Source organism: Schistocerca nitens, chromosome 3 (assembly GCF_023898315.1).
Source record: "Schistocerca nitens isolate TAMUIC-IGC-003100 chromosome 3, iqSchNite1.1, whole genome shotgun sequence".
NCBI classification, from domain to species: domain Eukaryota; kingdom Metazoa; phylum Arthropoda; class Insecta; order Orthoptera; family Acrididae; genus Schistocerca; species Schistocerca nitens.
Genome location: NC_064616.1, coordinates 480,403,253 through 480,475,341, shown reverse-complemented (window position 1 = coordinate 480,475,341; position 72,089 = coordinate 480,403,253).

Below are 72,089 nucleotides of genomic sequence, written 5' to 3'. Positions count from 1 at the left end.
AAAGCCGCCCCTTGTCTCTGCTTTTAACGACAACCCTTTGGAAAGCCTTTCTACAGGAACATGGCGGCAGATTCCAGGTAAAACGTCAGGAGGTAAAACGTCTGGAGAAACCCAAGTCAAAATATAAGTGACTCATTGTAGCCACCTGCGTTAAAAACTCGCATGAAAGAAGCTGTTTACCTCATTATTACATAGCAAAAGTTAAACTCCGTCCTGCGAAAGAAACGACACCTGTGATTGGCTACAAAAACTATAGTGTGTGTAGATATAACAAAGTGCGAACGCTCTGACTTGCCATAAAAAAACGCGTGACCGCCTGCTTTAATATAGGTGAATTGCGGACAGAGTAACTGGCTCTTCTCTTGCAGAAATCGCCGTGTTTTTGAGCAAGGTGACTCATGCCACGCTGAGACGATTGAAAGAGTCATTGTGTGAACACTTGTTCACAGGCTCGTCTTAACTCGTAAGGTGGTTAACTGCGCAGTCTCCTAGTACAGAGAACTGCACCGAGCACTGACAGTTAACGCTTGCGAGTGATTTGAGGACAATGGCGTACGCACTATTCCAGCCAAATAGCGTGTACCATGTCAGTTAACTTAGCTAGGGAATAACTAGGGGTCTCAGCTTCACTGAAGGCGTAGGAATGGTATCCGACTGGTGTTTAACAGTCAAGAGAGATTTAGAATAGATTCTCAGGTTCACAGCTCGCACCGACAGCCGCCACTGCCGCCGCCGATGCGACACACATGCGCCTGCACCACGCACACTCAGAATTGCGGCCTATCCTATTTTTTTGTACATTCAACTATGACCTATAGTTAAATGTATTTACGACTGTCGGGCGTAACTGAAGAAGAAACGCGAGATGTCCGATCTGACGAAAAGGATTGATCAGCCACTGTAGAGTTACGAATTGTTCTATTGTGTACTTCATTTTGATTGCTCTTTACCGACCCCCATTCAATTTCAGGTGTTTTCACTGTGCGTTTTAGCGTAATTAATATCTCTGGGCTCAACTGTAATTTGTTTGTATTTTTATCGACACCCAGACATGGTCTTACCATTAAAGAACTTTATAATAGTTAGGAATTTTTCTTCACAGTTGTGAACACCCAGTGTCAATATTTTACCACCCTGTACGTAATTTTGCTAACATTTCTATGCCATGAAGTCATACTTAGAGTACAAGTAAACCTTAAAAACGAAAATCTAAGATTTTCATTTTTTGCTAAATTACAGCTACGCCTGAATCCGCACACTAATTTCTGTTAGCGATAACTTTTCCTTTACAGGGAGTATGGTGGAATCAACATTGAGATCATTGTCTGATTATATCACTGTCCGTACTGCTGCACTCTTCTGAAATCTGCATGTGTGAGATGGTGTCTTCCTACCTTGCAGGCCGTAGGTTCAACACCAAGTCCCTAAAACACTTACAGAGCATCCTTGCGCAACTGTGGTAGGAAGACAGATCAAAACCAGTCACACACGTGCTACAATTTCTCTACCGTTCCACTCTCGAACATTACACGGGAAAAACGACCACTTTAATTTTTCTGTGCGAGCTCTGATTTGCCTTATTTTATTATGATTATTATTACCCCTTATGTAGGTGAGTGCCAACAAAATATTTTCCCACTCCGAGGAGAAATTCGGTGATTTAAATTTCATGAGAAGGTGCTGCCATGGCGAGAAACGCCTTTATTTTAATGACTGCCCCACAAATCCGTGTATTGTATCCGTGGCACTGTCTCCCTTATTTCGCGATGGTACAAAACGAGCTGCCCTTCTTTGAACTTTTTTGATGTCCTCCATCAATCCTATCCGATGCGGATCCCACACTGCACAGCGATACTCCAGAAGAGGGTGGACAAGTGTAGTGCAAGCATTCTCTTTAGTAGACCTGTTGCATTTTCTAAGTGTTCTGCCAATAAATGGCTTGTTTCGTTTGCTTTCCTAAGAACATTATCCACGTGATAGTTCCAATTTAAGTTAATCGTAACTGTAATTGTTAAGCATTTAGTTGATTTTACAGCCTTTAGATTTGTGTGATTTACAGTGTAACTGAAGTTGAGCAGATTCTTTCTAGTGCTCGTGTGGGTGGCTTCACACTTTTCTTGATTTAGACTCAATTACCTTTTTTTTTTTGCACCATACAGATATCTTGTCCAAATCATTTTGGAATTTGTTTTGATCATCTGATGACTTTACATGTCGGTAAATGACAGTATTATCTGCAAAAAATCTAAGAGGGCCGCTCAGACTGCCTCATTAGTGGTTTATATAGATCATGAACAACAGAGGTTCTATAACCTTTCCTTAAGGAACGCCAGATATTACTTCTGCTTTGCCCGATGACTTTCCGTCAATTACCACGAACTGCGACCTTTCTAACAGGAAATCACGACTCCAGTTACACAACTGAGACGTTACTCCATAGACACGCAATTTAATTAGTAGTCTCTTGTAAGGAACGGTGCCAAAAGCCTTCTGCAAAACTAGAAACATATAATATCTATTTGATGTCACAAGTTGATAACACTCGTTACTTGGTTCAAATGGCTCTGAGCACTATGGGACTCAACTGCTGAGGTTATCAGTCCCCTAGAACTTAGAACTACTTAAACCTAACTAACCTAAGGACATCACACACATCCATGCCCGAGGCAGGATTCGAACCTGCGACCGTAGCAGTCGCACGGTTCCGGTCTGCGCGCCTAGAACCGCGAGACCACCGCGGCCGGCACTCGTTACTTCCCGAGAATAAACCAGTACTGCTGAATTATCGACGCCAATATGGGAGGCCACCACCGGCAATAACAACCATAATGAGGTTTTTCGATAACGTTGAAAAGACAGGCAGAGTCAAAGACCTTCGGATTGAACGTTCCCCTGTGTGTTACGCACCCGTTGACAATCTGCAGCTCCCAGAAGTCAGTCACGCTCATTGCAGGAGGCAATATCAAGTGTCCATAAATGTTACACAAGCAGTTACGCCGTTTTGCGTATAAAGTGCAAATGTTCCAGGCATTTCAGCCAAACGATCGTCTTCTTCGGTATGCATTCGTGGGTTCCGTGCTGACATCTATAGATGCTGAAATGAACACCTGAAAAGGCGTTTGTTTTCAGATGAAGCAACTTTCCACATTTCTGGACACGTGAGTCAGCACAAAATTAGAATCTGGCGCTCTCAAAACCACTACAACACACGTCATTATATCCATGATTAAAGTTTGGTGTGGTACAATACACGATATGGACATAGGCCCATATTTCTTCACTGAGAAAACCATTAAGGGGAATGTTTACAGCCGGTCGCGGTGGTCTCGCGGTTCTAGGCGCGCAGTCAGGAACTGTGCGACTGCTACGGTCGCAGGTTCGAATCCTGCCTCGGGCATGGATGTGTGTGATGTCCTTAGGTTAGTTAGGTTTAAGTAGTTCTAAGTTCTAGGGGACTGATGACCACAGCAGTTGAGTCCCATAGTGCTCAGAGCCATTTGAACCATTTTTGAATGTTTACCTGGACATGCTCAAACAGTTCCACGGTTCGAAGACCTAAGCCGTTCATTACCATTCAGCACGATGGTGCACCTCTACATTGGAGCTTGAACTTGCGGGATGCGCAGAATGACACATTTCCTGATAGCTGGACGGATAGTGGTGGTTCCATCGCATAGACCCGTGCTCTCCCGATGTCATGCCACAACATTTCTCTTTGTGGGCTACCTCAAGGATCGCGGGTACGCAACATCAGTCATTAACATCGCTGCCCTTCGCGTACGCATTAATAATGCAATCAGAATGGTTGATGCTGCAGTGCTGGGCCATACATGGGCAGAACTTTGCTGTCACCTTGATGTTCCACGAGTGACGAGTGGGGCACACACTGAAATTCCTGGCATAACAGAAAAACTTATAGAGCTGCGAAACGTTTTGCAGCAAACCACTTTGCTTTATGTCTAATAGTTTCCAGGTTACGATTTTTGAAATTTTAGCGAGACTTTAGGTACACCCTGTACAGGAGAAGTCTATTAATTTGATATCATTTGGTCAATGTGTGCGTAGTGTAACACTTTCGTTCTATAGACAACGTTCTGTATATTAAATTGTCCGCCCCGGTAGCTGAGTGGCCATAGCAAAAGACTGTCACTCCTAAGGGCACGTCTTCGATTCCCGGCTGGGTCGGAGATATTTTCCGCTCAGGGACTGGGTGTTGTGTTGTCCTAACCATCATTTCAAGCCCATCGACGCGCAAGTCGTCGAAGTGGCGTCAAATCGAAAGACTTACACCAGGCGAGCGGTCTAACCGACGGGAGGCCCTCGTCACACGACATTCTTTTATACTAAATTGTACACTAATTTTGTAAAATAATGTACTGTGTACGAGAGCAGTTGAGTTGTGTTGTTGTTGTGGTGGTCTTCAGTTCTGAGACTGGTTTGATGCAGCTCTCCATGCTACTCTATCCTGTGCAAGCTTCTTCATCTCCTAGTACCTACTGCAACCTACATCCTTCTGAATTTGCTTAGTGTATTCATCTCTTGGTCTCCCTCTACGATTTTTACCCTCCACACTGCCCTCCAATACTAAATTGGTGATCCCTTGATGCCTCAACACATGTCCTACCAACCGATCCCTTCTTCTAGTCAAGTTGTGCCACAAACTTCTCTTCTCCCCAATCCTATTCAATACTTCCTCATTAGTTATGTGATCTACCCATCTAATCTTCAGCATTCTTCTGTAGCACCACATTTCAGAAGCTTCTATTCTCTTCTTGTCCAAACTATTTATTGTCCATGTTTCACTTCCATACATGGCTACACTCCATACAAATACTTTCAGAAATGACTTCCTGACACTTAAATCTATACTCGATGTTAATAAATTTCTCTTCTTCAGACGCAGGTTCGAATCCTGCCTCGGGCATGGATGTGTGTGATGTCCTTAGGTTAGTTAGGTTTAATTAGTTCTAAGTTCTAGGCGACTGATGACCTCAGAAGATAAGTCGCATAGTGCTCAGAGCCATTTGAACCATTTTTTTTCTTCTTCAGAAACGCTTTCCTTGCCATTGCCAGTCTACATTTTATATCCTCTATACTTCAACCATCATCAGTTATTTTGCTCCCCAAATAGCAAAATTCCTTTACTACTTTAAGTGTCTCATTTCCTAATCTAATTCACTCAGCATCACCCGACTTAATTTGACTACATTCCATTATCCTCGTTTTGCTTTTGTTGATGTTCATCTTATACCCTCCTTTCAAGACACTATCCATTCCATTCAACTGCTCTTCCAAGTCCTTTGCTGTCTCTGAAAAAATTACAATGTCATCGGCAAACCTCAAAGTTTTTATTTCTTCTCCATGGATTTTAATACCTACTCCGAATTTTTCTTTTGTTTCCTTCACTGCTTGCTCAATATACAGATTGAATAACATCGGGGAGAGACTACAACCCTGTCTCACTCCCTTCCCAACCACTGCTTCCCTTTCATGCCCCTCGACTCTTATAACTGTCTCTGGTTTCTGTACAAATTGTAAATAGCCTTTCGCTCCCTGTATTTTACCCCTGCCACCTTCAGAATTTGAAAGAGCGTGTTCCAGTCAACATTGTCAAAAGCTTTCTCCAAGTCTACAAATGCTAGAAACGTAGGTATTCCTTTTCTTAATCTAGCTTCTACGATAAGTCGTAGGGTCAGTATTGCCTCACGTGTTCCAACATTTCTACGGAATCCAAACTGATCTTCCCCGAGGTCGGCTTCTACTAGTTTTTCCATTCGTCTGTAAAGAATCCGCGTTATTATTTTGCAGCCGTGACTTATTAAACTGATTGTTCGGTTATTTTCACATTTGTCAACACCTGCTTTCTTTGGGATTTGGAATTATTATATTCTTCTTGATGTCTGAGGGTATTTCGCCTGTTTCATACATCTTGCTCACCAGATGGTAGAGTTTCGTCAGGACAGGCTCTCCCAAGGTTGTCAGTAGTTCTAATGGAATGTTGTCTACTCCCGGGGCCTTGTTTCGACTCAGGTCTTTCAGTGCTCTGTCAAACTCTTCACGCACTATTATATCTCCCATTTCATCTTCATCTACATCCTCTTCCATTTCCTTAATATTGTCCTCAAGTACATCGCCCTTGTATAGACCCTCTATATACTCCTTCCACCTTTCTGCTTTCACTTCTTTGCTTAGAACTGGGTTTCCATCTGAGCTTTTGATATTCATACAAGTGGCTCTCTTTTCTCCAAGGGCCTCTTTAATTTTCCTGTAGGCTGTATCTATCTTACCCCTAGTGAGATAAGCCTCTACATCCTTAAATTTGTCCTCTAACCATGCCTGCTTAGCCATTTTGCACTTCCTGTCGATCTCACACCCACGGTGTGCTGGATGGCGGACAGTACCTTGCCACTCTGTTAATCACTTCCTTGATGTTCCACTCGAAAACAGAGCGAATGAAAGACGACTATCTACGTGCCTCCATAATTTCTCTTATCTTCGTCGTTCTTGCGCGAAATTACGTTGGCGGAAGTGGAAACTTCCTACATTCAGGTTCAAATCCCGAGCCTTTAAATTTTCTCAGTAGAGTTTCGCGAAAAGAATGTCGTTTTCCCTCCAGGGATTCCCATTTGAGTTCATGAAGCATCTCCGTAATACTCGTGTATGATATAACCTAGTGGTAACAAATCTTGCAGCCCGCCTCTGAAATGAATTCGATGTCTTCCTTTAATCCGACCGGGTAGGGGTCCATAATATTAGAGCACTATTCAAGAATGGAAGAGGATGTAGATGAAGATGAAATGGGAGATAAGATACTGCGTGAAGGATTTGACAGAGCACTGAAAGACCTGAGTCGAAACAAGGCCCCGGGATAGACAACATTCCATTAGAACTACTGATAGCCTTGGGAGAGCCAGTCATGACAAAACTCTACCATCTGGTGAGCAAGATGTATGAGACAGGCGAAATACCCTCAGACATCAAGAAGAATATAATAATTCCAATCCCAAAGAAAGCAGGTATTGACAGATGTGAAAATTACCGAACTATCCGTTTAATAAGTCACAGCTGCAAAATACTAACACGAATTCTTTACAGACGAATGGAAAAACTGGTAAAAGCGGACCTCGGGGAAGATCAGTTTGGATTCCGTAGAAATGTTGGAACACGTGAGGCAATACTAACCTTACGACTTATCTTAGAAGAAAGATTAAGAAAAGGCAAACCTACATTTCTAGCATTTGTAGACTTAGAGAAAGCTTTTGACAATGTTAACTGGAATACTCTCTTTCAAATTCTGAAGGTGGCAGGGGTAAAATACAGGGAGCGAAAGGCTATTTACAATTTGTACAGACACCAGATGGCAGTTATAAGAGTCGAGGGGCATGAAAGGGAAGCAGTGGTTGGGAAAGGAGTGAGACAGGGTTGTAGCCTCTCCCCGATGTTATTCAATCTGTATATTGAGCAAGCAGTAAAGGAAACAAAAGAAAAATTCGGAGTAGGTATTAAAATTCATGGAGAAGAAGTAAAAACTTTGAGGTTCGCCGATGACATTGTAATTCTGTCAGAGACAGCAAAGGACTTGGAAGAGCAGTTGAACGGAATGGACAGTGTCTTGAAAGGAGGATATAAGATGAACATCAACAAAAGCAAAACGAGGATAATGGAATGTAGTCAAATTAAATCGGGTGATGCTGAAGGGATTAGATTAGGAAATGAGACACTTAAAGTAGTAAAGGAGTTTTGCTATTTAGGGAGCAAAATAACTGATGATGGTCGAAGTAGAGATGATATAAAATGTAGACTGGCAATGGCAAGGAAATCGTTTCTGAAGAAGAGAAATTTGTTAACATCGAGTATAGATTTAAGTGTCAGGAAGTCGTTTCTGAAAGTATTTGTATGGAGTGTAGCCATGTATGGAAGTGAAACGTGGACAATAAATACTTTAGACAAGAAGAGAATAGAAGCTTTCGAAAGGTGGTGCTACAGAAGAATGCTGAAGATAAGGTGGGTAGATCACGTAACTAATGAGGAGGTATTGAATAGGATTGGGGAGAAGATAAGTTTGTGGCACATCTTGACTAGAAGAAGGGATCGGTTGGTAGGACATGTTTTGAGGCATCAAGGGATCACAAATTTAGCATTGGAGGGCAGCGTGGAGGGTAAAAATCGTAGAGGGAGACCAAGAGGTCAATACACTAAGCAGATTCAGAAGGATGTAGGTTGCAGTAGGTACTGGGAGATGAAGAAGCTTGCACAGGATAGAGTAGCATGGAGAGCTGCATCAAACCAGTCTCAGGACTGAAGACCACAACAACAACAACATTCAAGAATGGGTCTCTCTGGTGTTCGATACACTATCTCCTACATAGATGAGCTATACTTTCCTGAAATCCTCTCAGTAAGCTGACGCTGACAATTTGCCTTTCCCACTACAATCCTTATCCAACGGCCTTGCCACAGTGCTAACACCGGTTCCAGTCAAATCACCGAAAATAAGTGCTGTCGGGCTTGGTTAGCACTCGGTTGGGTAACCGTCCGGGTCTGCAGAGTGCTGTTGGCAAACTGGATGCACTCAGTCTTTCTGAGGCCAATTGAGGAGTTACTTGATTGAGTAGTAGCGGCAGGGGTCACGAAAACTGACAACTGATGTGAGAGCGGTGTGCTGACCACATGTCCTCATTATCCGCATCCAGTGACGCCTAAGAGCCGAGGATGACACGGCGGACGGTTTGTACCGTTGGACCTTCAAGACCTGTTCGGACGGCGTTTGTAGTACCATCTTTACATGCTCGTTCCATTTCATATCGCTTTCCGACATTATACCTAGATATTTAATCAACGTGACTGTGTCAAGCAGCATGCCATTAATGCTGTATTCGAACGTTACGGGACTGTTTTTCCTGCTCATCAGCATTAGCTTCCATTTTTCTACATTTAAAGCAAGCTGCCACTCATCACGACAACTATTAATTTTGCTCCTATAGTCACTCAATGACGAAACTTTGCCATAGAGCGCAAGGTTATCAGCAAACACCCACGGATTCCTGCCTAAGCTGTCTGCCAGATCATTTATGTGGACAGAGAATAAGAGCGGTCCTGTCGCACTTCCCTGGGGCATTCTGATGGACACTCGCCGTCTGTTATCATAAAGAAAGAGAAAGAACTTCGATGCTGAATGAGAGAATTGCTTTTATGGGTGTGGAAGCGTAGAACAGTGTCCCAAATCTGTCCCCAAGGACGTTGAAGTCGTGCGAAATAAGAAAAGTTGTACCCAGACAGCTGAGAGGCCCGGATCCCGCAAGTGCGGATGAAAAATGAATGTAATCTTTGGACGCGGCCGCCGTGCGTCTTTGCTAGCCCTGCGGCGTGCTGGGCGATAAATCAGCACACGCAACGGCTGCAGACGCATCTGCCCCGCGAGCCGTGTTTTGGCGACACCTACAGCACGCACCCGTCCAGCTCGGGGTGTTATAAATCACTAGACTTTCATATTTTGCTCCTGACTCGAGAGAGCGCGACAAGGAGTCCTCGCAACAACTGTATAATACTGGGCTCATATATCTGCAACAGAGTTAGCTTCCGGGTTCCGTATCCTGTATTGCACGAGTCCGTAAAATCGTCACGTAAGTCTTCTGTAAGAATAGCTGGTGAGTTCGATAGAACTGTCACAATATAAGACGTAAAAACCTTTCCTGCGAGGACGTAAATACCTCTTCCAAACCAGTTAGTGGTAAAAGCCATGATTCCGCCTGGACTACAAACTTTTTGTCAAAAATCAAAATATATTTCTGGGCTCAATCAATTCTAATTGGCGTTTAGTTCAAAACCATCCTATTACGACCGCCCTGCTGCGAGATTTCTTAGGAGATTCATGAAGATAGGTGACTGTTCAACACCTGACAGAGCAATTAATGGCAAAATATGATGACTACTGCCCACCGCGACGTTGGATGGCGCCTGGTAGCGTTGTGGGCACGTTACGCAGTAACAAAAGTAAAAATGGTTCAAATGGCTCTCAGCACTATGGGACTTAACATCTGAGGTCATCAGTCCCCTAGAAGTTAGAACTACTGAAACCTAACTAACCTAAGGACATCACACACATCCATGCCCGAGGCAGGGTTCGAACCTGCGACCGTAACAGCAGCGCGGTTCCGGATTGAAGGGCCTAGAACCGCTCGGCCATAGCGGCCGGCGGCAATGCTCAAAAAACTCAATATTAAACACAGAAAATCAATGTTAAATACCTAAAAATTTTGAAAACAGTGCCACTGAAATGTAAATGTATATGTCGTTGCCGAAGATTGTCCCAGTGCTACATAGAAAAAAAAAATGTAGCTGTATTTTTGCCATGAGATACACAATCACTTATTTGATAGTGTAGAATATATTAGTTTATTACAGCGTGTTGTAAACACATGCGAGTCCAAAATTACTTTAAAAAAATATAAATTTCCTTTTATTTCTCGAAGATATGCTGATACTGGATAAACAGCTTTCTTTAAACGGATTCTGCCAGTTCCTGGAAAAATACAGAAATGAAAACAAGTGATGCGATTAAAGTATATGCCACTATCAGGCACAGAGAGTTTAGTTTCTCTCCTGAGAAAGAAAAAATATAATTTGGATTTGACATATATGCTTCATAAGGACTTAGGACGATAAGTGTACGTTTTACCAGATAAGGCAGGGAGGAGAGTTGACGTTCTGTGACTTATGGCATTTCCAGAAGGGGCTTTTGGGGTGATGATGGTCTTGGTGATACCAGGTTAGGATATACGGATTTACTGATTCCACTTTGTGAATTAAAAAGTTGTCGTTATAGCGTTCCTTCATTCGATGGGTTTTATTTATATTTTTTGCTGGAGTCAACGAATTTATTATGTTTGCTTTGTGATTTGGGTACCTACTCATTACATTCTTATTTTGTTTTGCTTACGAATAAAAGTGCTTAGAAAAAGGTCGAGTCTTTCTGAATATACCAGAACGCCTAAAAGTCTGAGGACTATGCCGTCTCAAGAATCCCATGAAAATCGTGAGGCGAGATTTACTGCGGCTCGATAATACCAGGCCTTAACTCACTCTTTGGAAACTCCTTCTGAAGGTGAAGTGCGACGTAACTCTGATCGAGAGTGTCATGCGTTATATCGCTTCTCAGAACCCTTCAGTGAGCGGCTTTAAAGTTACTTTTCTCCCACGTAAAATTATAGAAGCAGAAATTTTGACAGGAAGTCGCACAAGCGAGCGAGTTTTTATACCCCGAATCCCACTTATTGCAAATAATTTCCCAGTTCACTTCGGACGTGTACAGTTCCCAGTGAGCTTATTTTATGCCATGACCATAAACAAAGCACAAGGCCAGAAGCAGAGTTTTGCGGGCGTGGACCGTAGTGTCAGTTGCTTTTCGCATGGCCAACTCTACGTAGCTATTTACAAGTTAGTGAAGTAAACAAGCTCTTCGCTCATGTCCCCAATCATACTACTTCACGTGTTGAAGAGAAAGAAGCTTTGTAAGTCAAAAATAAATTCCACACTACGAAGTCTCGGCCACAACAATAGATAATCACCCGTGCAGCGCCAGATTTCTCGGCTAGTAATGAACAGAAACTGTTTCAGTGATGGGTTTTCAGTTAAGTTAAGATTCCGCATTTTAAAGCTTATTATTAGTATAAGATAATTGCACTTGAGTGCAGCATGTGGAATTAATTTAGGAAATAAACTAATTAGGGACACCAGCTGCAGGAATATACTTCTGTTGTATCACAGTAGCTTTATCTGCACTACATGTTCCTTTTGGACCACAGTCAGGTACTTTCAGTTATCGTTTATAAAAAACAATTACAATATAATTAATATTATTCAATCACTGCTATTAAAATAAGAGAACAGTGACAGGTTGGCCGACCTGCGTCGTCGAGTGGTTCTAGGCGCTTCAGTCCGGAACCGCGCGACTACTACGGTCGCAGGTTCGAATCCTGCCTCGGGCATGGATGTGTATGATGTCCTTAGGTTAGTTAGATTTAAGTAGTTCTAAGTTCTAGGGGACTGATGACCTCAGATGTTAAGTCCCATAGTGCTCAGAGCCAACCAAGTGACAGGTTGTTAGTTATTTTTACTCTGAGACAATTGTAACATCGGCAGATGGACTACGACGGAATGCTTAACCTCCTCAGTTCTGAGCTTAGGTTTTGTGAATGAAAAGTTCATGACGGTGGCCAATGAATTGTTATGGGACACAATAAGATTTCAACAGTACCTTTTTTATGTGTGGTTTACCACAGTTTTAGGACAAATGATTCAAATGACTCTAAGCAATACGGGACTTAACATATGAGGTCATCAGTCCCCTAGACATAGAACTATTTAAACCTGACTAACCTGAGGACATCACACACATCCATGCCCGAGGCAGGATTCGAACCTGCGACCGTAACAGCAACGCGGTTCAGGATTGAAGGGCCTAGAACCGCTCGGCCACAGCGGCCGGCGGCAATGCTCAAAAAACTCAATATTAAACACAGAAAATCAATGTTAAATACCTAAAAATTTTGAAAACAGTGCCACTGAAATGTGAATGTATAGGTCGTTGCCGAAGGTTGTCCCAGTGCTACATAGAAAAAAAAATGTAGCTGTATTTTTGCCATGAGATACACAATCACTTATTCGATAGTGTAGAATATATTAGTTTATTACAGCGTGTTGTAAACACACGCTAGTCCAAAATTACTTTAAAAAAATATAAATTTCCTTTTATTTCTCGAAGATATGCTGATACTGGATAAACAGCTTCCTTTAAACGGATTCTGCCAGTTCCTGGAAAAATACAGAAATGAAAACAAGTGATGCGATTAAAGTGTATGCTACTATCAGGCACAGAGAGTTTAGTTTCTCTCCTGAGAAAGAAAAAATATAATTTGGATTTGACATATATGCTTCGTAAGGACTTAGGACGATAAGTGTACGTTTTACCAGATAAGGCAGGGTGGAGAGTTGACGTTCTGTGACTTATGGCATTTCCAGAAGGGGCTTTTAGGGTGGTGATGGTCTTGGTGATACCAGACCTCTAGAGCTGGCGGCAGTGGCTCTGGCTGGCAGTCACTTACGCACGCTAGCTAATATTTCCACCACCTCTCAGCAGACGTTGAAATGCCTCCTATGAGATGTGACAGAAAAGTGTCTCCTCTGAAGGCTAGTACCGAAGTGTCAGTTAGTAGGAGGATCTCTCTCGTAGAGTATCGCAAAGTTTTGCACGCGTGTGCCCATACATCTGATTGAAAAATTCAGATACTTCTTCTCGCTAAAGCATTCCTTCATTATTATGAGTTAAATTTTCTCTGATACCTGCAAGCCCTATGAGTGACCATCATGAGTAGTCATTTTGCCTTGTGGCATGTCCACCTCTCCCTCTCTTGCGCCTTTTTATTCAATTCACCACAGTTATCGCTCTTTTGCCTCCCACAGTCCGTCAGCTGCTATGTTTTTCTTTCTTACCCTCTCCTTCAATTGCTCTTTACCATCCCTTGAATCCCCTGCTGGAGTAAGCACTGCCTTCTCAAAATGTAACCTAGCCAATTTTGTCATCCTTTACCTTATGGTATATAAGAGATTTACGTTTTTCCAAACATTTCTCAACACCTCCTCATTCCATGCCCTGCCTTCCTCACTCACACACTCTATTCTTCCTCATAACCATATTTCCAGTGCCTCCAGCCTTCTTTTTCCAGCTCTCTTCCTCATGCGAACCTATGCTTCATTTGTAGCATTTTGCCAATATTTTCCTCTTTTTATTGAGCTCTCTTTCAACTGTCACAATGCTTTCTAATATGTCTGTGTCGCTCCTGAGATTCTCCTAATATTTACCAAGTACTCCAATCTTGTCACCTGTTCTAGCTGCTGTCCATCTATCACGAATTTGGCCTTGTCTTCTTTTCCTATCAGCATCAACTTTCGGTCTATTCTTATTTATTTTCATTCTGAATTCTCATTTCATTAAGAAGTTTTTTGGATTCCATGAACACCACAACGTCGCCAGCAAAACGTACACGCTCTGCCCTTTCGTCTCCTAGATACACTTCTCTCATTCCTTCCATGCGCTCTGCCATGATCTCTTTTAAACAGATGCTAAACAGAACAGATAAGAAGCAACATCCCTACCTTTGCTACTCCTATTCCTATGACCTTCGTTAGTTCTCCACTAACTCGGCCTCTGAATTTTTGCGTAAGACGTAACTCAGTGATCAGTTTTATTTCTCTTCAATCGATGCTGGAGTCTCTCAGAAAAAGCGTGAATCTAACCACCATTAGCCTACCAAGAGAATTTTCCAGTCAATAAAAAGAACACGAATCTTTCTATTCTTTTTAATGTGCCTCATTCCTAGGACTCGTATTAAGCATCGTGCATGTCTAGTGTGTACCCCATTTCTGAAAACGTGCTGCTCTTCTCCCATGATGCTGTTGAGCTTGCTATATGCTCTGCATCCATCACTCTCAGTAAAACCTTGGCCAATTCTGACATCAAACTTAAAATCATACGTTCTTCACGTTTTCTAGTGTTGTTTCTCTTTTCGAGGGGTACTATCCGGAGGATGTGTCCATTTGTTAGCTCTGTCTTCGAAAAGCGCCTTTATTCTGAATATTATCCCTATCCTTGTAGCCGGACGTTGTGGCCGAGCGGTTCTATGCGCTTCAGTCGGGAACCACGCTGCTGCTAAGGTCGCAGGCTCGAATCCTGCCTCGGGCATGGATGTGTGTGCTGTCCTTAGGTTTAAGTAGTTCTAAGTCTAGGGGACTGATGACCTCAGATGTTAAGTCCCATAGTGCTCAGAGCCATTTTTCTATCCTTGTAGCGGGCTAAAACATAGGCTGGGTGTGCAATCTTCCCCTCAGGTCAAACAATGGTGTTTTGAGGTCCTACTGAGGCTTTTACTATCCGGCTACATGCTTCAAATGAATGGGTCCTGGTGGTTAGCTCCACAACCTTTACACTATCTCTCGCTCTCTCTCTCTCTCTCTCTCCCTGTCTCTGCCTCGGCCGGACCGATACAGAAATTGGAAAAAATACTGAAACAGGGTTCGAAACGCATGCTTGATCATAAATGCAGATGCTAACCAAGCCTGCAAGATGTGCTCTTGTATTTCACCATGAACGGGACCTGTGCAATGACCTCAATATGTCAGTCGTGGTCAGAACAGTGTTCTGTGTAGTTGTGAGTGCGATATGTCGGAGCTAACGGAATTCGAACGTCGAAAAATTGTTCGTGCTGGTATGGTGGGTGCTTCCGTAACAAAGGGAGCCGAAGTGTTTAGTGTTTCAAGAGATACCATATCGAAGATGTATGCCACATATAGGGAAAGCGGAAAGTGTGTGTCGAGTAATGGTAACAGAGGGTCATTAAAGAGGATTGTGGCGAAAAATAAGAGGACAACAGATGCAAACGTCACCGCAGAACTGAATGTCACAATCGTGAACCTTGTCAAAAACAAAATAACATGAATGGACGTCCAGAAGTAAAGAACTGCAGCTCGAGGTGGAATTCCAAATCCTGGACTATGGAGAAATGGAAGAAAGTAATTTGGTCGGATGAATCTTGTTGCACATTGTTTCCGAGTTTACGTCCCAAGACTGAAACATGGCGGGGGTTCATTGATCATTTGGGCAGCCATATCGTGAGATTCCATGAGCCTCGAGATTACTTTGCAAGGTCGCATTACTGCCAAGGATTCTGTGACCATTTTGGCTGATCGGCTTTATCCCATGGTACAATGTTTGTTGCCCAATGGTGCTGTTGTGTTCCAAGTTGGATGAGACTTTGTCCTCACAGTTCGCACCGTTCAGGACTGGTTTTGTAAGTACGAGGGTGAATTGCGACAATTCTTCGCCACCACAGTCACCAGCTCGCAATATTTTGATCCTTTGTGTCTTACTTTGGAGAGAAGGATGCGTGATCGCTGTCTACCTCCATTATCGTTACCTGCACATGCCACTGTTTTGCAGGAAGAAAGGTACAATATCCTCTTGAAACCCATACAGGAGATGTATTTATGCATTCCGAAAAAACTGGAAGCTGCTTTGGACGCCAACGATTTTCTTTAGGCCAACTAATGTGGTGTGTTTTCGGTGTTTCCATATTTTTGTCGACCCGCTGTATATTAAAAGGTCAGTAATGGAAAGCGAGCTTCTGAAATTCCCACATCCGCTATAGTATCTCTCCTTTTTGTGGGGGTTGCGTTGCATCGATGTACAGACCACCACTGGCAACCATTCCCTACCTTCAGCTAGACATTTTTTATCTCCACCGCAGAATGCCTGGTTTCTTTACAGAGTGAAAATTATTGAACTACATGAGAAAAACGTAAATCAGTTACAAACTACGGCGTACACACTTTATTCAACATGTAAATGTCACTGGAGATATTCGGATTTAGGTTATGACATGCCTGCCATCATTAGCGACGATATAACGCAGACGAATAGCGAAATTCTGGATGACCTGCTGAAGTGTCAGAACATCGGTGTTCTCGATGATCTTCTGAATGGCTGTTTTCAGCTCAGCAATGGTTTTGGGGTTATTGCTGTACACCCTGTCTTTAATATAGCCCCACAAAAAGGAGTCGCATGTGTTCAGTTCCGGAGAATACGGCGTCCAATCGAGGCCCATGCCAGTGGCCTCTGGGTACCCCAGATAATGATGATGATATTTGTTTGTTGGGCGCTCAACTGCGCTGTCATTAGCGCCTGTACAAAGACCCAGTTTTTATACACTCCAATTATTTCACAATTCAATGTAGCCACTGTCACGACTGATGATGATAATGGTGAAATCATGAGGACAACACAAACACCCAGTCCCCAGGCAGAGAAAATCCCAACCCAGCCGGGAATCGAAACCGGGACACTGCGATCCAGAGGCAGCAGAGTTCCCCAGAGCCAGAATACGGCCCCCAGAGGACTACTTCGGCCACTCCTGCTTCGATGGGGTCGATTTCCGTCTTGCATGAACCACATCTTGTCGAAATCATGGTCACTTTGGATAATGGGGATAAAATCACCTTCCAAAACCTTCACGTACCGTTCGGTAGTCAGTGTGCTATCAAGGAATATCGCACCGATTATTCCGTGACTGTACGTTGGACACCACACAGTTACCCGTTGAAAGTTAAGAGACCTCTCTATCGCGAAATGCGAATTCTCAATCCCCCAAATGTGCCGATTTTGCTTATTTACAAACCCACCCAAATGAAAGTGGGCTTCATTGTTACCTCAATCCATACAGCGCATACTAATTCCCATCACGCCCCGCAGTCAACTGTGCAGTTTGAACGTCCTAACTCAAATCATTCAGAAGTTACGACGAGTTTATTTCACATAGTTCAATAACTGTCACCCTGTATGACGCTTATGCTGCCATCGAGAACTTTAGGTGCATGTTAGATCACACTTCTAAGATAAAACAACCCCTCCAGTTAGCATTGTGTCGAAAATCTAGCATCATGTTGGTGGGCTATTTGAAATACCTAGACGTTTTGGCACGATTTACGACGGATATTAAGCACTACAGCTGACAGAAAATCCTAAATCAGAGGCTTAATCATGTGTAGAGGGATTTTGATACACATATACATGTAAAGGACACGGACGTCGCATTCACATCTGTTCTCACCTCTCCAAACTACAGCTGCGTCTATTCACTATACCAGATACAAAGATAAAAAATTACTGCGACAGTTCCACATTTCGGGCAAGGCCATACGAAACATCAGAATTTATTCGACCTGCCATTGCCTCATCTCAAAATCTTTCTCACACTGAAAGACACTGATATGCCAAAACGTTATGATCATTTGCTTGATGGATGTCGGTACACTTCTGGAATGCGGAACAACAGTTATTCTATGTTGCATACCTTCAACAAGCCCATGGTAGGTTTCCAGTGTCATGTGGCACCAGGTGTCTTCGCAGAGGTCACGGTGTTCCCATATATTAAAGCCGATGGTGTAAGGGCGCCCGGCTGTGTGCTTGATATCATTTCAGATGTAGTCAAGCGGATTTCTATCACGGGAATTTGGTGGTGATGATACCAATATGAGTTCAAAATCACGCTCATCAACCAATGCAGCACGATTCTGGCCTTTTGGCACAAATAGTTATCCTGTTGGAAGATATTATTGCCATCAGGGATGACACCAAGCATCAAGGGATGCAGACAATCAGCAATAATGCTTGTGTAGTATACAGCTGTCACAGTATTGATTACAACCATTGAGCACATGGAAGGCCAGTTGAATGTCTCTCATAGCACAACAATGCACTCAACTGCCTGTGTTTGTGGCACGGCGCATGTTTCGAGTAGCCATTCGCCTAAACGATGGCATATGCAGACTAAAGCATTGACCTGGTGGAACAAAAAACTTTATTCATTCGAGCCGGCGACGCCTTTCCACTGATCCATGGCCCACCCTTGTTAACCCCTTGCCTACTGCAGTCGTAATCGACGACGTCGTTTGGTCAACATGGGATCACTCTAGTAAGGGGCAACCTTCATGTTAGTGCATACATTCAGGGGCAAACCTATTGTGCTCTTATGATTGAAAGGTCTTTAACCTATTGTTCTGCTAAGTGGATTATGACCCCCTATGAATGATCTGTCCTGACAAACCTCCCCTCACTCCTCACCCTCCCCGCAGCCACTCAGGAAACCGCCATCCCTCAGTATGGGGCAGCAAGGACACGAGCGCATTTTGTTAGTGTGGGTTGCCTACATCAGGGGCAGGCACGCACTCAGGGGCAAACCTATTGTTCTCCTTTGATTCCCAGGTACTTAACCTATTGTTCTCCTTTGATTGACAGGTACTTAACCTATTGTTCTGTTAAGTGGTTTTCCATGTCACACCCATTTCCTTCTGATTGACAGGCATTTATCCTATTGTCCCCCAGCCCCCTCCCCCCTTCCAACCATTCCCCCATTCGCTGCTACATGTACACATTCTGGTCTGAGTTATTGGTATAGCTCCTCTCACTCTTATCACTTCGGTTGACTACTTAATTAAATTGATCATTTAACTATCTGTCACCCACTGGTAAGCCCCCCGCCCCATTCGCCCCACCACCCACCAGGAAACAGTGGTAAGTTCCAGTTCCATCAGGACAACGAAAAACACCAAGGCTACCTCCACTAACCTAAGAAAATGGCGGGAAGAAAAGGGCACTTCGGCTACCTCCACTAACCTAAGTCATCTGACCGCCACCTATTCCTAGGGATCGGTGGGAAAAGGACTCTGTCTGTGCTGGACATAAGTCTTCATTTTCAGTCTTTATTTAAACAATTAGAGGCAGTACCACCATCAAATGTGTCCATCCCAAGCTCCAGAGACCAACTGACCTAGTACGCAGTACTGCCACAAGAGGGTGCTATCGTCCCTTCCACGGCGTAATCCAAGATGGCGGTCTGGAGATGGTGATGGAGAGGAAGGATCTCATAACAGGAAATTCAAGGGTATATTGTTTATTTATAAAAAATTCAGTTTGTGGGGTTGGATTTCTCTTGCTCACCATTCTGTGCTGTTTGTAAACATGTAGGTTTTGTAAGAAGCAATTGCATGGGGCAAACATGTTGCATCTCTTAATGTTCAGCACTGTACTCTGGGTGTCTTAACCTAATGTTTGGGCCTTTATCAGCGCTTAACCTTTCATTCTGTTAAGTGGTTTTCCATGTCACCCCCCATTTCCTTAAACTATTGTACCGCCTTTGATACCAAATTAAGTAATTAGTTATGTCCTACCGCCATTTTCTGATACACTTTTGAAATTTCACATGCTTTTGAATGCCATTTCTGGCGAATTCTTCTTTATCACCCATCCCTTAAGCTATTGCACTGTATTTTACATAAAAATTATGCAAGTAACCAATTGTTCTGCACTTAACCTGCTGTTCTGCTCCATGTCACCCACTCACACACCCTACCCTTAACTGTCGTACCACTAGTACCATCTTCATATAAAAACTTAATGCAAATTAATTAAATCGGTATTCTTCACATGTATGGGGTAGTTTTTCTTAATTTACAGCAGCCTATTGGTCGGCAAAATCTTTAAACAAAAGATCGCTAGTAAAAAAACACGTCCGGCCACCCAACGCCCGATGCTGACGATGGGGGGTCTGGGTGCATCAGCGGGCTCCACGAAGTGGTGACGGGGCTGTCAGCTACCCAGCGACACACAGACGTCCATTCGGAACCTGCAAGCATGAGGCGGCAGCATCCCTTTCGTACTTGTCATCCAAGTAATTCCTGTCGAAATACATGTTTACCTAGGCACCGTTGCTGGTGAGATGATGCACAGCTGAGGTGCGGGATGAGCGCTGAGAGATGTTGCAGTGCTTCCCAGAATAGCACAGGATGCTGGAAGAGCCTGTCCGTCACTGAATTTACCCCTCAATCTGCTGCTGCTGCCAGTCTAAGAAACCCTTTTTTTTCTGCAGACAAGACTTTCAGTGGCAAAAAACTATTTTCTACACATCGCCATATTGCACTGGCAGTTAAAACCCTCAAAAGTTGTCTACAGATCATCAAATACATGCAAGACTCACAAGAATATTTGGAGCCAGGAACATATTTACCAGTTAATAACAATTAAGTATTACGATTGCTGCTACAGTCTGACACCAATCGACACCCAGGTTACATCTCATCTTGACAGCTGTGGTTGTGGAACGAATCTCAGTATCTAATTTTCCACGTAAAAATCTCTCTCATACCCTCGCAGTTATCAATGTGCTGAATCTATACATGCCTCACGATAGGGCGCACACACATTTTCTCTGATCATGCCACAACATAAGCCACAGTAACTTTGACTTGGAACATATACGCATTTCAGGCAAACAGTGCAGTTATCTTTTATATCTGTACAGCGCCTGAAAAAATTATGGTATGCCTACACTCACACTGGCTATATGTCTCGATTCTCCTCGGTCCTAGGAAATTATCTGACAAAGTCTTCGAATCAGCGCTTCTGGAAGGTGCTGCATTCTGCCAAGATTCTCTCAAACAAGTGTTATGAAGGACAGGCATCTGGCACTATGTGTGATAATGAATACTGCACCTGCAGACGTAATGTTGGAAAGACATCAGCGATGCAGGTTGGTGTAATGTATCAACATCACTATCGATAGAACAACAAGGAAAATGTAGGGTGCACTTAGGGGTGCCGTTCATGTTCTCACTGCTGTGTAGAGACTCCTATATCCCTGCACAAAGGATGTCTTGTGAATAAATGATTATGGTTGGCTCTTATCGAATTTACCCATCTAATTACTGATGCCAACGGTGTGGAAGCACCGCCCACCATTTCTTTTTTTCTGCAGACGAGACTTTCAGGGGTAAAAAATTATTTTACACAGATCGCCATGTTGCACCGACAATTAAACCTTGCAAAGTGCCCTACATATCGTCAAACACAGAAAGCCTCTTACTTAATTACACTGCTCTCCCACTGAGGACAGGAGCTTGAATATTAGAGCGTGAAACCGATCTCCAACCCAGCAATATGTCATTGTGTACTGTGTCGATGTAGTAAACATATAATTCGTAACCTGCCCCATCCAAAATCACCCCTTTTACATCATTTGTACATATACTGCGAAGACAGACAGCATAAGCACATGCACCATCGGTATACTTGAGGCACTAGATATTTCCTGCGAGGTTGAATGGTCATCCATCATAACGCATGACCAGCGTGCACTAAGTGGATCAAAGCCACTCTCAGAACTGTTGTGCAAAGACGAGCTCGTTTCCTCCCTCAGCACAAACGCATTACTGTTTCTGATCCCGACCTGCTTGCTTTCTTGCTTTTCTACACACATATCCAGACTGTGGGATTACAAGAGCATATGTAATTTTGCATGCTTTGCTAGAATATCATACCATTTTCGCGGTACTTCTCGATATCAAGAACATACCAATATCGCTTTAATAGCAGCAATGCTTGCACAACATAATTCTGAAGATATAGACTGGACATTATTTCTCTATAAACCCTGAACTTTAGCTAGGTGGAGCGTGCTGTAAACCATAGATTAACTAAAAAACGTATCCTGTCTGCGAAGACCTTTACATGAGATCTCGAAAAAAATAGAGGAAACTACTCGCAAATACCGATGTCAGTGATGTAACAGTTCCGAATCATTCCTATAGTTTACAAAGTCATCTAAGGTGTTTCTCATGTCTAGAGAACCAGCAAACGTGTCTTCCACCTGTCTTTCACCTGCTAGATGCACACACCACAATTGATGTCCTCTCAACCAAATAAAGATGCAGGATGTTAAGAAGCAGTCAACCGAACAATTTACATGGGAGGGAATAATGGTCCAGCGCAAACACATGTCCATGTCGAATTTTCTCAGATTTCCAAGCCATCTCGAAAGCTACCCAACACATACGAAGTATTAGTTCGCCATTTGGCACTCTAGAGGACTGTATGGTTAAGTGAGCCACATTCCTACACTCAAAACAGACCGTTCCATTCGGATAGCTCCTACTGTTAATGGAAAAACATGAACCATCCCTGCACAGGTCACCAACGCTGCATGCCAAGAACCCCTAAACGGAATTATCCTAGTTATAGGCGATGATTGATTGAGAAGAATCACAAACAGTAGTAGATGGTGTGATGATTGATGTCGTAAGAAATGTACACTAGCTTTCAAGATCTCCACTGCTACACTTTCGGTAATAATAATGTCTTTGATTTTGAATCAAGTCTTTCCATTCAAACACATACCTGCATTAGAACCTATGGAGAAGTCCATTAATGATTACAGCCACTAGTGAATCATATTCCTGGCACACTCATATCTCGAAACAAGCCCCCTCTCTCGAACCTATCTGCTACAGTAAAATTCCAACATGATTTTAGGCAGCCCCTATGCAACTTGCAACTACCCCTCAGACTCTGCACTACCATCCCTGTAGCTTTGCGCATGTGATTGTTCCAATTTAAGTCGGAACTGAGTAGAAGTCGGAGAAAGCTATATTTACCACCTTCTGCAACCTGTGCAGAAACAGGCGAAGCTGAGTTACTGGGACAGAACTGTGTTTTGACCATTCGACGGAAACGAAGCCTACTCCTGCAACACGAGATAGTATAAAAGACAGTATGGGAACTGGGGGAAGGACGTCGATTTTGCTACTATGTTGTAGTGCTTCTCCAAACTACAAGAAGATACTACACAACCATATCCCTCAGTGTCCATTCACTTCTATCACCCCAACATTCTATCATCGTTATTCTGCTCCATCCGCCAGAGAAAAGGTACGAACTATAAAAGCTCCATTAACATCATCTGATAGAGAACTTGATAAGATTTTTACCGCGTCTCTCTCCTCCCATATACAGAAAACAAATACACCATGCATGCCAGCTTCGAACACGTGATGATCCTATTAAATATTCAGGTATTGATCCACTCCACAGACCAGTTTAAAGTTTCATCACCTATACTGTAGGAAGATGACCGTAAACCACAGACTATACTGTAAGTCACAAGAGACACTCCCTGTGACCCTATGTCGTTGTTTGAAACATTGTTTTTTTCTGCTGTAACACGCTTTGTACACTCCCATACATTTTGTTTTTCTGCCACAGCTTCGAGGTCTGTGTCAGATTCTAAACTGACATTAACACGTTCTGATCTATTCCCTCTCGCAGAATACTAGACATCACGCTGTGTAAATCATGTTGTTACTGCGCCTACCATAACATGCTGTACACACTGGATGATTTTAAACAAAAGACAGTTACAACATATGGAAACTGGAAGAGTTTGGTGGCGTTGTGGAGAGTTTACAAACCGCTGTCCAAAAGTGATTGATGACCTCTACTTTTTAAACTCATCTGTCACAGTGACAGAATAGCTGATGGCTCCATGTTCCATTTCTACTGATTCCTCATATTGCAGTCATGTACGTGATCACTGTTTTGGTGCTATCAATCCCCAGAAGATGTTGTCCCTCTACCAAAACTCTTTGTCCAACTGAAACAAGAGATGTCAGTCAGTCATTATGTGGTAACCAGCAGCGCACCAGTGGACGGATGGGATGGAAAAGACACCCCCTATGTACTTAAATAATAAGCATTACAGTTGATTGTGTTAACAGTTTTACCAATTTTACAGTAGTTTCAACACTGACCAATGATGTGACAGCATGTTCCCCAATTTCAGTATCATAGCTAAACCACACCCTCCCACTTTGCAAGTATCATTGCGAATGTTGATAGATGACTGTGCAGTACATCCACGCATTGTTAATTATCGAACACATCCACCATCAAAGTATACCAGACAGCACTCTACATATTTCTCACACTTCGAGCATAGTGCTTAATTCACTATCTATCTCTATGCTGATGGGAGTCACAGAGCATTCTCACAGTCTTAGGGTAAAATTAGATACTGAAAGACCCCCCCCCCCCCCTCGCACTGTCATTGACGAACCCGCCCTGCGGCACCGTTACCGATTTAATCTGTAATCGACCAGAAATAGAGAGCGGTTCTAGGCGCTTCAGTCTGGAACTGCGCGACCTCTATAGTCGCAGGTTCGAATCCTGCCTTGGGCATGGATGTGTGTGATGTCCTTAGGTTAGTTAGGTTTAAGTAGTTCTAAGTTCTGATGACCTCAGATGTTAAGTCCCATTGTGCTCAGAGCCATTTCAACCATTTGAACCAGAAATAGACCGCTACTTTCCACGTCTCGTGAATGAATGGAGCTAGCCAAGTCCTCACCCATCAAAGTACAAAAGATTTCTCCAGATGCACTCATGTCGAGGAGATTAGCACCCTTATCGGTGTATAGTAACAGATTTTAAAGTGTTGTGATGTAATAGCAGAGGGTTAAGAAGAACAAGAAACGGGTGATTTTTATGCATGATGGCGCTCCAGGCGTATGGAGATAGAACAATTTTTTACGTACATCAACCAAGCTATCAATTTTAAAGTATTATTCCAGAGTCTAGGATCAGTACCTGGAAGGTACTGATAAGAGAGAACATAAACACACACACTCCTAAGGCTACAACGTTCCGCACTTAAAACGGGCTATAATGTTATATCGCTTGATTTTCCGACCTATCAGTCGTATGGAATGTAGCGCTGTTAATATTCTAATGTAAGAAATATATTTCAAGCGGATGACAACCATCGTTCTTCCCAGTTTCTCTACGATATACTATGTCATAGAACCGAAAAACGAAAAAACTACTTCCTTAAAACGTTGGCTCTGTGTGATACAGGCACAATATAGCTTTCCAGAGATGTATAGCCTCCACTGTTCACACACGATCACGCTTCAGAAATTATACTATTCCTGCATCAGCCCTATATAAAATTATGGTTAGTAACAGGGAATAACTATTACAAGGAAACAGATAAACGAATAGCAGCAGCGTCCGACATGTGAAAATTACGAGTCATTCCGCCACTAACTTTGTAAATCGCACATCTGTCATGCAAATGTATACACAGGGATTGCAGTTCCTCACAAGCACCTATCGCTAACTTAATTATGATGCCAAAGTCTTGATTTTACACCCAAGATGCGACAGGGGGATGAAGTGCATCGCAAAAATCATAGTTCGTTTAGAGGAATGTATAATTTCATCACACATAAGACGGAAGTCCTCTGATGACCGACAGGTTTACCGTTAACGATCGCAAGTAGACAGTGATTTAAACCACATACAGAACATGTGGCTGTATATGAGTAGAACAGAGGCTATGCCACACGACTGATGCATCCTGACAGAACAGTGGAAAAATGGACCTACAGCAACTTCTCCATCTCTAGAGCTCATCATCAGTCTAACATTAAATCGTACCTCGTTACAGCTCCATATCAATTGATCACCCCGTCCACTCTCTGTCATCCTTTGACGCAGATGCATGTATTTTTAGAGGCAGATAATTGTCTGTCTTCCTGAAAAGTTTCAAATACAGTAGTCAGCTCATGTGTATCACTGGAACCTCAATAGACATACAGTATAATGCTGCCCTGACGGATCCCTCTTGGTACCGCAAACTTGTTCCCATGTACAAATTTCTCTGCACCAGCCAGAAGATACACAAGTACTTCTTCAATTTCCCTCCATTTTGGTGTATATTCAGTCAATTTATGCCTATCCTCCCCATCATTTCCACTGTTCTATCGATTTTATTTCAGTTCCATCCATGCGATCATGACATAACCTTCCTTTCTGTGTTCTAGAATTGCTTGTAAATGTAGAACGTCTGCCAACACCTAGTCCAAATGCACTCATCAGAAGGTGTACTATAGCACTGTACTCGATTGTATTCAGTCACCTCAACATTTGGACAGCATTTGCACAGTTTTCTGTATCGATAACCGCGAGGTTATGAGAGACAATTTTACGTAGGAAATTATGTGCGCTATGGATACTGAGATTCGTTCCAGAACCACAACTGTCAAGATGACACATTACCTGGACATCGATCGATGTCAGACTGTAGCAACAATCGTAATATTTAATTGTAGTTAACTGGTAAATATGTTCCTGGCTCCCAATATTCTTGTGTGTCATGTACGTATTTAATCATCTGTAGACAACTTTAGCGCAGTTTAACTGCCAGTGAAATATGGCAATGTGTAGAAAATAGTTTTTTGCCGCTGGAAGTCTTGTCTGCAGAAAGAAAGGGCAAACAGTGCTCCAACACCAGCAGCAGCAGTTTTATGGGTAAATTCAGTGATGGACGGGTAGTCCCATTGGTATTGCTGGGAACAATGAACCCTTTGGTATTCTGGGAAGCATTGCAACATCTATCGGTGCTCAACCTGCACCTCAGCTATGCGCCATCTCGCCAGCAATGGTGCCTAGGTGCCGGCCGGAGTGGCCGAGCAGTTCTAGGCTCTACAGACTGGAACCGCGCTACAACTACGGTCGCAGGTTCGAATCCTGCCTCAGGCATGGATGTGTGTGACGTCTTTAGATTAATTAGGTTTAAGCACTGTAAGTTCTATGGGACTGATGACCTCAGAAGTTAAGTCCCATAATGCTCAGAGCCATTTGAACCATTTTTTTGGTGCCTAGGTAAACACGTATTTTGACAGAAATTTCTTGGGTGGCAAGTATGAAAGGGATGCCACTGCCTCATGCTTGCGGGTCCCGAACAGACACCTGTGTGTCTCTGGGCACCCGATGGCGGTGTCACCATTTTGCGGGGCCCGCCGATGCACCCGGACTCTGTCATCGGGCATTGGGTGGCTGGATGTGTTTTTTATTAGCGATCTTTTGTTTAAACTATATGCCATCGATTTTGCCAACCAATAGGATGCTGTAAATTAAGAAAAACTACCCCATACATATGAAGAACGCCGATTTAATTAACTTGCAAAATTTTTTTATATCAATGTGGTGTTAAAGGAACAATAGTTAAGGGGAGTGTGTGTGTGAGTTGGTGACATGGAGCAGAACAGCAGGTTAAGTGCAGAACAACTGGTTACTTGCATAATTTTTATGTAAAATACAGTGCAATAGCTTAAGGGATGGGTGATAAAGAAGAATTCGCCAGAAATGGCATTCAAAAGCATGTGAAATTTCAAAAGTGTATCAGAAAATGGCGGTAGGACATAACTAATTACTTAATTTGGTATCAAAGGCGGTACAATAGTTTAAGGAAATGGGGGTGACATGGAAAACCACTTAACAGAATAATAGGTTAAGCGCCGACAAAGGCCCAAACATTAGGTTAAGACACCCAGAGTACAGTGCTGAACATTAAGAATGCAACATGTTTGCCCCATGCAATTGCTTCTTACAAAACCTACATGTTTCCAAACAGCAGAGAATGGTGACCAAGAGAAATCCAACCCCACAAACTGAATTTTTTATAAATAACCATTATACCCTTGAATTTCCTGTTATGAGATCCTTCCTCTCCACCACCACCTCCAGACCGCCATATTAGATTATGTCACGGAAGGGACAATCGTGCCCTCTGGTGGCAGTACTGCGTACTAAGTCAGTTGGTCTCTGGAGCTTGGGATGGACACACTTGATGGTGGTACTGCCTCTAATTGTTTAAATAAAGACTGAAAATGAAGACTTATGTCCAGCACAGACAGAGTCCTTTTCCCACCGATCCCTAGGAAGAGGTGGCGGCTGGATGACGTAGGCTAGTGGAGGTAGCCAATGTGCCCTTTTTTCCCGCCATTTTCTTAGGTTAGTGGAGGTAGCCATGGAGTGTTGCATTGTCCTGATGGAATTTTAACTTACCACCATTTTCTGAGGGGTGCAGTTGGGGGGAGGATTTACCAGTGGGTGAGAGGTTAATTAATTGGTCAATTTAATTAAGTTGTCAATCAAATTGATAACAGTGAGAGGAGATATTCCAATAACTGACCTGAAAGTGTACCTTTAGCAGCGAGGGGGGGAGTGGGGTTGGGTGGGAAGGGGTGGGGAGACAATAGGATAAGTGCCTGTCAATCAAAAGGAAATGGGGGTGACATGGAAAACCACTTAACAGCACAATAGGTTAAGTACCTTCCAATCAAAGGAGAATGATAGGTTAAGTGCCTGTTAATCAAAGGAGAACAGTGGGTCTGCTCCTTAGTGCATACCTGTCCCTGATGTAGGCAACCTGCACTAACAAAATACGCTCGTGTCCTTGTTGCCCCCCTACTACCCTCAGTTCACCCACACTCCTGTTTTCTTCTTCGTTATTACAACCACTTCTGCATTTTTCTTATTTTGTTCTATATTGATTACACTGTACTCAGCCAAACTGAAATTATGTTCTTTCTGTCATCCCGCTCCTCTAATTCTCATTGTATTTAATTTCAATTCTTAAAATTTTGTACTTTTGGGGATCCACAGTCTCCAGATGCTTTGCTCTATATACAACAACATGGTAACTTGTTGCACAGAGAGCAAAGATCAGAATACGTACTTGAAAGTTGTCACGGTAATGTGGATCCTTTCATAGAATGACGGAATATGGCTACTTTTTACTTGTAATTAAGAGTTATTTGAAAATGACATGAAATACAGATGTTACGAGTGTGCCTGACAATGACGCTTAGTCGAAATTAGCTAATTGCACGACTAAATAAACATCACATTACAGCCTACTAAGGACCATGTTTACGTTTATTAATTTCAATCCGCATATTTATCCTTTTTATCCTTTTAAGTTCTTTACAGTATCTATATGATTAAGATGCCTAGGATTCCACGCTATGAACAATAGGACACCAGATCTGTTTTTCTGATGGCTCTGACGACATCATCATCCTGAGCAGTCCCAACTCGGAAATCTGGATTGGAAGACTAATTCACTTCGGGTATATTTTACGTTGGAGGATATAGTCGTAACTGTTTTCCGTTGTTTCAGCCGTGACGCCGAACCAACATAGTAAGTACATACTGGTTATTGTTACAGTTCAGATCAGTCAATCATGCAGATTTTTGTCCCTGCGGCTACCGAAAAGGCTGCTACCAGTCATCAGAAATCCTTATGAAGTGTGACCTCTACACAGATACCCTTCTACGTCTCCATTTTCATGACTGCTCTGCAATTCACTGTTAAATGCCTGGCAGAGAGTTCGTCGAACCACCTTCTGACTATTTCTCTATCGTTCCACTCTCCAACAGAGTGTGGGAAAATTGAACGCTTAAATCCTTGCGTGCGAGCTCTGATTTCTCTTGCTTTGTTGTAGATGATCATTTCTTCCTATGTAGGTTAGCATCAATAAAATATTTTCACATTCAGATGAAAAAGTGGGTGATTGAAATTTCCTGAAGAGATCTTGGGCAACGAGAAACGTCTGTTCTTTAATTATTACCACCCCAGCTCGCTTATCTTACACGTGACACTCGCTCCCCTGTTTCGCGATTGTACAAAACGAACTGCCCTTCTTTGCATTTTTTCGATATTCTCCGTCAATCCTATCTTTTAAGAATCCGATAGCGCTCAACAGAACTGTAGCAGAGGCCGGACAAGCGTAATGTAGGCAGTCTCTTTCGTAGATCTTTTGCATCTTCTAAGAGTTCTGCAAATAAAACGCAGTTTTTGGTTCGCTTTCCTCGCAGCATAATGTATGTGATCGCTCCAACTAAAGTTGTTCGAAATTATAATTCCTAGATATTTAGTTGAATTGACAGCCTTCGGATTACTGTGAGTTATCGTCTAACCGAAATGTGACGGGTTCCTTTTAGTACTCATGTGGATGACTTAACACATTCCTCTTTTTAGAGTCAATTTCCACTAGTTGCACCATATAGACATCGTGTCTCAGTCGTTATGCAATTGCTTTCGATCGCCTGGTGACTTTACAAGTCGATAAATGGCTGCATCATCTGCAAACAACCAGAAAGGCTGCACAATTGTCTCTTAAATCGTTTATATAGGTTAGGAACAGCAGAGGGCCTATAATACTTCACTGGGGAATCTCAGATAGCACTTCTGTTTTACTCCATGACTTTCCATCAGGTGCTACAAACAGTGACCTATCCGACAGGAAATCAGTTGTATAACTGAGACGATACTCCGGTGGCACGCAATTTGGTTAGAAGTCTCCTGTGAGGAACGGTGTAAAAAGTCTTTTGGAAGCCTAGAAGTGTGGAATCAGTTTGATATTCCCTGTCGATAGCATTCATTCTACAGCAAATCAATGTCAGTACCATAGGTCCGTAATTCATCGAATTACTCCTGTTTCCTTTCTTGAGTACTGGTGTGACCTGTGCAACGTTCCAGTCTTTGGGTACGGATCTTGCGTTGAGTGAGCGATTCTATATTATTGTTAAGTATGGAGCTAATATGTCAGTACACTCTAAGAAAAACTTAACTGGTATATAATCTTGACCAGAAGACTTGCGGTTATTAAATGGTTTAAGCTGCTTCGTTTCACCGAGAATATCTACCTCGAAGTTACTCATCTTGGCTGCAGTTCTTTACTTGAATGCTGGACTTTTTTACTTCTCCTCCTTTGGTGAAAGTACACTCCTGGAAATTGAAATAAGAACACCGTGAATTCATTGTCCCAGGAAGGGGAAACTTTATTGACACATTCCTGGGGTCAGATACATCACATGATCACACTGACAGAACCACAGGCACATAGACACAGGCAACAGAGCATGCACAATGTCGGCACTAGTACAGTGTATATCCACCTTTCGCAGCAATGCAGGCTGCTATTCTCCCATGGAGACGATCGTAGAGATGCTGGATGTAGTCCTGTGGAACGGCTTGCCATGCCATTTCCACCTGGCGCCTCAGTTGGACCAGCGTTCGTGCTGGACGTGCAGACCGTGTGAGACGACGCTTCATCTAGTCCCAAACATGCTCAATGGGGGACAGATCCGGAGATCTTGCTGGCCAGGGTAGTTGACTTACACCTTCTAGAGCACGTTGGGTGGCACGGGATACATGCGGAAGTGCATTGTCCTGTTGGAAAAGCAAGTTCCCTTGCCGGTCTAGGAATGGTAGAACGATGGGTTCGATGACGGTTTGGATGTACCGTGCACTATTCAGTGTCCCCTCGACGATCACCAGTGGTGTACGGCCAGTGTAGGAGATCGCTCCCCACACCATGATGCCGGGTGTTGGCCCTGTGTGCCTCGGTCGTATGCAGTCCTGATTGTGGCGCTCACCTGCACGGCGCCAAACACGCATACGACCATCATTGGCACCAAGGCAGAAGCGACTCTCATCGCTGAAGACGACACGTCTCCATTCGTCCCTCCATTCACGCCTGTCGCGACACCACTGGAGGCGGGCTGCACGATGTTGGGGCGTGAGCGGAAGACGGCCTAACGGTGTGCGGGACCGTAGCCCAGCTTCATGGAGACGGTTGCGAATGGTCCTCGCCGATACCCCAGGAGCAACAGTGTCCCTAATTTGCTGGGAAGTGGCGGTGCGGTCCCCTACGGCACTGTGTAGGATCCTACGGTCTTGGCGTGCATCCGTGCGTCGCTGCGGTCCGGTCCCAGGTCGACGGGCACGTGCACCTTCCGCCGACCACTGGCGACAACATCGATGTACTGTGGAGACCTCACGCCCCACGTGTTGAGCAATTCGGCGGTACGTCCACCCGGCCTCCCGCATGCCCACTATACGCCCTCGCTCAAAGTCCGTCAACTGCACATACGGTTCACGTCCACGCTGTCGCGGCATGCTACCAGTGTTAAAGACTGCGATGGAGCTCCGTATGCCACGGCAAACTGGCTGACACTGACGGCGGCGGTGCACAAATGCTGCGCAGCTAGCGCCATTCGACGGCCAACACCGCGGTTCCTGGTGTGTCCGCTGTGCCGTGCGTGTGATCATTGCTTGTACAGCCCTCTCGCAGTGTCCGGAGCAAGTATGGTGGGTCTGACACACCGGTGTCAATGTGTTCTTTTTTCCATTTCCAGGAGTGTATTTCGGAAAACAATGTTTAATAACGCCACTTCAGTGACACTGTCATGGATAATATTATCATTGGTAACGTGTATGAAGGTATTAATTGTATCTTGACGCCGGTGTATCTTACATATATCCAGAATCTCTTTGGATTTTCTCCCAGATTTCGAGACAGAGTTTTCTTGTGGAAGTTATTAAAAGCACCTCGCACTGAAGTCCGTGCTAAGTTTCGACCTTCAGTAAAACAACGCCAATTTTAGACATTAGCATTCTTTTGAATTTGGCATACTTTTTTCATTGTTTCTGAAACAGTGTCCTGAGCGGTTTTGTGTACGATGAGTGATCAGCAATACATTTTATTAATTTTCTTAGTATAAATCCCTCAATTGCCGCCAGTACTATTTCTTCGAATTTAAGCCACATCTGGTCTGGGCTTACATAGTTCGTTTGGAAGACGTGGAGACCGTCTCTTAAGAAGGCGTCAAACGAATTTTTATCTGCCTTCTTACATAGATATATTTTGCGTTTATTTTTAGTGGATTTGGGATGTTACAGTGTTCACTCTCACTACAACGATCTTGTCACCACTGATCCATGTATCCGTCATGATGGTCCCCATTTGCTCAGGGCTATTTTTTGCAACCGTTCACAATTATAGTGGGCTCTTGAACTAATTGTTCGAAATAATTTGCGGAGAAAGGATTTAGTAGATTTAGGACAATTTTTTATGTCTACCACTGACTTTAAACATGTATTTTCGCCAACATAGCGTAGATTGAAGTAACCCGAACTATAATTGTGTGAATGGGGTACTTATTTGAAGTGAGACTCAAGTTACCATTTTACTGTTCAGCAACTGAATCACGTGACTCGGGGCGCCTGTAAAAGGAACCAGTTATTAATTTGCCTTCAAGTATAAGCTCTACACGTACTAACTCCTAACTCACAGGCTCTATCTACTTCAATTTCATTAGCGGGTAAACTACTTCCAACAATAACAAACACTCTAACACCAACGGCATTTGACCTATCCGTTTTGAACACCGTTAACTCATGTGCAAAAATTTAGGCTGGGCTAATCTGCGGCATTAGCCAACTTTCAACACCAATTACGATTTGACCTTCAGTGCTTTCTATTAGCGCTTGGTGCTCTAGTTCTTTCCCAACACAGCTATGACAATTTACATCTCTAATACAAATTGTTGCTAAGTCTCCGCTCGTCTTGTTTTCGTCCTACACCCTTCGACACTATATCTCGTTCTGTACATTATCGAGAGCCTCTAACCTAAAAAACCGCCACGTACTGTGGTTGAACCTAGAGTTTGGTTATCAGTACTGTTGCGACACACAGTTCACCCTACCGTGTCAAAATCCATTGTACATTGCGTGGACTATTCCTTATAGATATATTGCACTCAAAAATGATCTCAGCCACATGAACCATCATTGTGTGTATATACCTTGCTAATGAACTGGTTGGCCCAACACCATTTGTATTACTAAGCGACTATCTCCTAATCCGGGACCTGGACCTAGCTGCAGTTTCCCTATCTAACGGCTTCAGGGAGCAACAAGAATTTGATTTTCAATATTTCGCGTAATTATTGACCGAATTTGATAATTTACAGTGTGGCCACAAAGTACTAATTAAGACGTATAGCCGTATGTTAAAAGTTTAACACAGTAAGACAAGTTTTACATTTAGAAATTGTCTGTTTGTTTTGTGGTAGCGTATCTGACAGAGTGAAAATACCCGGACTTTATTCATCCAGCGTTTGGGAACAAGAGTCCTTATCGACTTCCAGCAATTTTTTACCAATCTTTTTTTTTTTTTTTGCTACCACCCCAATAAAATTAAGAAAAGAAAAAAATTTTCCGCTTATTGCATTTTCGCTGTTCATGCAGTAAAACTTCAGCAGCAGACATGACGATTTAATTTATTATTTCTTTGCTACTAACGCTATTCTCAATACATTTTGCAGACACTATCCTGTAAAATTATATCACCGTACGTCACATTGTTCAGGAAATACGACGTCATAAACACTGGAATACGTGAAAAACTTGTTTTTGCTTAAAATGGAGCGCAAATTGCACATATTATATCCATCCAGTGTTTCATGACTAGAACGACTTCCAGCAAACTGTAGCATAATTTCAGACTCATTCTAAACTATTTCTCGCTTGCATGCTTAACTAAAATATGTAACACATTAACTGATTTGTAAAGTAATAAGACAGTTGAAGCCGTTTTACAGATGGGACTCTGTAAAGAATCGGGGTTTACTGGCTCATTTAGATGTCGGCTATGATAGGCTCCCGATCTTGATGTCTAAGTTGGCAAATGGAAACTTCGGCCTCAGACCGTCAGCACGTGCCCCCTTTTTTCCGAGAGCCCTGCCGTATCTCTGCATCCGCTGCCCGTCCGCCCGCAGGGCACTTCAAATTAGCTGTCCTCACAAAGGCCGTTTTACAGCCGTCCTCGCCACCGCTGCCTGCCCGAAAGCTAAAATCTCTTGCGACATGCCAGTTAAAAACTCAAGCCCCAACAAAAATGAATCTCACGCAGACTGTCATACGTATACTGTCATTCCACTCTCAAATAAAACTAGACTTCTTTCTAAAATGGAGAGTGGAAATCCACGAACTGAATTTTACGACGGGCCGATGATTACGAATTACTGTTTTCCCTATGATTAACTACATCTGAGAAATCTTCTGCCACCTTATCAACAAAATTTGTATAAACAGCTCAGGATCCATTCAATATGCGTCAACAGTAAAGAATATATGTTTGAGCCGTGTGTCGGCTCTCAACATATATCGCGCTGTTAAGATTGTTCTGAGTCCTTCCATTCCATCGTTAATTGATTCTTTCATATTTATAGTTATGCTGCGTACGATTCTGTTGAGATTCCCCTATGTCGGCATGTCTGGTCTTATCGATCTTTGAGTCGTTGCTTCCTGTTAGCATTGTGTAAGGGAATTAGATCTTTGGGGGGGATGGCCGGTTGGTTGCCTAGCGGTGACGAGTCGGTCGGTCGGTTTTTAAAATCGGGAATTAGAGAATGTCGTACGATGAGACCGCAGCGTGGCGTGGCAGTCGAGAGTTGGCTGTTCTTCCGAGAAGCCGCGTGGTCTATCCTGGCGGTGCGAGACGTGTGGGACGAGTTGACGTGACAAGGCTGTAAGCCCTTGCTGTGAACACCCGGGGGCCACGGCTGTGGTTCCGAGTCACTACTTGGTGGGAGCGGCAACGGATGTATTTAAATTTTCCGTCTGGAGGCGGGAATGATAGACTAGTAACTCGCCTAACCTGAGGAGTTGTATTTCGCCGCCGTGGGTGCAGAGAAGATGAGGGCTCTGGTGACAGAGCGCGTGGCTGCGTGACAGTGCCCAGTTGGGTACGCTGGCGACGTGGACACGGTCGGGTGTGAGGAACCTTTACATCGGAGTTCACCTGCTGCTTCTCTGATAAACTGCCAGTTAAGTTGGTTAAAGGTTTAGATGTTAATTGAAGAATTATGGCTTGTGCAACCATTGTCCTTTCAGCCTTGGGGCCTCCTGCGTTAGGGTTTCCTGACCCTGTCACCGATGTCTTTATAGACAGTGATCTTTTCCGCTTCTTATTAGTACTACCCGGTAGGAAGTGTAGTTTTGGGCAGTGATTATTGGTTTAGATTACATTTTTTCTTCCTTGTGGCCTCCTGCGTTCGGATTTCCTGTCCCTGTCGCCGGTGTAATTGTAGACAATGATCTTTTGACATCTCATTAGTACTGCCTGGTAGGAAGTGTATTTTTGGGCAGGGTTTATGGTTCCTCATTTGATTCCTCCTCCTCCCCTGGCCTCACGTGATGTCGATGTGATTGATGAATGTGAGGCGTTGTGGGTCTGTTAGTCTGCTTCTAGCCTGAGCATCCTCCAGGAGACAATTGTGGCTGCCCTTACACCCGGTCGGTTAATTATTTCTATCCCAGGACATTTTGGTGGCAGGACATGGTATTAAAGTTGGTTAGTTATTGTAAAATGTTAAATCGTTGTATTTTACTCTGTTTTTGGCCACTGTTTAAAAAGGTTAACTTTGCCTTTCATTGGTGTTTTTTTTTAAATTACGTGGCTTTAAAATTGTTAGTTATTGTAAAAGGTGAATGACTGTATCTTTACTTTGATTGTTTTAATCTACTTGGCATTCTTTGAAAATGCTACTTCAGCCTCCCTGTTAGTGAGCCCTTGTAATTTAATATCTTGTTGTGGCAAAATTTAAAAGAGTGTGTTTGGTAGCGAAATTGTATGCAATTGGTGTTTTTGTTTCATTACTTGGAAAGTTTTAATTTTGTTATTACATGCTTTGGCTATTAACGGTAAAGAAAAGTTTTTAATTTCATTACTTGGAGAATTTTGATTTGTTATCAAATGTTTTATCAAAGCCAGTTTTAAGTTTAATGGCTTGGCCATTAACTGTAAAGTAAATTGTTTTGAGAAGGCTCTCATGCCTGCTAGCTTTTTGGATCTGTTCCTGGTCAAGTGGTAAAGAAATGATTTTAATGGTTGAAGTAATCAATAAAGAAATTGTAAATTGCAACTAATTTTGGCCCCATTTCCCAACTTGGAGTTTTCCTTGATTAATCGTAATACCCGTCTCAATGTTTAAATGCTGCACAATATCAAAAAGAAAAACTGAAAAAAAATTCCGCGATCAGGTGCAGAGGTGCACACTATGCGAATCGGCCACTGTGTCATTCTCAGTTGACTGATGACCTCAGAAGTTAAGTCCCATAGTGCTCAGAACCATTTGAAATGGGTTACTTTTCACGAAGCAGGAAGCTGCAAGCCCATGATGTCTCTGCAGGGAGATAGTTGGTAGTTAGCGACTGCCAAGTAATGAAAACCTAACAAATCTTCAGAAGTCCACCAAAAACTACAGCTAAAAATGTCCTACAATTCCTTACAAAGGTTCATTTATGGTGGCAACAGAAAATACCAGCAATTATAGTATGGTTTTTTCTTGTTGGGATCGAATATTTGAATAGGAACTAGCAGGATCACTTATTCTTACTTTGTCCATTTCTTTGACGTATTCACCGCATAATGTCTGCATCGTGTACTTCTTGTACATCACAGCTGACCTCATGTTAGCAGGGTCGTACCAAGGCCATTGAGAGATAGACAAAAATCAAGTGTACAGGGACACAAAGGAGGCCCAAAAACTGCCAGAAAAAAAACCAGAAAGACGATTTAAGAATCAACTGGAAGATGTACGTGATTCCTTTTCTCCACGCGTTCCTATGTTCTGCCTGAGACAAGAGGAGTTTCCTTCGGCCTGAAATAGTATACCTACACTATCGTCAAAGTGTCTTTCCATCCAAGTACCATCATAAAGAAATGACAACTAGCGAGCAGTGCTGGTAACTCATTGTTGGCTATGTCCCCTATACAACATGTAAAAAGTCTCCAGGGACACAAAAAGTTCTAGACTGACGAAAACAACAAATAAAAACTAATCACGTCTTGGGAAGTAACATTTTCCCATTATTAATAATTTTGTACACTGAACGGTCACTGTTTTTAGACAGAATATTATTTGGGAAGCTACCTACTGTAAATGATTTGGGCAATTTTAGAATCGACGAAATTGTCTTTTATCAGCTCACCTGTATGATCTGTTGTTGACTAGGATAGTGAGTGCTTAGCGATTGCTGTCACAAATCTTATTTCACCAGCTTTGGTGTCCTCTTCAAGCTTAAGACTTGCAGTGCTTGTAGTAGGTTGACGCACCCACGATAAAAACAGTAACGGTTTAATAAATTGTGACATTCGACTGTCGTACGAATCACTATTTGCGTGCTTCAAAAGTTCGCATCTTCCAGCGTACAAACTAAAATCACACACCCCACAACGAACACAATAACTGTTCCTGGGATCTGCAGTTAACCACCATTTAAACTATTCTTCCTCTTGCCACACTTCCCCAAAAGATCTGTTTTCAGCTTTGACTGCCATTATTTTGTAACTCTTTTATTTTTCGGTACTGAAGCCATAATAAAAAGAAGTACACCCCACAAAAAGAAACTTCACAAGCTTATGTTAACGCTATAGGAACTGAACTGATCTGCGACAGCTTTTTATCTTTTATTTTCAACATGTAAACACACAAGAAAGACAGAAACACAATTGCCCCCAGGGAAGTTAAGAGTGTAACTGTGGGCTCCCGTGGGAGTTAAGAATGTAGCTGAGGAAGTAATAATGGTATGGAGATTTCAACGTACACGATAGAAATTTGCGTGATGGGCCCCTATTTTCGATCGTCGGATGTCGCCCCATTCGGAGCACTTCGAGTTAATTGTCTTCTATTCATCATTATTGATAGTGTCAGGGTTTCCTCAACAGTAGAGCGAGGTGGCGCAGTGGTAAAACACTGGACTCGCATTCGGGAGGACGACGATTCAATCCCGCGTCCGGCCATCCTGATTCAGGTTTTCCGTGATTTCCCTAAATCGCTCCAGGCAAAAGCCGGGATGGTTCCTTTGAAAGGGCACAGCCGACTTCCTTCCCTATCCTTCCCTAATCCGATGAGACCGATGACCTCGCTGTCTGGTCTCCTTCCCCGAAAAACCAACCAACCAACCAATCCTCAACAGTAGCAATTTTCCATCTAATCATTGCATTGTATTGTAACAACTTTAGTTTAATTTACATCCTTTGCTACAAATAAGTAACGCATTTCAAATTATTGTCTCATAATGTGCATTCCCGAATCCATGTTACTTTTGTGAGAAATTTGTGCCTCAGCAGACAGCTTCTCATCGGCATGAGGAGTGATAAGTAAGAAACACGTCAGTATTTCACCTATCACGTACCCTCTCCACACAGTGGTTAAAATAATTTCCTTCTGTACCTCGTTTTGTCCCTTAGGCAGACCCTTCTTGGCCAAATTCCTGTATGCAGTGTTGACAGACATTACAATGTTTAAGATTTATACAATCCAGAAACTTTTATTTTTTAGTTTCTTGTTTTATGATTTTTCTTTCTTTGACTAAAATGCCCTTTGTTTAACAGATGGATCGGAAAATATCATCCCTACATCCCCACATTTTGGAAAAAAGAGCCAAAAATCCCTATATGTAGTGTAGCGACATGGTGTTATAGTGGTCGGTAAATATATGAATAATCTTTGTCATTTACAAGAACCTGATAACTGTATTTGCGATCAGCCAGAAAGCGATGGAGAACATACTGACCACAATTTCCAGTCTGCAAGCCCACATTACTCTTCGTATACAGTAGTATATTTATGTCCATTGTGGTGCAAACAGAATACTTATTTTTTAATTTCCAGATTTAAAACCAAGATCTTAGTTTTACTGTATTCCACAGCCAAAATTTAATTATGACAAACAAAACTTTCATTTAGTTAAATAAATAATAATAAAATAATAATTTTTTCTTTATAAGTAAGTTATTTGACATCATGGTTATCTATAACAGCAGATGATATAACCATTGTATTTAAAAATATAGAATATGATTAATTTTTTCTTTATAAATAGGTTCTCAGAGACTGTGTTTATCTACAACCACAAACCAAATTTATATTTATTTAAAGAAAATTTAATTACGTTTTCTATTTATAAATAATCTCTGTCACACCTTGTCTATCTATACCGTGGATAGAAATTTTCATTAAAAAACTAAGAGTACATTTCACTTGTAAACATTTTGATTTTTCCAAAAGTTAAAGTTTTTCTATATAAATAAAACAAAACAAAATATACTCAAAAATCTGTGCTATTTCAAAACTTGCAAAGAAAAATGTGGATTACTTTATACTGATTTGGAAATTATTGAAAAACAAAAGGTTATTTAAAAGTAATTGGACAATATCTAAAGGAATTTATTGATTATTTTAATATGACAGAAATGAAAAAGAGAGAACTAAAGTAAAATAATATAAATGAATTTCAACCAACGTTTAATATGAAAAAATTAAAAAATTATTCTGAACTTAATAAAGAAAAATTAATCACTCTTATTCAAAATTCTGTTGACAATATTAATAATAACGATAACGAATTGAATAAAAAATGTCTAAGGGAACTTCATGAAACCTGCAAAACAAAGAATTCAAAAAAGTATTCAAAACTTAATAAACAACAATTGTTCTTCTTATCAAAAGATCTGACTACAATATTAATGATAAGGATTACGATTTGAACAAAAAATCCTTAAATAATATTCACAAAATCTATAAAACAAGAAATTTTAAAACTATTGTAAAGTTGATAAACAACAAATAATCAATCTTGTCAATTAATCTGAAGGTAATATTAATAACACTGATAATGAGAATTATTTTCAAAAGCTTCTAGTAGATAATATCCAGAAATTAAACAAAGAAATATCTGAAAAGTTATTCAGGTTACAATTTTCTAGATGATGGTTTTTTAAATCGTCTAAATGAATGAATGGAAAAGCTTCTGCTTTTAAATCTAGAATAAAAACACACAAAATTAATAATGGTGAAAATATTGTTGAATGACAAGAAATTTTGTAATCAAATTAAAGAAGAAGTAATCACTAAATAAAAGAACGTTTTAATACAAGGAAGAGCGATTCAAGCTGAAGTGAAATTTTTTTGCAATTTTATAATACAAGAAAAAGTTAATGAATTTAATTTTAAAACAAATAATTATTCATCGTTCAGAACAACTAAATTCTAACATTATAATGAAAAATCAAGAAATAAACTACTAATTGAAATGGAAGAACTGCAAACAAAAAAATCTAATTGTTTTAATATTCATTAATACTTTAGAATTAAGTGCTAGTAGACACAATCCAAACTTTGGTTCTCCTTTTATTAATTTACCAAAATAAATTAAAGATATAAAAGCGATAATTTATTTACAAAATACAAATGAAAAATGCTTTCTTCAGTCAGTAAAATCAGCTTTATATCTAAAAGATTGTCATAAACAAAGAGTTGGTAAACATTAATATTTTGGATTATAATTAGATTTTCGAAAACTCAAAAATCAATTTTCCTCTTCAGTTAACAGAGATCCCCAAAGCTGAAAACAAATCAAATATGTCTATTAACGTTTATGCTTATGATGAAAAATTTAATATGTATCCTCTTTACCATACAGAAAGTAAACAAGAAAAACAGGTTAATCTTGTTCTTTGTCAAGAAGAAATTAATTCTCATTATTGTTGAATACAAAATCTATCTAGATTTATTAGCCCCATTATCAAACAAAATGGACATCAAATTTATGCTTGTGATAGTTGTTTAAGATATTTTAATGTCAAGAAAAACTAAAAAATCATGAAAATGATAGTATGGAACATAGAGAAGTAAAACTAGATATCCCTGTGGACTGTGAGAAAATTAAATTTCAATATTATATTATATCATTATGAGTACTTTTCAATTCATGCATATTTCGAGTGATTTTCAAAGGATGTTAACACTTGACAACCAAATCCTGCAAAACCTTATCTTAATAAATATCACAAATATTTACCAATATCAATTTGTTATTATTCTAACAATGACTATAAAAGTCCTGTTAGATTTACTGATAAATATGCAGCAAACAACTCTTTGAAATTTTGCAGCAAGAATGTAGAGAAAATAAAGGAATATACAACAAAAATGTTCTAATGATAATCACAACTAAATATAAAAGAAAACTTCAACCTTTTATTTTATCTGTGAAAAAGGATTTTCTGTAGGTGAACAAAAAGTAAGAGACCACTTTCATTTAACAGGAAAATATTGAGGAAGTTCTTGGAAAGATTATAATCTTCATTATCAAAATCCTAATTTTATTCCAGTTTGTACACATAATTTAACAAATATAATGTTCATTTGTTCATTAAAGAATTAGCAATAGACCAAGAAAATATTAACACCATTCCATATATTGACCAAAAATATGATTGACTCAGTACAATGGTAGAAGATGGAGCACCATTAAAATTGTCGGATACATTTAAATTTATCGCATCAAGTACTGAAAAATTAGCTTCTGCTCTTACAAAAGAGCAATTTAGAGTAACAGTATGGTGTTTTAAAGGTGAACGATTTTATTTAATAATTGAAAAAGGAGTTTATCCCAATTAATATATAAATTTTGAAGTAAAACTACAAGTGACAAAATTATCTAAAGAGGAATGTTTTTGTTTTAGACTTAATGAAGGAAACATTTACGATAAAGATTATATTCATGAAAAATAAGTTTGTAAAAAACTTCATATTAAAAATTTAGATGAATATACAAATTTTTTTATAAATCTGACATTTTAATTTTAGCATATAATTTTGAAAATTTTAGAGATACATGTATTAAATCTTATTAATTCGATCCATTTTGGTATTTTACAGCTCCTGGTTTATCCTGGGATTCTATATGAAATCTGACAAAAGTAGAAATACATTTATTAGGTGAGTGTGATATGGTTCTATTTCTTGAAAAATTAACCCAAGGTGGATTTTCTCAAAGTATTAAAAGATATGCTAAATCAAATAATAACTATATGAAAAATTTTGAACCATAAAAACAATCAAATTATGCTGCACATTTATACACAAAAAATTTATATACTTGGAGAATGTCTGAACATATGCAGACTTCAGTTGGTTATAACTAAAATGTTTCAATTCTGAAAAAATTCTTAAAATACCAGGTGATATTATATATAGTTATATTTTAGAAGCTGATTTAGAATACATGATTTACATAAGGATTAACCATTAGCACCAGAAGAAGGAAATAAATTAAATTAAATATTAAAGAAAATATGTTTTATATTATAGAAATCTTAAACAACAAATAAAACTTGGATTATAATTGATGAAATTTCATAGTATCTTATCATTTGTAAAAACACGTTGCTTGAAAAATACATTGATCACAATACAGAAATGAGAAAAATGCAGCTATCAAATTCGAATATGATGTCTATACATTGAATTGTATTGTGTGGAACTGGGGACCTAGAAACTACAGAGAATCTTCCCCCCCCCCATAGTGGTTCACAACTCCACAACGGGCTACAGCGGTCCACTCACCCCACCAGCAAACCACACCAAACCCAGGGTCACTTTGCTGTTTCACCCACAGTGGACACCCCTCCCCTGGGAACATCTCACACGAGACTAGTGTAACCCCAATGTTAGCATGGTAGGGTAATTATGGTGTATGAATACATGAAGAAAGTGTTTGCACAACAATCGTCGGCGCAGTATTACTACGGAAAACCGGATGAAGAACCATCCACAGACTGTCTGGCACACCGGACCTCAACACTAATCCGACAAGCAGATTCATGCTGGGGACTGGCACGCCCTCCTGCCTGGAAAGCAGTGTGTTAGACTGCATGGCTAACTGGGTGGACTTCTATAAGTTAATGAACAGTTCAGTGTTTGGAAAAACGATGGAAAATATTACAAATAGAATATTAAAATAATAACAGATCCAGGAAAATATATGAAATACGTTTCCAAACAACGTTAAGAGCACATTACTCTATTTTCAGAAAATCCAGTTTGCAGTTAATACAAAAACAATAGTAAAAACCAATAAACCAATTTATATTCTAATGAGAACTCTACACATTTCGAAAATAAAAATGTGTGATTTCCCCTATAATGTTCTGAAACCAAAATACAGTGAAAATACTGATTTATGTTAAATGGACACACATTCGTTTATTTGTGATATAAGGAACGAAAATATTAATAAAGCTATGAAATCGATGATAAACGAATTTGACATAAGTGATTATTCGAAAGATAATATTTATGGAATTCCACGAGTAAACAAGAAAGATTTAGAACAAATGACAAATGAAACTTATGGAAAAATAATGGAAGATATCAAATCAAAATGAGTTAAAAATCTCTTGCACAAAGTGAAATTAGGTTTGATGATCGTAAAACTGTTTGGATAAAAAAATAAAATAATATAAAAATGAATTCACTTAGATAATTTAAACATGAATCCTATGCACTTCATTGTAATAAAAGTGTTTTAAGTTCTGATGATGATAAACATATTATATCACAAGATGGAATTCATACATCACCACACGGTCATTATAAATTAGACTCAATTAAAATGAATGAATATATCAATATTTTCTTATGTGAATTAATCAGTTGCACACAAAATTAACTGAAAACAAATAATAAAATAAAAAATTTCTCAGTTTTTAGTATTTTGTGATGATACAGTAATTTATGATGTCTTTTCAGATATACTTTACAAACAAATTTCCCACAATACATCCTTTCTTCCAGGAGTGTTACTTCTGCAATGTTTGCAAAAGAGCTTCTGTGAAATTGGAAGATAGGAGACGAAGTACTGGCAGAACTGAAGCTTTGATGATGTGTCGTGAGTCATCCTTGGGTAGCTCCATTGGTAGTGCACTTGCCTGGAAAAGGCAAACATCCCGAGTTTCATCTCAGTCTCGCACACAGTTTTAATCTGCAAGAAAGTGTCATATCAGCATACATTCCTCTGTAGAGTGAACATTACATTTTGGAAACAACACCAGGCTGTGGTTAACCCATGTCTCTGCAATATCCTTTCTTCCAGAGGTGTTACATCTGATGTGATTGGGTAGCTTAGTTGGTAGAGCGCTCACCAGCAAAAAGCCAGAGGTTCGAGTTTGAGTCTTTGTCTGGTTTACAATTTTAATCTACCAGGAAAATCATTCAACTTTTTGATAATACCTTTCTTCATATTTTTCATTATAGTTACAGCTATGAATATATTTACAACATTTTTAATTACTTATTCAAAATTTTGACAAGTAGGTCTTTTTTCTTCCAGTTTTATATGTTCGTTATTTATTCTCTCTGCATTCTTTTTGTTGCTTTTTATACAAACAATACAAACAGTTTCTGAAGAGTATTCTGCTTTGTAATTTTTATTTCTTTATTAATTACTTTTTCTTGTATGCATAGTGGACTAATCATTTTATTTTCACCTTCCATTTATAAAGTAATGAATAACCAGAATTTAAAAAAAAATTTAATAAATTGTATTAGATATAAATTGAGTTGTTTTTAGATCTAAAATGTAACAAGCTTATGTATAACAACAAACAACCTTTAATAATTACTGATGAAAAAAATAATCCTTGCTTTATGGTAATCAAGTTGCTAATATCTTAGGATATAAACATCCTCAAGTTATTGGAAAACAACATTTCAAAGAAAAATATTGTAAAATATTTGAAAATTACAATAGCAGCATTTTACTGCTATCTAAAATATTCATTCTGATAAAAATTTAATAATGAACCTGGTTTATGTACTTTAGTTATGAATTCACAAACACCATTTGCAGATAATTTTCACGATTGTTTTTTTGAAGAACGCTCACCATATATTCGTGACCATGGTGAATATAAAGTAAGAAAGGAAATAATAGATTCCTATAAAAATCAAATAAATCACTTAAATGATATACATTTAATTAGTGATAGTTATATAAAATGTCTGATGAAATATATGACAGAACCATAGAAATTTAGATAAAAGAAATGCACAAATAACTGGTTTATAGAAACTTGTGCTTCTCAATTACCTCATGAAAATTTATGAACTACTTTTGTTGTTTTTAGGTTACATGATAGTAATTTTAATTATGATTATAATATTATACAAACACAATTTAAAAATGCTGAAAATACAAATAAATATTATCAGGAATAGATGTTGAAACTGTGAAGAACATTTAAGAAGTAATTATGTATCAAATTAAGTAAATTTATAACAGATGAAATAAACTTTAAGAATTATCTATTGGCAAAATTATTTCAATATCTGGAATAATTTTTCCTGAGAACAACACTTCAAGACTTATTTATAATTAAACTTTAAATAACGTTCAAACGATTATTATATACAACCAATAACCAAAATTTATTAAAACCAGTTGAGTCTATTAATTCAAATTAAAATTTTGTAATAATTCCAACATACAATCACTTTTGTTAACCTTTAATTGCATATCAAAATAATCTTCTTCAATAAAAGGGTAAGCATAAAGAACATTATATTCAGTACCAAATACATTTGTATTTTGAATAACTAATTCCACTTAAACATAGAATTTTTTATTAACATTTTAAAAAATTACATCACTTTTATTTACCTAACTATTCTGCGACTTACCAGAACCTTACCATTTAACACATACTTTATTACCTCTCTTATTTGAAACTTTTTCTACAAGATAAACATCTGGAAAATTCGTTTTAAATAGTTCTTGTTCATAATAATTTTTTACATTTTGACTGTTTAAATCTTTCGATTTATAAGTGACTGGATTAGTATGAACAACATCTTCATTTTCAAAAATTTCTGTTCAGCAGTTTTCTGTATATCCTTTTTCGAACATTCCTTTTAATTTATTTATTCCTAATGATCACCAATATTTAAAAAATTTCTTACATAAACATCTTTTAATATTATTTTCACTTTCCTTGTTTACATCATTTGGTTTCATTTAAATTGTTGGATGTTTTGTGTTATTATATTCAACAAAAAATTTCGCAACTAGTTCAACCGATTTAAAATTTCCTTGTAAGTCAAATTTTTCACATTATTTCTTTTAATGTCATATTAAATCGTTCATGAACAGATGCCTTATTTCATTAAAAGTTGAATAAAGTTTAATTTAAAATTTTTCGTTTGTTCTTGAAATTCTTTACAATAAAATTCTTCACCATTACCTGCTCGTAAATTTCTTGGTTTTCTCGTTATGGCTTTGAGCACTGTGGGACTTAACAGCAGAGGTCATCAGTCCCCTAGAACTTAGTACCACTTAAACCTGACTAACCTAAGAACATCACACACATCCATGCCCAAGGCAATATTCGAACCTGCAACCATAGTGGTCATGCAGTTACAGACTGAAGTGCCTAGTACCACTTGACCACTCCTGCCAGCTTGGTTTTCTCAACTTGAATATTTTTTTAAAAGGATCAACTCAACTGGTTATTATGAAAAGGCCATAAGTCCATTAAACATAATTTTGAGATATTCAAAGAAAAGTGTTTTACGCTTAGATACTAGAAGATATGAAGTACTTGGATTTTTATACTCTGGTATACCTGGAAACCATTAAATCTACATTTTTAAATTATCAATTTTTATCTTCATATTCCTCAAATTAATTTTTTTTCTGTTGGACTCATGACCTTTTCGAAACAAATTAATAAAAATAATAGTAGAAATGTAGAATTTTGAGCAAATTTATTAAGAAGCACAAATTACAAATAGTATTTTAACACAATCAACATTACAGATAAGCACTGTTACAGCTTTATCTGTAACTTTCATACATTTCCATCTTGCTTCAGTTGTTGTAGGCCAAGTGAATAAATCAATATAAAAGTCTATGTGCTCCTCTGGAAAGTACTGTTCCAGTTTTTTTATATCATTTACCTTAGCTTTGTTTATAGAACATGTGCTGAGGTTGTGGGAAGTCTGGTATTTGTTAGGGGTTTTAAAAGTCTGAAAGAGTTTAGAGTCAGTCCATCAATGAATAATTAGGCTTTTAGCACCCCTTGGTTGTGGTCGTCATACTCAAATATATTGTACTGTGAAACACTAAAGTTGATTTTCATTGAACTATCTTTTCCCATTGTTTCTAAATTCAGGGTGGTTGCATTTAAAAAGATCTGGCCACCTGTCCATATAGTTCTTAACAATGTTGATATCCTCAAGGTAGTTGACAATGAATGAGTTCCTTTTATTGGCAGAATGAAGAATGAGTTCAATATATTCTTTCATAGTTTAAACTCTATTAGTTTTTCATAACAAATACCCTATCATTAGGTAGGAAAGAGTGCCCCCAGACAGGAAAGTATCGAAATATTTTTCAAACATATCAAGCCTAACTAATGTCATTAGGAATCGGGCTACTCTATTACAGTTTTGTCCTGGGCAACCATCAGAGAAAATGTGCATCTCCTTAATATTTTTACCAAAGTAATGTTCGTCGAAGAAAGCAAGCATTAAACTGCAAATCACATTAGCTCCCTTTTTGGCTATTCCTTCATGGAATACAAAGAAATTAGGTTTGTCAGGCTTAAGGTCGTAAATACAGAAAGTAAAGACCCAGAGCTCACATTGGTAAAACACTTCCTGCACTGTAATGCAGGGAAGTGGTACGTTCTCCATAAAATCCATACAGATACCTTTTACATCTTCGTCTTGCTTGCACTTTTCCTATATAGCTTTTATCTTTTTATAAAACTTTTTGGTCCTTCGAATATGAACCATTTCCTCAGCAACAATCACTCATTTAGCTGAATCACAAGGGTAAGTGTTATTTAGTTTAGTTTTAAGTTCCTCACAATAACCCCAAACATCTTTTTGAGGTCTACTAAAGCTGCAATAACAATTTTCGTGGAGAAACTTTAAATACCCATATTTTACATTCAAATCAGGGAACCTCTCTAGAAATAGCGAATACATGAACTTTACATTCAAACTGGCCTTCAGATACTTATGATCTCTGCTTGCACAGTGAGTAACTTTAACCTCAAATTTTATCAATAACATCATGTTTTATAGCTCTGACTCTCCTCCCCATGCTCTTACCTCCGTTATCTACAGGAGATTTTCCTAAAACTAGCGGGTCTCCTAGTCTTCGAATCCTCCTGTCACTCTTGAGGCCATGAATACTAATAAATGCAGTTTTATGTACCAGTATTGTCTTTCCCTGAACCTGAACATGACATTTGAAGTTCTTATCCCTACTTTTTGGATTAACCTTCCTTAGGCGTCAGTGGATAATTCCTGTCACTTCCATAAGACCTTGTAGATATCCATCTTGTGCATCCTTGCTCTCAGATTAATTGAACATTTCAGGATCTGGGCTCTGTTGATCTCATCAATGGCATCAAAACAGCAAAGCTTACAATTGCAATAGAAGAAACCAATGTTCAGAATAAACAAGGGAAACATAGGCTTTGTGTTTTACTATAGATATACGAAACATGTATCCAACATTTAGTTATTAAATTCATACTTACTTGCAATTTTTCCCCATTGTAGTTGTAGGAATGTTATGTCCTTTGTAGTTAATGTACACTTCTCCTCATAATCTAGCCTTCTTTATTATGATATGTTTGTATTTATCATAATGCCATATGCCTTTTCTCTTGCTATGGCTGTTACCTTCTGAATTTGAGTCCATGCCCTCTTTTTCTGATTAAATTGGATCTACTAATGAAAGATTAGACAACAACAACATAAGATTTCTCTTAGAATGTGGTGCCAACAATAGATCATGAAATAGGTACTGGTAAAATCTGACTATTGTTAATGTATGGATATAAACCATATGCTATTTCCAGTGACTTAAAAAATTTTACATCAAACTAATGAGAAGACGTAGTATAAAACGTCTTAGTCCTGGACTCATGATATTTTCGTACCAACCAAATACTTTGGCCACGATTTTCTTGGCTTTAACGGCATAGACCCATGATGTTCACAACACAGATAAATGCATCTACAGATTGAGAATGCAAAAACACTTAAATCTGAATTTGTGAAAAATTGGACTCATTACCTTTTCATAATAACTGATTCAATTATATTTTTATCTGTCTTATCTTTAACTAGTACAGCCTAAGCAAATATTGAAGAAACATCAATAGCAGTTAATAAATATTTAAATCCTATATTTACTTTGGAAATTCCTTTTAAGTTTCCAGAATCCACTTTAACTGATTCAGCTTGCCACAAATCATCTATTCCAAAAGAAATTACTATTTTTCTTTCTAAATTTTTTCTCATGGCTTAATGTAATTCATTAATAATTTCATCACGAGTATTTCATTCACTACCTTTAAATTATTTTAAGAAATTTGTTTTTTTTACTTTTACTAATTGAATGAATACCTTAAAAATCTCTGTTTTTCATTTTTAGTAATTAAAATATGAGGATTATGTGTTTCAGTAAACTTTTTACAGTCCAAACAATAGATATGATTATAATACTCCATTTATATAGAATAAAAAAATTAAATTAGATCAGCAAATATTATTAACTTTATATCAACTAGAACAATTTTAGCTGAAACTTTTAATATCACAGTTATAAAATTTGACTTGTGTACTACTCTTATTGATTGGATATCAGAAGTAATTTTTTTATATTTGTCAATAAGAGTCATCAAAAGATGAAAATGATCAATTGTTAAATCTCTATTTATATTTTTACCATCAACAACAACTTATTTACGAAATAAGCATGTTCATTGATAATTGTGCACTTTTGTATGAATCCAGTCATAAAAAGAGATTCAATTATTTGCTTACCTTATATATTTATCCTGAAGATTACTTAACTCTTAAAAATATGAAGTTAAATCTGTTTTGGAGAAATAATATGAAACAGTTTTTTCTATTTCATTTTTTGGAAAGCAATTAGGTTTGTTTTATTAAGCTGATTAAAATACGTTTTACTGGTATAATTAATCAACTGCCTAAGAATACTTGTCTATTCAGGTTTAGAAGTAAGATTCCATAACTCATTAACTTAATATTGTTTCTTCACTGCATCTCTTACGTCAGTGCATCATTTATATTCACAATTCTTGTACTTTTCAAAGTAATACAAACTCTTGAATCTTCAAAAATTATATTTAATTCTTTCTGAAATTGATTAATTGCCGCATCTATTTTTGAATCTGCTGATGATTGAATACCTGTAAATTTTGTTTCCGACGACTATAATGTTGGTTATATTTTTTTTATTCTGATACTAATTTTTCCTGAATTTTTTAATGTATTGTTAATGAATATTTTTGATTTTTAACTGAAACTTCCTGATTTTTTTATTGAAAATCTTCAATTTTGGAATTAATTAAATATTAACTATAGGTTATAATGATTGAAAATCTGTTATATTTTCAAAATCGTTGTTGAGTTTAGCATACTTCTTATTTCTTAAATGACCATTTATAAACTTTAAAAAATCATTTAACTTTTAATTCATATGTAATAGTTTTAAATTGAATAAAAACAAATGACCACAAACAAATTCGTTCAAATTTTTTATCCTTTCAATGTTATAAATCATTTTTTCCTAAATAATTTATAATTGTTTTGGTATATTTCCTCCAAATGAACCAAAAACAAATTTATATTTTTATTCTGATAATAACAAATCCAACAAGTACCCATATGATCAGATGTATTTAAATTTACTATTCCACATTCTACATTTTTAGCTTATCAGGTAATTTATGAATCATTATAACACTAAAAATATATCTGATTTTTAACTGTTTAACTATTTGTTATGAACCACAATTAGTTAAAGGATTATTAATTTTTTTTATTATTTCTGCAAACAATTTTCTACAACAACTTCCTTCCTACGCTTTGCTAAATTATATCTTTTTTTCTTGTAATTCTTTATCAGTTTTTTCTTGTTTAAGACTGCATTTGCAATTGGTCCATATCCACGAGTGAGTGAACCAATACTTGCTAGAAATGGGAAATCAGTGAATAATAATGGTAAAAATTAAACTTCGAGTTTTGTATTTTTTCATTCATCAAATGTTCAACAATTTTTTCATAAGATGAATAACAAATGTAATAAAGAAGTTTCGAGCAGTTTTATTTTTTTTCTTTTTGTGTATCACATAGAAATGGTTCAATACTAAATAATGGTTTGTTATTGACCTAAACTTGAACTGAGTTTGGTTTTATCACACCACTGTGAAGTTTAGTTTAATCAGTTCTAAACTTATTCGTTAATATAGATTAAAAATTAATGAAGAGATTTTTATAATCCCCATCCATTTTCATCAACATATATTCCCTTTCCTAATTTTCGTTTTCGGTACATTATTCCACTATCTGCAGTTGCACCTAATTTTACACCAACTGAAACATCTGAAGCATGCTTTCTTTCTTTTGCAAAAAACTGAAGTTTTTTATCAGCTTCAAGCCGTTTCCTGATTTTTTTCTACCTCTATAAGAATTATCATGCATTTTACATTCTTCATCGAGTGGGTTTATTCCTTTATCTCCTTGTGCTAATCATTCATTTTGTTTAGTAGAAGGTCCACAATAATTACAAGCAGAGAGATGCGTCTGAGGCATTGGTAAATGATTTAAAGTCCAATTTACTGTTCTTTTGCCATAGTTTGCACTTTTCCAAAATCTGTGTGGTGTATTACTCAAAATTCTAATAAACTGTGCTATACTTTTTGGATCACTGATAATGAAGCCACTAAGTTTATTTGTCACCATTTTTGTTACTCCTACTTCTTCACTGAAATAATTTTTGTTAGCGATTTCTGCTTCATGAATAACTGTTAATCTATCAGGTAGTGATTAGCATGTTTTACTGATTTCCAAAATGCCTGTGGTAAATTGTTCAAAAATCATATGAGAAAGGTGTACCATTTAGATGGCTGAAGACAGTCACAAAATATCTGTTACCATTAAGAGTTATTCCAACTTATCGATTATTATAAGTTTTATTTCCAGCTAATTCTTCACCATAGATAACTGTCAATCTGTCAGCTGCCTGACAACACCATTCATCACAATATGTTCAGCTGGTTTTTCCTGAATATTTTTTTACTGAACCTTCACCAATGTGTTGAAATGGATCATTAAGATTTCTTTCTGAAAAACTAGGTTAATATTCTTCAACACTTTTCATCAAATTATTAGATTTATTTCAGTGACTTGACTTAATTTTATTTGGATTAGTATCAGAATATACAGTGTTCAAGTCGAATAAAATTCTAGTTTCATTTTGTTAATCAAAAGAATGAAATTCTTTATTTAAATCATCCCAAGTAATTTGTATCTCAGTTAAAAGATCCATAAATCCATCAGTACCTTCATACTTTTTTTCACTAATTTTTGTTTTAACAGCAAAAAATTCAGCTGGATATTCAAGTACCAACAGGTCTTAATCCAAAAACAGTATCTTCACTATGGCTGATAAATTTTAACAATGTTCAACTAATATTTATTTTTTAACATTCTTTGGCTCTTTCCTTTTTCAATTTTTTTTTCTTTTTCCTAATTCCCTAACAACTTGTTGATTTCTGATTCACTTGACATATAATCTCTATTATCACTATCATATTGTATAATTGTTGAATATCTTTAAACTCTTCTGAACAATGTTGATTATAACGAACCACTTTCTCAACTTCTCTGTTTTCTTCAATAGCTTTCAAAATATCACATAAACCTCCAATTTCTTTTTTAAGTTGTACAATCACATCGATAAGTGGTTGGTCTCCTTTTTTAAATTTTTTGTAATCTGTCTTGCTCGTTTTTTCCATTTTTTAACTCTTGTTTCAATTCTTCTTTTATCTTTCAGTTTCATTTAGCTTTCCTAACAATTTCTGGTCCTATTATGAAAACATTTACTAAGGATAAAAACGCAATATTCATTTTTTACTTTACATTCAACTTTTATGTTCAACATTTTTATGTTAAACGTTTTTGTGTTTAAAGTTTAATGTTTAAAAATTTCTTAATCTTCTCTTTATATTTACAGTTATTAATTTTTCTCTTCTTATCTATTGCTATAAAACCAAATTTAACTTTATTGTAACATTTACTACACAATTCTTTAAAATCAAAAAAATTCAAATCATCCCCAAAATACCTATGATAAATATGAATTAAGTACGTATCAGCTTGTTTGAAAATATGTAAAAAATTAGCACACTCTCTAACTAATTGCCTTGGTATTTCTGAATAAGATTGAGCTAGATAAAAACGATTAATTCCTTTATGTCCACCTCCAGTAAAATATTCTCTGACTACATCTTGATTCTTAAAAATGAAATCATCCAAAAATACAACTGCATTATTTTCACATTCATCTAAGGGAATAATTTTACATTATTTTCTACAAAGGTAGCAATTTTTCAATAATTTTATCTTCAATTTTTTCACATCTTTTCACAAATCGTTGATATTTTGGTTGATCTACACTTTTAGAATAAACATACAAATGATTAATTTCTTCCAATTTAACCAACCAGGAACTAAAACATAATTGTCAATCATAAATGTTGTTTTCTATAATCGCTTGTTTCTATTTTTGGAGATCTAATAGAATATGGTAGAAGTTAACTGTGTTTATTTTTTTTCACAGCAATTACTTTTTGTTCCCAATCTGTCATTTCTTTCCATAATTTTTATTAATATAAATGAAAACTAATTCATCTATTCTTAAAAAGATTAATAGTAGCATTAAAACAAACTCATAGACATGTTTCACTACTTGCTAGTGAAACATGTAAAGTAATAAATTATGCTCTAGCAAAGAACTGATAGTAATTTCTGTTGCTCAATACAGTTTGAAAAAATTTTAAAATATTTATTCAATCAAAAACACCTAATATACAAATAAAAGAAAAAATTTCTGATCGACTTGTTATTGAAAGTGGTATTACATTATTTATGAACAAAGAAGATTGTACTGGACAAATCTTAGGATTTAATAATCAAATCATTGAAGCTAATGAATGATAAATTGCTGATAATGTTCCTAAAATTATTCCATTTGAGTTAATAAATAAAAATTTTAACCTAGTTGACAGAATGTTTTTTAAACATAGTGATCAATATCAGAGAGAAACTAATATAATTTTTTCATTTAAACCAAATGCTGAATTTGGAGGACCTATAATTTATGAACCAAATTATTTTACAAATATTTCAATATTTGACACTATTCAGAATTTTATGATTACTATCACTGTTTGTAATGATAATATGAGTGACTTTAATGGTGCATGTGTAACAGTAATTTTAAAAATGAATTAATAAATTCAATTTTTTCATTAACAAAGCTTGAACAAAATCAAGAGTTATGAATTTTATTCGCTTCCTGTAAATGAGAACACAAAAAAAAATCTTCCTAACATAGAAACAGAAATTAATATCAGTAATGGATGGATTCATCGTAATTGTTCACATCTTTAGATCACATTTGATATTATTGATGTAGATGGAATGAATTTTTCAGCATATGATGGGAAATCACATAATAAACTAATTGATAATTATGTGTTATAATTGTTTGATGTTATTATAGTTGAAAAAGGAAATAACATTTTATATAGAATAGACCATCCATTGATTTCTTCATCAACTCTTATTTGATTAACTTCATCTCTATGAAATGAATTAACTTTGTAAGGAGAACTATAAAATTGAAAAATATACAAAATAAAGTACATTATCCATTATTTGGTGGATTTTTAAGGATTTTAAAGAAATAATTTGGTAAGGCGATTTAACAGTAATTTTCAGTTCAATTTCAAGAGAAGATTAAAAAGATTCTATTCTTCGATGGACTACCAATAATGGTAACAGTACATTTTTGAAAAAGTTAAAATATTAGAAAAAGTATGAAAATTCGTGTTCCTCTTGTTAAATACGAACCAGAATACTTGTTTCAACTAGAAGAAGAAACACTCAGCACTCCAAAAATTCGTATTTCTTTCTTTGAACTACAAACAACTGAATATGCAAGATGAAAAGGAAAATGAAATTTTGAATTAGATCTTACTCATTATTATAATTCTGCTGAATTTGTTATGCCTTACTTTTTTTTGTTTTCCAGACTGGTTGAAAAAAATTAACAGTCAATGATTCTTCTTTACTCAATCATGTTAAATTGCGAAATATCAATGTAAAAAATGAATGAAATGAAGTTTTTCCTCAAGAATTATGGAATTGTGATCCAGCGAATAACTTTTTAAAAGTTTGAGATCCTATTATAGGTTTTAAGAGAGTAACACATTAAATACCGATTTAATGTAAATCCATTCAATTTCATTCAAAATTATCCTATCTATATGATAAAGAAGAATAAATAGTTTAACTACACAAAAAACAACGATGAAATTATGTGCAGTTTTTAATAAAATATACAAAATGATACCATTGGATATATAATTATGTATGGTGAGAAGAATTTAACTTACAATTCACAACACCGAATTACTTTAAATTACATCAATTAATAAAAACTAGAAAAAGTTAGAGAAGTGTTAACATGATGTTTACATTTACTTTTGGGATACTTCCAGGAAGATAGAGGAAAGAAAGTGAAAAATTTGAAAAATAAAATTTTAAAAAATAGTACTTTCAAATTTTTCAAACTGAAAGTTAAAAAATTTTAAAATCTAAATTTTTTCTATACAAATAAAAGCAAAACCAAATGAACATGAATGATAATGTTGAAAATCTTGTAAGTGAACTTAACACTTATAGTAATGGTTGTTCAGAAAAGTTAACAAAATCACCTGAGCTGAAAAGAAATTAATCTTACAATATTTCAAAAGCTTTACTTTTGGTAACTAAATATGGTGAAAAAGTTAAATTACTCTTAGATGATAAATATAAAGTTACTCTTCCAAATCTATAAAATAAAAGTTTTCAGACGATGATGATAAATTAGGCAAAATTACTGGATTACATTTTATTTATCAAGGTAAGGAACAAAATAGAAATAAATCAGTTCATGTTATTTAACTTGAATAAATTTTAGAGTTGCTGTTTTTTTTATTTTTTATAAAATGAACATTTCTTTTCGCATCATATATAAATTTTTGAATGTGGAATACAGTAAAGCTAAAATCTTGGTTTTCAGTCTACATTCTTTAAAGATTTTCTCATTGAAACATAATTGGCACAAATAAACTGCTGTACCCCTGAAATAAAATGTTCCTACTTGCTATTTAGTTAGCAGGGTTAGAAACTATCACTATAAATAAATTTCTTGAATTGTGACTGACTAATATGTTCAGTAAAAGCTTACATGCACAAAATACAATATGTTCCTGATAACAAAAATAACATCCTTATCGGAAACAGCACTACTAACAGCTCAGAGGTGACCTCTACAGGAAGTTCCAAGCAAAATGGTCTATCAGCCATTCTTCTAATCATCAAAGTTAATTGCTCGTCTTTAAATTGGAAAATAATCTCATCAAATACCAAAACAATTTTTTCAGCATTATGGGCTGCACACAGACACTTCCTTCCATGAAATCAAAGCGATCCAGGATGGTGTACAGTCCTCCCAAAATTTCAGTTCCCACTTCTACCAAAAAGGCTTTTGGTAATTATCCCTCTGTGATGTCACCCAAGGCACAGCATATACAGACATTTGACTGACGTGGACAGGTTGATATCTCAGTACAATGTGTCTCTTTTCACTGTTTCACTATCTGTATTTGTACATGGACGCAGCAGCCCACCAAACAGAACATTTGGCATCAACTGCTCTACGCACAGATAGCAGCATCTAAATGACCCCTTTCTCAATACATATTAATTAATATCTCTGACATTTAAAAATTTACAATCATCATAATTTTTATAATTAGAGTTAAGTCTGCATTAGTTAATGAAAAAGTTTTAGCTTAAATGCATTAAAACTTTGGCAGCTAGAATTTTTAGAATGGAACCAATATTGGATCATGAACACTGAACTCTCTCTAAAATTCCTTCTAATAACAGTTATTTATAATAAAGTCTTGAAACTTTGTACAGCTGTTTCTATTTCATCAAGTGCTGCAATTAGAACTTTCTGTAAGAAATGCAAATGATACGTAATCTATTATGAATAGGGGTATTTTCATTCCAAATTTGGTTTTTAGTAAGTAACTCGAAAAAAAATAGAGGTTGCTTATTGGTGTCACATACTTTTTTCATAACGAACTGAGACTACATACGAATTTTTATCTTTCTGAATCTAATATTTAGCGTCTTCAGTTTTTCGCAAAAACGCCGATTTGACCAAAATACTGCCCTGATTATATTGAAATGTGTAACTTTCGATTGTGACATACATTTGCACATTCTGAACAATTTTTAGCTTTCTAGCTTCATTATTTAGTGCTCCTTTTTTTCTTAAAATAATATATTTATCTTAACTTATTCATCAGATTATTCTGAGATTTCACAATGTTACCATAGATATACTCAAGCTTAAACTTACAAAGTTATGTAAAGTTATTTAAATTTTTAATTTCACTTTTAGGTTATGGTGCAATCCTTTGTATGGTACACACAGGCATGTTACATGACATGGTGCTAGAAGTAGTGAACTGGGTAAGCCCTGGCACACTTGCTCAACTCTGTATCTCTCACAATGATACGGATCTCGATTCGCCATGTCATCCTCTATTTACTTTTGTGAAAAAAAAATTATTTTTGACCAAAGTTAAATATTAGAAACAAGTGATGTTTCTGTAGCTGACCTCTTTCAAATGAAACTGATTTTTGATAAAATTTTCTCAAGAGAGAAAGAGAGAGAGACATAATATACTGCATTTTTACAAATGATGTTCATAAAATAACATAAAGCCATGAAAGAAAATTTTCGATTATTACAAAATTTTATGATTTAGAATTTTACATCTTAACCTGAAACAGGAACACTCAAAAGCACCTTGCTTTTTAGTACTTACTCAGTTAATCATAACCATAGGCTCTGTTGTGTGTGTCCTTATGAACCACTTACCCTAACAGATTAAGGTAGAGTGGAAAGTCACAAAGTATGGCGTTAGTCACGATACACTACTACAAAAACGGAAATGTGGGGGGCGGGGGGGGGGGGGGGCGGGGGAGGCACTGTGGTAGGTGTCATCCCTTCTTACTCCATAAGCTTGTAGGTTGCCTTTCATGAAGCCTCTATGTCCCTGAGAAATAGATAACATAGCCTAAGCTTCTCTTCTAAGGGAGGACAAAACACATTCTATATTCTATTTTCTTTCTATAATTTAAATAAACAACTGAGAATTATCAGAAAGAATTTTTCTTTTTTAATTTATTATTTTTAAAACTGTTATTAACATTCTCAAAATGATTATTGGCAATCGGCACTTCACAAAATCGTGACATTACTCTAGGTCACTTCTACTAGTTACATCATTATTAAGACTGAATCACGAACTTTGGAAAATACTTTTATAAACCATAGCTATTATGCTCTAAAAGTCAACATAGGATTTTAAATAGTCACGTTTTGGGCTAGTTTGCAATTTATTTCATTTCCTGAGATGTCGATTTCTGTAGAATATCGAGTAATTTCTGTAAGTTCTATCTTCATATGGCTCAATTATCGAACCAATCACTATGCTAATGGAGTCATTTGTTCGACAGCGACTACTTTGGTTTGTTGTAGACATAATTAGGAAGCTGTTTTTATTATTACCTGCCAGGTGTGTACAATTTACGTTCTTTAAAACATTCGTTTGTCTGTATTGTTATCTGTAATTGTCAATATTTATATGTTAAATGACCATCTGTCTTATGCAAGATAATGCATTTCTCAACCTTTTTATGAGATGTGAAGGAATTACTAAGAAATTAATCACTATTTTACTGTGTATATCAGCTTTTCCCTATTTTCATTTATCCATATATTTCGACGCTTCCTCCTCCATTTTATCTTTGCGAGAATACTGACCTCATTATTTACAAATATCTTTGGTGTGATTCTCACACCACTTCCACACACCTCCTTTAAGTAATATCAAAATGCTTTGGCTTGCCTCTACTGCACCATATTATTAACCTCTACTACCTACAGACAACCTTACTCCCAACATGAAAATTATTAATCTATACAGAATTTATACTTCCATAATTTAGAAATATCCAGCCTCAGTTACTTCTCTTAACACAAAGTATTTGTACCTTACTGTTACTAATCCTTTATGTGGATCTCATTTATTATTTGTTTAATTCAGCCATTATCTTTCTATCATTGGTGCTCACAAGTGCCCATTGTTATTTCAGCATTTAGAATTTACTACTGCAAACTACCTCTCCAATTCTCTTATAAGTCGTCATTTGGATAAAGTCTTTTTTGGGAATCACTCTTACTTACTAGGAAAATATTACAAACTAATAGCATATGTAACACATGAAGATATATATTTCTTACATACTATAGGTAGAACAGAAGAAGAAAATAAAACCGGAAAGGGAAATAAAAAAAATGGTTCAAATGGCTCTGAGCACTATGGGACTCAACTGCTGAGGTCATTAGTCCCCTAGAACTTAGAACTAGTTAAACCTAACTAACCTAAGGACATCACAAACATCCATGCCCGAGGCAGGATTCAAACCTGCGACCGTAGCGGTCTCGCGGTTCCAGACTGCAGCGCCTTTAACCGCAGGGCCACTTCGGCCGGCAAAGGGAAATAAAGTTTCATCAAGCTGGGACTACACTGTACGCCAAACTATGTATCTGCTAAAGAGTGCCGGCCGCGGTGGTCTAGCGGTTCTATGCGCGCAGTCCGGAACCACGCGACTGCTACGGTCGCAGGTTCGAATCCTGCCTCGGGCATGGATGTGTGTGATGTCCTTAGGTTAGTTAGGTTTAAGTAGTTCTAAGTTCTAGGGGACTGATGACCACAGATGTTAAGTCCCATAGTGCTCAGAACCATTTGAACCATTTTTGCAAAAGAGTGGTAGGCTCTTTTCAGAATATGATTAGTGTCGGTTTTGAAAGGCTTCAGATCTACAGTGTTTCATACACCTAGTTCTCTCTTACTTTTTGGGTATGTCAAACGGTATGCTTTTGCATGTGGCTTACCGATTATCTTGAATGGTCCTTCATAAACGTGCATGGACTTCTTTGTTTCTGCTGAAATTTTCTTAGACTTTCTTTAGTTTTGAATAACACTAGTTCACCAGTGTTAACACTAGTTCTCTCTTACTTCTTGGCTATGTCAAACGGTATGCTTTTGCATGTGGCTTACCTATTATCTTGAATGGTCCTTCACAAACGTGCATGGACTTCTTTGTTTCTGCTGAAATTTTCTTAGATTTTTCTTTAGTTTTGAATAAGACTAGTTCATCAGTGTTAACACTAGTGAGGGAAGATTTTATGTCATGCCTCCTTTTTGTGTCCAAGGCTCTTATATGGACGTTTGCTCTACCCTGTGCCTTCGTATCATCTCTTGAGCTCTGAGATCGGACTGGAAAATCAGCCATGTTTGAAAGGATGTACTGGAGTTCTTGATTAAACATTAGTTTACAGGGAGCAAAGCCTGTTGCATGATGTTTAAGTTTATTGACGACTTCTCCAAAGTTTGTGATATGATCGGCCCAAGTTGAATGCTTTCTTACACATTAAGTTCTATACAAACTGTTTATCTCACACATGACCCTCTCACTCATATTTCCCCCAGGAAAATACGCCGAGATCCTTACATGGTGAATTCCGGCCTTTTCTAGACATGCTTTAAATTTTCCAGTTTCCAACTATCGCCATTATCCGATAAGAGACTCTTAGGCTCGCCAATCTTTACACAATAGTCCTTTTCTAGCTCGTCTGCCAGCGTTTTGGGATCAGCTCTCTGTACTGGATGTAATTTGACATACTTGCTAAAACCGTAAGTCACCGCAAAAAACATCGGTACATCCTCCTTTCGATGTTGGAAGGGGGCCAAAAAGGTCGGCTGCACATAATTCTAGGAGTTCACTTTTTTCTACATTGTGCACATCTCCCTGCATAATGCTATTTACTGCACATACCTTCTGACACATGACACAGGGCGCTAGCCTCCTTGTCACTCCACAATGCGTGTTGTCGAAAATCACCTTCTCACTTAATTTTGCAATATATTTCTTGGCCCCACAATGGCCATATCGTAGATGCACGTAATCTATCAGCAGATCCACATGTCTTAATGGAAAACATATCTTCCATCCTGCTGAATCTAACTTCGTTCTTTGGAATAAAATTTTATGGAGGCTATAGTACTGCGCTACTTTTGGATAATTAGGGACCCCTAAATGGCTTTTGACTAACCTCAAGCAGCTGTTGTGGCAGAGCAACTGAAGGAAAATTTGGAAAATATTTCGAGTAGATTTGCCAATCATGTTATAGTTCTGGGTGGAGATTTTAATTTGCCGTATATAGACTGGGAGACTCATACGTTTATAACAGGTGGCAGGGACAAAGAAACCAGTGAAATTTTTTAAGTGCATTGTCTGAAAACTACCTTGAGCAGTTAAACAGAGAACCGACTCGTGGCATTAATATATTAGACCTTCTGGTGACAGACAGACCCGAAATATTTGAAACAGTTAACGCAGAACAGGGAATCACCGATCATAAAGCGGTTACTGCATCGATGATTTCATCCTTAAACAGATATATTAAAAAAGGGAGGAAGATTTTTCTGTTTAGCAAAAGTGACAAAAAGCAGAGCTCAGAGTACTTGACAACTCAATACAAGTTTTGTCTCAAGTACAGATAGTGTTGAGGATCAGTGGACAAAGTTCAAAACCATCGTACAATATGTGCCAAGCAGGATCGTAAGAGATGGAAAAGAGCCACCGTGGTACAACAACCGAGTTAGAAAACTGCTGCAGAAGCAAAGGGAACTTCACAGCAAACATAAACATAGCCAAAGCCTTGCAGGCAAACAAAAATTACGCGAAGCGGAATGTAGCTTGAGGAGAGCTATGCGAAAGGCGTTCAATGAATTCGAAAGTAAAGTTCTATGTACTGACTTGGCAGAAAATCGTAAGAAACTTTGGTCTTACGTCAAAGCGGTAGGTGGATCAAAACAAAATGTCCAGACACTCTGTGACCAAAATGGTACTGAAACAGAGCATGACAGACTAAGGGCCGAAATACTAAATGTATTTTCCCAAAGCTGGCAACGGCCTTGCCGCAGTGGCTACACCGGTTCCCGTGAGATCACCGAAGTTAAGCGCTGTCGGGCGTGGCCGGCGCTTGGATGGGTCACCATCCTGCCGCCATGTGCTGTTGCCATTTTTCGGGGTGCACTCAGCCTCGTGATGCCAATTGAGGAGCTACTCGACCGATTAGTAGCGGCTTCGGTCAAAGAATACCGTCCTAACGGTCGGGAGTGCGGTGTGCTGACCACACGCCCCTCCTTATCCGCATCCTCCTCGGAAGATGACACGGCGGCCGGACGGTCCCGGAAGGGCCACTTGTGGCCTAAAGACGGAGCTTTTTTTTTTTCCCAAAGCTGTTTCACAGAGGGAGACTGCACTGTAGTTCCTTCTCTACATTGTAGCACAGATGACAAAATGGCAGATATCGAAATAGATGACAGAGGGATAGAAAAACAATTAAAATCGCTCAAATGCGGAAAGGCTGCTGGACCTGATGGGATACCAGTTTGATTTTACACAGAGTACGCGAAGGAACTTGCCCCCCATTCTTGCAGCGGTGTACCGTAGGTCTCTAGAAGAGCGTAGCGTTCCAAAGGATTGGAAAAGGGCACAGGTCATCCCCGTTTTCAAGAAGGGACGTCGAACAGATATGGAGAACTACAGACCTATATCTCTATCGTCGATCAGTTGTAGAGTTTTGGAGCATGTATTGTGTTCGAGTGTAATGACTTTTCTGGAGACTAGAGATCTACTCTGCAGGAGCCAGCATGAGTTCAGAAAAAGAGGATCGTGTGAAACCCAGCTCGCGCTATTCGTCCACGAGACTCAGAGGGCCATAGACACGGGTTCCCAGATAGATGCCGTGTTTCTTGACTTCCGCAAGGCGTTTGATACAGTTCCACACAGTCGTTTAGTGAACAAAGTAGGAGCACATGGACTATCAGACCAATTGCGTGATTGGATTGAAGAGTTCCTAGACATCAGAACGCAGCACGTCATTCTCTATGGAGAGAAGTAACCGAAGTAAGAGTGATTTCAGGTGTGCCGCAGGGGAGTGTCGTAGGACGGTGGATAACATCGGAAGTTCACTGAGGCTTTTAGCGGCTGATGCTGTAGTATATCGAGAGGTTGTAACAATGGAAAATTGTACTGAAATGCAGGAGGATCTGCAAAAAATTGACGCATGGTGCAGGGAATGGCAATTGAATCTCAATGTAGACAAGTGTAATGTGCTGTGAATACATAGAAAGAAAGATCCCTTATCATTTAGCTACAATATAGCAGGTCAGCAACTGGAATCAGTTAATTCCATAAATTATCTGGGAGTAGGCATTAGAAGTGATTTAAAATGGAATGACCATATAAAGTTGATCGTCGGTAAAGCAGATGCCAGACTGAGAATCATTCGAAGAATCCTAAGGAAATGCAGTCCGAAAACAAAGGAAGCAGGCTACAGTACACCTGTTTGCCCACTGCTTGAATACTGCTCACCAGTGTGGGATCCGTACCAGATAGGGTTGATAGAAGAGATAGAGAAGATCCAACGGAGAGCAGCGCGCTTCGTTACAGGATCATTTAGAAATCGGGAAATGGTTACGGAGATGAGAGATAAACTTTAGTGGAAGACTCTGCAAGAGAGATGCTCAGTACTGGCTTTTGTTGAAGTTTCGAGAACATACTTTCACCGAGGAGTCAAGCAGTATATTGCTCCCTCCTACGTATATCTTTCGAAGAGACCATGAGGATAAAATCAGATAGAATAGAGCCCACACAGAGGCATACCGACAATCTTTCTTTCCAGGAACAATACGAGACCGAAATAGAAGGGAGAATCGATAGAGGTACTCGAAGTACCCTCCGCCACACACCATCAGGTGGCTTGCGGAGTATGGATGTAGATGTAGATTATCAGCATTACGTTTACTTCTGTAGTTATTACATACTTTCGTCGAGGTACTTTCCTCCTTGAGCTCACGTATGGCCAACATGCACACCTCATTCTTATCTGCTAACGGAATTTCTGATTCCCCGAATAACTCTGCACTTCTTGATAGCCCACCTGGTACCAGTTGTTATTCCCCTGTATGTATTTAATCTCAAGATCGAACTGCTGAAGATACATGGCCCACCAGGCTAATCTTGGATGTCTCAATTTGCAAGTTTTAAAAACGTAACTGCCGTCCGACCACTTTATATTATAACCTTGCGACCTAACAGATAATGCTCAAAGTTTTGCATACCAAACACGATAGCAAGTGCCTCTAATACCGAAATTCTGTAATTTCGTCCAGCAGGTTTCAGTGAACGAGTCGCAAACGCGATTGGTTTATGTACCTCTTGGTCACCCTCTGTTTCCATCTGAAACACCACTACTGCAGTCCCATAACCACTTGCATCAACTGAGATGCAAAAGAGGTATGAAAAATCTAGATGGCGTAATAGAGGACCGCTCACCAAATAGTTTTTTGTTCTTCAGAAGCGAACTGGCACTTCTCAGTACAAACCGATGGGGTACTATTCTTCAAAAAGTGGAGCAGACAATGTGCATTAAACAAGTGACTTTAACAAAACGGCGGTAGAATACGAATAAACTGCACATTGACCTGAGCTGCTTTTTATTTCTGGGTGCTTCAAACTTTTCAGTGACTGATAATTTGGAAGAATCAACTAATATACTTTCCCCGCTAATTTCATGGCCCAAGAAGACACTCAGTCTTCTCTAACTTTCATTTGATACCTCTTTTTCCTATAGCTTCTAGTACCCTGTCTCGTAGACTGATATGTTTTTCCCATGTGGGAGCTGCCAACAGTATATCGTCACCTGATCTAACAATTCCTGCCACAATACATGAGGTATCACTCTTACAAAGGTACACACAGAAATATTTAATCAAAATGGTACTACTTTATATTGGTACCACACTCCTTCGTACAAAAAAGCTGTATCTTTACATGATTCTTTTCCCAGGGGCAAATTTCAGTATCCACATGTTATGTCTAATGATGTAAGATACGTAATTCCTCGGAACTTTTGCATCACTTCGTCCGTATTTTGAGGACTGTTGCTGTCTCTTATTACAATTTCATTTAGCCAGCGTGCGTCGAGTACTAATCTAACGCTTCTGTCACGCTTAGGCACAGTAACAAGAGGGTTATGATATTCACTAACTGTTTGCTCAAAGACACCCCATGCCAACATACGTTGAATTTCTTTCTTAACAGCTTACTTTCTCGCAACATGCATGTGATAATGTTTCTTGAAAAATACCTGCCCAGGCTTTAAATTCAAACAGAATTCATAACCTTTAATTTCACCAAGCGTATTTGAGAATACATTGTGATGAGTGGTTAATACCTTTACCATACCTAAGACCTTTCTACCCTCTGTTTATCACAAATTTGAATTGTTGACTGTACCTTAGCCCCTATATCTTCCAGGATATAGTTCTTTTCCTTATCAGCATCTTGCACATTATTCCCAAATTCAGTATCTTCCTGAAAGTATCCCTTATTCCTCACTACTGTAATAGGCAGCTCCCATGCTTCATTATTACTGCCCTCATAGCTACCAAAAAGGCTCTGTAATTACCCGAAAATCAGGTAAAGTTAACACTAAGTGGCTCCGATTAAAGCCAATCTTCCCTTGATATCTCGTTAAAAGATTTGTACAAATTAAGATTTCAACACGTAAACCGAGCATGATTAAAAGAGAATGATATATTACTACGTTGCTATCTGTACCAATAGGTATCAAAGCTTCGTACTATACTTGTCTACAAACTTTTCCAGTAGCACCTATTATTCTTAACTCATTTACTTTCATGACAGTTAGCACGTTCTTATTAGGAACAGAATCAAAGAATGCTTGGGACAAAACACTTGCTTCGTCTCCACTGTCAAGAAGACAACCAACTGTTACTCCTGAGATGTTAGTTTCTTATAATAGGGTGACTCATGCTAGTCTGAAAACGTTCCTCATAAAAGTCTTCTAAATACTCCTTTCCAGCCTGTTTCGAGTTAAAGTATTTTTTTCAGGTGCAAGTACATTTACACTGAGATTCACGGAGTCATCAACTTCTACATCTGCAGGTGCCTTTTCCAACCTGTCTATCAATTTTAAGTTGAAGCCCTTGATGGCTTCCTCTACTTTCATTTGCTGCACATCAGCGAGACTACACTCTATTTATGAGCAACTGCGCCCCTGCGCAACATTGCTGTCTATAATACTGTGGTCTGCTTTTACAGATTTTGGCAGGTCATTACAACTAATACGTTCCCTTACCTCACTGTTGTTGCTACCTCGTTCGCCCAACAACTCCTCATCTCCAAAAACTTGCAAAACTGACTCTACTTCCTCTACCGAAACTTAAGTCTTCAGATTGCCTTTATTTCATCTTCGTCCTTATCTGAGGCACACCCGTTAATTTGTTCTTCCCTATTATCTCTAATGTTTTCTTTCTCCTTCCTGATCCATTTTTCTAATGTGTCCAAAATGCTGTCAGCTAGGTAATGAGAGTGGTTTTGCACATTACTGATACTGCTTGTTTCTATTTCATCTTCCCTGTTATCAGTTGTCGTGTGCTGACTGACTGTGGTCTGTGTTTTTGCTACTGGCAGTGTTTCTGATTCCGCCTGATCGGGTTGCATTCGGCTCTCCGCCTTGTCTCAGTGACACATTAGTTTCATTTCTGCCTTCGTCATAATAATTACTGCGAAGGCGCAGTGGCTGTCTACCGCGCCTTCCTCTATCACAGCCTTGACGACGATAATTAGTTCATGTATTATTCCACGCCACTGAGAGTTTCGACATTTTGATTCAGAAACGAAGTTCACTATTGCAAAATGCCTATTTATAAACACCAGGCTGATGACCTCAGAAGTTAAGTCCCATAGTGCTCAGAGCCATTTGAAGCCATAAACACGAATGGGAAATTGTATTAAACGCTACTTATTGGCACCGAATGAAAGGCAAATATCGGAACGGCAATAACAGTGGCGTCAGGCGATAACAGAGTGCAGACAATAACAATGATTTAACAATGGGAAAACGATCGAATGTTTCCGTTCAGAACTGAATGCACCGGACTGCGCCCACTGATTTCATTCGGTTGCTCACACAAACTGATTAACTCAAAAGAATGAATGAATAGTCCACCTGACATTTAAAGCCACAGAGGGCCGAACAGACTGTTTTCATCCGGTTGCTCCCAGAGACTGGTTTCGTTCAAAAGAATGAATGAAAAGTTCAGCCGATATGCAAAACTATAACCGAATGAGACGATTGTTTTCCAAAAACCGACTGACTCATTATTTTCATTTGGTCGTTCCCATCACTAACTGAGACGAATACGCTGTTACCCGAAGACGTCCGATTTTTTCGAACTGACGAATAGAGTGAAACTGTTTAAGCTAGACTGCCTGAAAGTACTTAATAGAATAATAAGCGAAATGGGGAAACATCCACATATAACGCACATCTCATTGTACTTTTAACTTTTGTCAGCAGCGCCTTAAATGATAGCTTTGAATCTTATTTTGCAAAATCTGCATCGGATTTTGATGCCAAATATAGCAGGAATATCGACACTGCTGACCTAGTTAATGAAACAGATCTTTCAAATTCCAGTAAAAAAACCTAATGAGCAACACAGTGATGACTTCCGGCGGTGGCTTTGGGAGGAGGAGGAGCGCCACGGAGATTCAGTTAAAAACTCCCCTCGGTGGAGAATTTATGTATGTTTCTATATAAAATTGTAAGTCAAAATAATGAGAGAATTTAAATTGTCGTCTGGACTAATGCTTTTATTGTTATGACAAATTTCAACTGTGCCGGCAGCAACTTTTTACGAAATCTGCAATCAACAATGGACAAGTTGTCATAACACTGCATTCTCCATTCTTCGGTTTCAACATTTTGTTGACAGGGAACAAGCAACTTTTTCAAATTCCTTAAAGCATTTCTTAATGATTCTGTCAGCAGCTGCTGTATTTATATTAGGCGACTAGTTTCGAACCTTACTGGTTTATTTTCTAACCTGGCCTACTCAGACTGCAGTGACAGTTCATGATCTTAATAATAAAAATCAATGTGGCAACACATGGTGTATAAATGTTTGCAGAATAAATGCCACGATGCAACATGTCTCTTACCAAGTCGAAATGAAATTGATACGAGCAAAAAGGATCTATCTAAATACGAAGGCGGCCGTATGTTACACACTATGACAATAATCAGCTTCAGTTGTTTTAGTATTTTAAGTGTTAGTCAGTCAACAGCTTACTATGGAAGAGTGATGTGCTCATGCATGGTGTGTGCGGTCTTCGTCAACTGTTCGTATAAAAAGAGGCGTTAATGCCGAATATGGTGACAAAAAAAAAAACAATTTTTTTCTAACTTTCCCAACAGAATTCAGCGTAATGCAGAAGTCATAGATGAGTATGAGTCTGCTAAAAGACAAGCTAGTGAACGTGATGAATTGCTTCTTGAATCTTCAGTTACTCTTCTTCAGTCTTCGAGCGAAATATGTACTACTGTAAGAGGTCCGAGCAGATGTAATTTCGATGTATTGCTCATGCGCTGCCTGCGATATGCAAGGTCTCTGACCAGAGAGAAGTGTTGACTGTAGTAGGAACTGTGTAGCTGTAGCAGTAAGTTGTTGCTAGTCTGGAGTCTGCTCTGGTCTGGTATGGTGTATCGTGTTGGCTGGCCCGGTCGCGGTGCAGCGATGCTGGAGCCTGAGTATTATTGTATAAGGTAAAAAGCAGCCTCGCACATATGTATTAATGTTATCTCAAGTCGCATGTAAATATTTTAAAACTCTCGTAATAATAATCTTCCTCATAAAAAGTAACTTTTAACAACCATTCTTTTCAATTTAAAGAATTTACTAATTTCTCCCATCCATGATCATCCCGATTATTGGAATAGAAAAATCAGTTGCTTCCTTTCATAAATGACAGATAGGTCGGCCAGCATTGCACAGAGCTGTGCTGGAAAAAATTATTATAAGAGCAGATATATCCAGCGACTTCATTGAGGTAAGAATTTTTCCTTTTTTTATTCAGAATGATCTTTCAGGGCCATGACGCAGCACTGCTGTCGTCCAAAATTTACCAGGTTAAATTCACAGTGAATTATTGAAAAGTCATAAGTAATCGGCAATTTAATTGAGAGGTTAGTTACATCGTTTTATTACCAGGTTACTGAATTTATTTTTTATTGGGACGTTACACTGAATGTGAACGACATAATTATAATTTTTACTGTTGAGAGGTTTAGGAATTTTTCTGTTTTGAGGTTACGCTAAATGTGAATGAATTTTGAGCTTAGATTAAATCAGAAATAATTTTGTGGGGAGGTTACACTACTACTTCTGATCCATCCTTAAGTCGTCATCTTAAACAAAGTGTTGAACACGATATTCAGTACCAGAAAAAATGTGAATTTAGGTACAGTTGGTTCTACTTTGGCCGCTATCAGGATGGGGCTTATTGCAAAACATAGCACATGTTTTTTCAACTGCTCTCACCAACGTACGAATAAACACCCTATAATAAAAGAAACATTACATACTGTTAAGTATATTTATGAACTTTTTGATGGAGTCTTCTAAACGAGGAAATGTATTGCATTAAATTCATTGTGCTTTAGAACATCCTCTTTTAAAAATATCCGAAACTATTGGCTCCGCTGGGTGAGTACCTGTCGCACAGTTCATACTATATTTCTATGCTATATTTCCATTTGATGGCAAGTGAACATTTACACAAGGACGGTGCGGATTTAGTAAGTTTGGCAGCAGGAATCTTTTTAGAAATTATGTATTACAAGTTCGTTGTAGGTTTAGCGATTTTGGACGACACATTAAATGCCACCTCAAACTTAACTAAAGGTCTGCAAAAATAATCGCTCAGAATTTCGCAACTCCCCATACTTGTTTCTGGAACACTGGAACACTTAACACACATCGACTTTCTTTGCGATTCCGATGAACATAGTGTGGAAAATGAAACACTACATAAAATTAAAAAAGCTACAAGTGGATTCAAGAGAAACTAAACGTGTGGTATTCAGTCAGTACAAGAAACAAACTATGAAAACAAGGGGAAATTTGTGAAAAGCATGATCAGTGAATTTGATTAACGGATCAATGACAAGGCTGTGAAAGTGATAGAACTAAAATTTTGTATTTGTAGGGATCCAAAGCCTCCAGATGCTTAATAAACGTAAATATGGTCCTTAGTAGGCTGTAATGTGATAGTTATTTAATCGTGCGATTAAATAATATCGACTAAGCGTCATTGTTTAGCACCTGTAAAACCATGATGGAAAAGCACTACATTGTCTGCATACATCGCCATGTGTAACACCCCACACAGCTCACATTAAGGTACAAAAAAAAAAGTTCAAATGGCTCTGAGCACTATGGGACTTAACCTTTGAGGTCATCAGTCCCCTAGAACTTAGAACTACTTAAACCTAACTAACCTAAGGACATCACACACATCCATGCCCGAGGCAGAATTCGAACCTGCGAACGTAGCGGTCGCGCGGTTCCAGACTGTAGCGCCTAGAACCGCTCGGCCACTCCGGCCGGCCAGTAAGGTACAACATTACTGTATATATTTCTTACTTACATTTGTAACATCTGTATTTCATGTCATTTTCGAATCACTCTTAATTACAAGTAAAAAGTAGCCATATTCCGTCATTTTACGCAAGGGCTCACACTACAGTGACACCTTTTGAGAACGTATTCTGAACTTTGCTCTACGTTCAACAACATGGTAACTGACAACAGCTGGTAATTTATTGTCAAAGATACATATTCTTACAAAGACTTTAAGACTCTCGATATCACATATCATAAGCACGTTACGTACATTATTGGCGTGCCAAACTTAACTCATGTCATGTATAAAAACAGTCAGCGCACATTAAGGGTATACAGACGGACACAAAATATTGTAT